The sequence below is a fragment of the Malus domestica genome, chromosome 03 (assembly GCF_042453785.1).
Source record: "Malus domestica chromosome 03, GDT2T_hap1".
Classification (NCBI taxonomy): Eukaryota; Viridiplantae; Streptophyta; class Magnoliopsida; order Rosales; family Rosaceae; genus Malus; species Malus domestica.
Window position 1 is genome coordinate 5,876,620 of NC_091663.1, and position 70,557 is coordinate 5,947,176.

General features: G+C 39.9%; 4 protein-coding genes, 3 long non-coding RNA genes and 1 pseudogene across 9 annotated transcripts; 4 read left to right on the plus strand and 4 right to left on the minus strand.

Moving 5' to 3' along the window:
- Nucleotides 1-13,272: 13,272 nt before the first annotated feature.
- On the minus strand, nt 13,273-14,383 carry LOC103420107 (probable pyridoxal 5'-phosphate synthase subunit PDX1; annotated as a pseudogene).
- A 1,919-nt stretch (nt 14,384-16,302) lies between these two features.
- LOC103418716 (uncharacterized) lies at nt 16,303-19,171 on the minus strand. Its single transcript, XM_008356829.4, has 6 exons — nt 18,991-19,171; nt 18,324-18,904; nt 17,754-17,943; nt 17,590-17,654; nt 16,919-17,129; nt 16,303-16,750 (listed from the first exon to the last, which is right to left on the minus strand). Exons 1-6 carry the CDS (start codon nt 19,078-19,080, stop codon nt 16,412-16,414), a joined length of 1,476 nt encoding a protein of 491 aa, XP_008355051.3. The 5' UTR covers nt 19,081-19,171; the 3' UTR covers nt 16,303-16,411.
- A 1,704-nt stretch (nt 19,172-20,875) lies between these two features.
- On the minus strand, nt 20,876-42,137 carry LOC103418723 (E3 ubiquitin-protein ligase APD2-like). 3 transcript variants are annotated; one of them, XM_070818869.1, is made up of 11 exons: nt 41,997-42,137; nt 35,539-35,792; nt 28,780-28,886; nt 28,570-28,695; nt 28,345-28,442; nt 22,351-22,424; nt 22,181-22,263; nt 21,936-22,082; nt 21,755-21,827; nt 21,323-21,668; nt 20,876-21,163 (listed from the first exon to the last, which is right to left on the minus strand). In XM_070818869.1, exons 2-11 carry the CDS (start codon nt 35,789-35,791, stop codon nt 21,088-21,090), a joined length of 1,383 nt encoding a protein of 460 aa, XP_070674970.1. In that variant the 5' UTR covers nt 35,792; nt 41,997-42,137; the 3' UTR covers nt 20,876-21,087. The 3 variants fall into 3 exon arrangements, 2 of the variants coding, with proteins under 2 accessions (XP_070674970.1, XP_070674971.1); XR_011579170.1 differs by lacking the exon at nt 41,997-42,137 and having other exon boundaries at nt 21,323-21,615; nt 35,539-35,791; XM_070818870.1 differs by lacking the exons at nt 21,755-21,827; nt 21,936-22,082; nt 41,997-42,137 and having other exon boundaries at nt 21,323-21,615; nt 35,539-35,791.
- Nucleotides 29,220-35,516, minus strand: LOC139194402 (uncharacterized). The gene is made up of 2 exons (XR_011579171.1): nt 35,364-35,516; nt 29,220-29,385 (listed from the first exon to the last, which is right to left on the minus strand). It is a non-coding gene; the product is annotated as an uncharacterized lncRNA (long non-coding RNA).
- LOC139194403 (uncharacterized) lies at nt 35,638-42,309 on the plus strand. Its single transcript, XR_011579172.1, has 2 exons — nt 35,638-35,846; nt 41,926-42,309. It is a non-coding gene; the product is annotated as an uncharacterized lncRNA (long non-coding RNA).
- Nucleotides 42,310-43,343: 1,034 nt separating this feature from the next.
- On the plus strand, nt 43,344-45,684 carry LOC103418734 (peptidyl-prolyl cis-trans isomerase CYP19-4). The gene is made up of 7 exons (XM_008356844.4): nt 43,344-43,589; nt 43,687-43,765; nt 44,106-44,153; nt 44,256-44,279; nt 44,553-44,735; nt 44,847-44,922; nt 45,424-45,684. Exons 1-7 carry the CDS (start codon nt 43,524-43,526, stop codon nt 45,560-45,562), a joined length of 615 nt encoding a protein of 204 aa, XP_008355066.3. The 5' UTR covers nt 43,344-43,523; the 3' UTR covers nt 45,563-45,684.
- Nucleotides 45,685-46,346: 662 nt separating this feature from the next.
- On the plus strand, nt 46,347-52,487 carry LOC103427113 (mitogen-activated protein kinase kinase kinase 3). Its single transcript, XM_029099646.2, has 12 exons — nt 46,347-46,965; nt 47,264-47,742; nt 48,362-48,679; nt 48,956-49,043; nt 49,212-49,274; nt 49,485-49,645; nt 49,929-50,004; nt 50,685-50,744; nt 50,859-50,966; nt 51,073-51,309; nt 51,825-51,928; nt 52,019-52,487. The coding sequence occupies exons 2-12, from the start codon at nt 47,300-47,302 to the stop codon at nt 52,281-52,283; spliced, it is 1,923 nt and encodes a 640-aa protein (XP_028955479.2). The 5' UTR covers nt 46,347-46,965; nt 47,264-47,299; the 3' UTR covers nt 52,284-52,487.
- Nucleotides 52,488-54,254: 1,767 nt separating this feature from the next.
- Nucleotides 54,255-56,199, plus strand: LOC103407659 (uncharacterized). Its single transcript, XR_011579168.1, has 2 exons — nt 54,255-54,830; nt 55,344-56,199. It is a non-coding gene; the product is annotated as an uncharacterized lncRNA (long non-coding RNA).
- The last annotated feature ends 14,358 nt before the right edge of the window (nt 56,200-70,557 follow it).

Below are 70,557 nucleotides of genomic sequence, written 5' to 3' on the forward strand. Positions count from 1 at the left end.
CTGAGTTCGCTCCTCTTCAATTTCTGAGTTTTTATAGAGGCATGCATTATGTTAAAAAACACACTTGAATTATCGCCTGTAAAAACTCCATTCTTTCACATCTGAGATTTTAATTTGTCCGACTTCTTCATTTTCTTCAACACTTTTCAGAAATGTCTTTCCCATCTGACTGTCGTTTTGACTTGAATATCGGAGAAGATATTGACCTGTCTTCTCCAGGCAACATTTGGCAGTCGTCCTTCATATCCTCTAACGGTCCTCTTACAGTTGGAGACACTGTGATGAGGAATGATGCAATGGCTGCAGTGGTTGCCAGGAATCTTCTTACTCCGAGAGACAGTAGGATGTTTTCCAAGCGGTCTGACGAGCAGGCCATTCAAGATTCTTTGGCCTTCAGCGTCCAATGTGCAGGCTCAGTATCAAACATGGGCCAACGCCTTCTTGCTTGATCTCGTCAGGTTGAGTCTTTGATGGCTGAGGTGGCTAGTCTTCGGCAGAAGATCAGAGGGCTTAGGCACGAGAATAAAGAGTTGCATATGCTAGCAACTAGTTACTCAACGAGCATGAAAAGGAAGCTGGACCAGCTGCAGGAGTGTGAAGTTCGGGCTCGAAATGATCATCAAAGGTTTATGGCGTTACTCTCGAGGCAACCTCTGCCCTCATTCTCTGGTGCTTCTCCAAGTGTTGAGGCTTCGGACAATCAAGCTCTGGCGCTTCGTCTTTCTGATGTTCCTTCGACAGCTACGACACCTCATGACCAATGAAAGCTCCTTCTTGTTTGTATGCACATCTTTGAATTTTTCTACCAAATGTTCCTTTTCTACTAAAGTCAATGTAAAAACACTTGTTTACTTGTCAATGTTTCAAACAAAAATCCACACCAAAAGCAATCAAACAAGCAACAACTAAAAATGACAATCAAGGCAAAATAAACGCAGTAGAGGGAAGGTTTTTAGAAACGCAAAACTGATTGTGGAGCAATTCATAGATCTTCCTTATTTGAATACATGGGTTACCTCCCAATCAGCGCTTTCTTTAACGTCTTGCAGCCGGACGACTACCATCCTTCAAGCATCTTTAGAGCCCAGGGCATGGAGGGATAGTTCCTCCACCATATGCTCCTCAAACAGGTCGTAATAGGGCTTCAAACGATGCTCATTCACCTTAAATTCATGGCCGGTTTTCATGCTTTGGACTTGGACTGCATCATGGGTAAAAACATTAGTAATAACAAAGGGTCCAATCCACTTAGAGTGTAACTTACCGGGGAATAATCGAAGGCGGGAATCAAAGAGGAGCACTTTCTACCTCTTGGAGAATGTCTTTGTACGAAGCATCTTGTTATGATACGCCTTGGTCTTATCCTTATAAATCCGAGCATTCTCGTACGCCTCGTGCCTAATCTCCTCGTGCTCATTTAATTGGAGCTTTCTATGCACCCTGACGGCATCTATATCCATGTTGAATGTCTTCACAGCCCAATGTGCCTTGTGTTCTAACTTGACGGGCAAATGACATGGCTTACCATAGATGAGCTGAAAATGGGACATGCCAAGGGGAGTTTTGTAGGCCGTATGATAAGCCCACAATGCATCGTCTAAGCACAAGCTCCAATCCCTCCTTGTTGGCCCCACAGTTTTCTCAAGGATTTGCTTGATCTCCCTATTTGAAACCTCGGCTTGCCCATTGGTCTGAGGATGATAAGGTGTTGAAACCTTATGTGTAACGTTTTACTTCTTGAGCAAAGCCTCAATGGTTCGATTACAAAAGTGGGAGCCTCCATCACTAATGAGAACTCTAGGCATTCCAAACCTAGCAAAAATGTTAGTTTTCACAAAATCTGCAACAACCTTAGAATAGTTAGTACGAGTGGCTTTTGCTTCCACCCATTTTGAAACGTAATCAACAGCTAGCAAGATATAAGTGAAACTACAAGATGGAGGGAAATGACCCATGAAATCAATACCCCAAACGTCAAAAATTTCAACAAAGAATAGGGGCTGCTGCAGCTTTTGATCCTTGGTACCTATGTTTCCCATTCTTTGGCACCGATCGCACGTTAGACAATAAGTTCTAGCATCTTTAAACAATGTAGGCCAATAAAATCCACATTCAAGAACCTTTAATGCCGTTCTTTGAGTGCCAAAATGTCCACCACAAGCATAAGTATGACAAAATCTTAGGATCAAAAGAAATTCACAATCATGCACACATCTACGTAAAATCTGATCAGAGCAATACTTCCATAAATAGGGATCATCCCAAACATAGAAACGTGCATCTTTTCGAAGTTTATCACATTGGTGCTTGGTGAGAGTGTTAGGAACTTGTTTAGACACTAAGTAATTCACTAGATCAGCATACCATGGTTCACTTACCTCAATGGACAGCAGCTGCTCATCGGGGAAAGTTTCAGGGATAGGCACGTTATGCTCATGCTCCTCATGGACCTTCGGCTTAAGTGGTCAGCCACCACATTCTCGCTTCCTTTCTTGTCTCGGATTTCGATGTCAAACTCTTAAAGAAGAAGCATCCAATGAATGAGCCTCGGTTTTGCTTCCTTCTTTGTTAGTAAGTACTTTAAAGCTGCATGATCAGTATAAACAATCACTTTAGTTCTAATTAAGTAAGATCGAAATTTATCTAAAGCAAAGACAACAGCTAGAAGTTCTTTTTCTGTTGTAGAGTAGTTCGATTGGGCATCATTGAGCGCTCGAGAGGCATAGTATATAACGTGCGGCTGCTTGTCTTTTCTTTGCCCCAAAACAGCGCCTAATGCATAGTCGGATGCATCGCACATAAGCTCGAAAGGAAGGCTCCAATCGAGAGGAACAATGATAGGGGCCGAAGTGAGCTTCTCTTTGAGCTGCTTGAATTCTGATTCACACTCCTCATCAAACTGGAAGGGCACATCTTTTTTAAGCAATCGGCAAATGGGGTTGGACATTTTGGAAAAATCCTTGATGAAATGCCTGTAGAATCCTGCATGGCCAAGAAACGAACGAAACTCTCTAACCGAAGTAGGAGAGGGTAAGTGACGTACAAGGTCTATTTTTGATTTATCTACTTCAATTCCTTTTTCTGAAACAATATGGCCTAAAACTATACCTTGTTTAACCATAAAGTGGCATTTTTCCCAATTCAACACAAGGTTAGTTTTAACACATCGTTTCAAGATCACGGTCAGATTATCCAAACAATTATCAAAAGACTCCCCAAATACACTGAAATCATCCATAAATACCTTAATTATCTTCTCAACATAATCGGAGAATATACTTACCATACACCTTTGGAAAGTGGCAGGCGCGTTGCATAGGCCGAATGGCATGCGACCATAGGCAAAAGTTCCAAAGGGACATGTGAATGTGGTCTTCTCTTGGTCATCCGGTGCTATCATAATTTGGTTATTTCCTGAATATCCATCAAGAAAACAATAAAACGCACGACCGGCTAACCTTTCAAGCATTTGGTCGATGAATGGCAAAGGAAAGTGATATTTCCTTGTTGTAGCGTTTAGCTTCCTATAGTCAATACAAACACGCCATCCGATTTGAATTCGTGTAGGTACCAACTCGTTCTCATCATTCTTGACAACGGTAACTCCAGACTTCTTGGGAACGACTTGAACTGGTGAAACCCAATGGCTATCGGAGATAGGATAGATCATGCCACAATCTAAGAGCTTGATTATTTCCTTCTTCATAACTTCCATCATAGGAGGTTGAGACAGCGTTGAGCCTCTTGGGATGGTTTAGTCCCCTCCTCAAGAAGTATGCGGTGCATACAAGTGGTGGGGCTAATTCCCCTAATGTCGGCCAAGGTCCACCCCATGGCTGTTTTGTGCTCTCGTAACACCCTCACAAGCTTTTCTTTCTCATGTGCCGTGAGACTTGAAGAAACAATGACGGGCAATGTCTCATCATCTCCCAAGAACACATATTTCGAATGGTCCGGCAACGGCTTAAGTTTAAGAGTAGGTGCCTAATCAACAGAAGGTAACATCTTAGTAAAAACTGAACTTGAAATTGAGAGCGGAACCTTACCATATTGTCGTGGAAGCGACTCAATGGCAGCCACAACCTCCACAACTTCCTCATTAAAGGGCACGGCTTTGGGCTCCCCAATTTGGCCGTGGGTTTGCATTGCCCCAAGTTCTTGGTTTTTTAGTTCTATGCCCTTCGTAATGGCTATTTCAAGGACATCCTCGTTCAATTCCTCAAGATACTCCTGCGCCAAAGAATCAATAACATCAATAGAAAAGCAAGAATGATCATCAACGGGATATCTCATAGTTTCAGAAATATTAAAATTGATAACTTCCCCATCGAATTCCATCGTCAAAGTTCCCTTGTATACATCAATCTTTGTACGGGCTGTCTTCATGAATGGCCTACCAAGAAGAATCGGCAAAGAGGTGGAATTGAGTGAATCTTCCATGTTTAAAACGTAAAAATCAGCCGGAAAGATCAAATGGTTCACCTGTACTAAAACATCCTCCAAAACACCTTTTGGGTATGCGTTAGAACGATCAACCAATTGTATAATCACACCATCCTTTTTCAATTCACCCAAGTTCATAGATGCATATATAGAGTAAGGCATGACATTTATAGATGCACCTAAATCTAGCATTGCATTTTCAAATCGAGTATTGCCAATCACACAGGGAATCGTAAAACTTCCGAGGGTCTTTGCATTTATGGGCAGTTTACATTGCAATACGGCTGAAACATTTTCACTTACCTTAACTACCTCTTTGTTCGACATTCTTCTCTTGGTTGTGCACAACTCTTTGAGAAATTTGGCATATTTTGAGACTTGTTTAATTGCCTCAAGGAGTGGAATGTTTACTTGCACTTTCCGAAATGTTTCAAGAATGTCCTTCTCACTCTTATCCTTCTTCGATTGTATGAACCTGCGAGGAAAAGGAACATGAGTCAGATTAGTATTAAGTGAATTTGAACTCAACTTACCTTGTTTGGCCGATTTAGGAATGATAGGGGCCTCGGGCAACGGTTGATTCACTATTTCTGTGGGTGTGCTAGTGCTCCCCTCCTGGTTTTGTAGCTTTTCATCCTCTTTTTGGGCAGATTTGGGAGTGTCGGACTCACTTCCAACTTCTTTTCCACTACACAACATGATGGCTTTGGCGGATTCGAATCCTCCCTTTGGATTCACATTTGTTGAACTTGGTAACTTGCCTTGTTCTCTACTGAATTGCCCTATGAATTCAGCCATTTATCCCATTTGTTTTTTCAAATCTTCCACCTTCTTGGCTTGATTTTGCATGCCCTGCGCCACATTGGTTAGCAATTGAACAAGTTGATCATTATCCATGGGCGAACCTGTTCTCGGTTGGGCCGGGGGTGGTTAATTTTGTTGATATGGTCGTGGGAACCCAAAGGGTTTTGCCTAAATCCCCCTTGTTGTGCAGGTTGTTGGGGCTCTCTCCACTTCATATTAGGGTGATCTCTCCATCCGGGGTTGTATGTGTTCAAGTATGGATCGTATCTGGTTTGATTTTGGCCTTGGAATCCAATAGCATTAGCAGATTCCCATCCACCATTCTCGATCAACTAAGGGCATTTCTCGGATGGATGCCCTTGGATGGAGCACACGGTGCAAACTTGATTTTCTTGTGGTTTTGACCCAATTACAACCTGAGACACAAGAGAGGTAAGATTAGCAAGTTGTGATTAAATTTCAGAAATTGCATTTACCTCATTCATACTATGTTGATGTGGGGCTTCTCTTTGTCCAACACCCTCATATTGTTGTGCATTGTGTGCTTGGTTTGCAATTAGAGTCTTAGCAGCCACCGGAGTCATGTCAACCAATACACCACCCGCCGAGGCATCTAGCATTTGACGTTCAATGGGGAGGAGTCATTCGTAGAAGTATTGAATGAGCAGCTCCTCCTTCATTTGGTGTTGTGGCCATGAAGCAACAAGAGTTTTATAACGTTCATAATATGTGGGAAACGATTCACCTTGATTTTGTTGAATCCCACTAATCTTCTTCCTCAAGAGAATGACTCTCGAAGTAGGGAATAACTTCTCTAAAAACGCCCTCTTCATGCTTTCCCAAGAAGTGACCGTTCCGGGTGCTAACTCATAAAGCCAATCTTTAGCCCTTTCCAAGAGAGAGAATAGAAAGGCCTTCATCATCAAAATGTTCCCATCGACATTGATAGGTGTCATGCTCGAACAAACCACTTCGAACTCTTTAAGATGCTTGTTTGGATCTTCTATGCACAGCCCATGGTATTTAGGAATGTGATGCAACAAGCTTGACTTCAATTCGAACTCATTGGTCTTGCCTTGAGCAGCCATGGGGTATTGAATGCAAAGGGGTGCGGCATTGGCCAACCCCGAGGCCGAGAGTTCTTTGATTGTACGATTGTCCACTGCCATGACTTCTTTTTCTTCTTTTTCAAATTCAGATTCGGCCTCTGAACTTGAACTAGGTTCACTAGGTTCTAGATGCCTCCTCTTTCTTCTCAAAGTTCTTTCAAAATCGTCGTCGAACTCCGAGATGTTTGCACTAATATGTTGAGAACTACGAGTCATAAACTAGTACCTGAAAATAAGATGTAAACCCAATCAGCAAACTAAAATAAAAACACACCAAAATAAATAAAAAGTAACAATGAGGGATTAGCAAAATTGCTAATCCCCGGCAACGGCGCCAAAATTTGATGCGAAGAAAGTTAAGCACTCAAATTAAACCCTATTGTTGTCAAATTGTAGTATAAATGCAAGTAGGGATCGTTCTAAACCGAGGATTAGGAGGGCTTGCTAAAACCTCTAAACTAACTCAAAAACATCAAAAAAAAGTTAAAGACGTTTGAATAGACTCAAAAGACTCAAAACAAGTTCACTAGACTCAAAACAACTTAAAACACTCAAAACTGCCTAAAAACACAAAATTGGCAGATTTTGACTCTAACACAACTTTGGATGAATTTAGGGTTTTGACTTGACTCAAAACACTCTAAAACACAACCAAAACATAAATCAAACACTTTGAAACAAGAAAGTAAAAGGGGGGTTTTGGTTTTTATGAATTCGAAACAAACAAACAACTTATAAAATTAGACAGATTATAAAATGAATTTGAGAAATAAAATGATGGGTGGATTAGTTAGAGGTCCGTTCTTCACACATGACACACTTGTACATGAATCGATTTCCAATTGCTTTTCAATAAACTATGATACTCAACACCCCAGATTAACTGTGATGCACAAATTAACCCTCAGATTTTTCTTTACTCATTGAGTTGGATGAATGCATGCAACAACCCAAATCATTCTCTAAAAGTCCCCTATATGAATGCATAATAGAGATACAATCAGAGATCATTACTTGCAATGAAAAGCATAAGTGTTGACGAGGCAATTATAACTATGAATGCATGATACATTTGCCAAGAATTCAATTAACACGATTGTGATAAACAACCTTCACTACTCATGAATATAAACTTGTAACGATTAGGTGAAACTCATTTATATTCTAGCATCTAATTCATGCATGAAAACTAAGTATGCATCCTTAATAAACATACAAGAATCAGTTATGAATAAAATAGATAATTGAATTGCAATCACAATTGGAAGAAATCAATTCATATCTCAAGCATGTTCATGGCTTCAAACTTTCCTCTAAATAAATAGGGGTTTAGCCACTCATAGTTGCAACAAAATCAAAAAATAACAAAGTAGACATTGAAAGCAATAACGAAGTACACCTAAAACGCTCCAATCTTCAAGCTTGAAACGCCAAGGACCTTCTTTTTCACCACTTTGTTGCGGCACAAGAAAGGGGAGTGGCTAAATGGAGGTCACGGAAAGGGATGAAAGTGTAAGTGTATGGAGTTGTGAGATGTGAAAATGTAGTGTCTTTGGATGGAGATCTATATCCTATGGTGAAGGGTGGATGGATGTATTTATAGGCTAGAGAGATGATGTAGTGGGTGGTGGTAATGAGTGGATGTAGTGATAGGTGAATGTGTTGGGTGGTTGAAATGAGTGGATGTAATGGTAGGTGAATGGATGTGTTGGGTGAAATGAGTGGATGTAGTGGTAGGTGAATGTGTTGGGTGGTTGAAATAAGTGGATGTGTTGGGTGAAATGAGTGGATGTAGTGGTAGGTGAATGGATGTGTTGGGTGAAATGAATGTGCTAAAATGGTTATTTATAGGGAGATGATGATGCACAAACTTCAAATTTCGTCCATTCCTTTTGCTCCAAGCATATGCCATCCATTCCATGCCCAAAAATGCTCCAAAATGCACTTCTTTGCCACATTAACCCTTTGGACCTACGAACACACGAAAATAACTTAAAATACTAAAATAACTACGAACTAACAACATAAATGCCAAGAAACAAGCTAATTAAGTCGCATAAATATGCTCCTATCAATACCCACAGAATTGATTACCATTATCACCACCTCGTCTATCTTCGAAAAGCAATCGAGTAAGTTCTTTTGAAAAGTTAAATAAGGTTTAACTTATATCTTTTACTTATCACTACACTAGACATACTTACATTTGAAATTCGCCTTTTTTGTGCAGTGATGGTGTAAATGTGAAGGGATACTTTGCATGGTCATTGACGGACAATTTTGAATGGGCTTCTGGATACACCTTACGATTACAATGATGGACTTAAGAGGCACCCAAAACTCTCAGCAAGCTGGTTCAAATATTTCCTTGGATAATGGTGAAGATATCTTGCTGCGGTTGTTGTTCTTGAAATAAATATGCCAAGCATATCATTTCCCTATTTTCATAATTGTATTCCTTTACGAATGTTCTTCCTCTTTTGTAAAATAAATATGCCAACTATATATGGATGTTTCTTTGTGTATGGACAAAATAAAAAATGGTCCCTATAACATACAGGATGTGGGAATATGATTTTCTGGGCTTATAACATGTGGCATCTCTGGTGGCAAGAGGGACCGGAATACTCGTAACCCATGAGCGTAGTCCTTAGTCTGACATACTACACATTGAAGATGTTACTTGTCTCCTAAGTAAGAAAACCCTAATTCAAGTCAAATTAGGATATCTTAGAAATTAGATAATGTAATCATAATCGTAAGAAGATTGGATATCTTATCCTAGATTCCCGATTTGATAGGCTTACTCTCCCTACCATGACTATGAACAATTGTTCATCTTCTCTACAACTATCATACGCATATTTTCTCTACGCCTAACAGAGGCTCATCTTGCATACATGTCGCCATCTACACATAGACGCGTTCATTAGAAACTTATCTTCTTAACGCCTCGCCATAGGCTATTCGTCAAGAATAGTTCATGTTGTAGTTCACATCGCACCATTCTTTCTTAGAGTTACACCAGTGAGGTAATGCATTCGTATTGATTAACCTTTCAAACCATAAATCCGCATTCGCATACAACACACATAGTTTTACACCTAAATTCCACGATCACATGAATTAAGGACATTCTTGATGAAATCAAGCATGTTAGAACCCATCACGACATTTACGCATTGATGATTCAAAACATAGAAGAACATGAGATTTTGAAGAAAAATGAGAACAATTTAGGAGGTTAGGCCATCTCCAACCGACCCAGTCAAAGGGCTATAGGGTTAAAAATAGCTCTAAATGACACGAAAATCATCTCTAACCGAGGGTTAGGCCAAAGGGTTTGTGAGCCCCACTGGGCTAAAAAACCAAAATTAGGCCAACGAGTTGGCCATTTCCAGCCAGTCAGCCAGCCCTGCAACGCAGCCCACTTGACAGCCAATGGCTAGTTGACGTTAGATTACCATTGGAATTTGAATTTTGTTTTTGGAAAAATTTCAAAAAAAAATGCTAATTTTTTTTCCTATAAATACCTAAGTCATTCCTACACCATTTCTCACATCCTTCTCACCATTCCATACTATCTTACCTCTTCCAATAATCTTTCATTTATTTTTTTCAATAATTTTCAAATGGCCACATGTACAATGAAAGGAAAGGTTTGGACCCAAAAAGAAGATGAAGCTCTTAGCAGGGCTTATAGATGGGTCTCGGAAGATAGTGTCAAGAGTAATTCTTAAACAAGTGAAGGTGTTTGAACTCGTACGTCCAAAAAGTACTATGAGTTCTACGAAGGCACCACTCCATCGAATCCCCGAAACAACGACGAAATAAGTGTTTTCACAAGTTATTTTAAATATTTAATTATATTACATTTAATTCTAAGTACACCAAGCGGAGGAATTGTATATGGAGGATATGAAAAAACCCTTTACTCATCACGGTTGTTGGGAAATTTGTAAATGGTGGGTGTTATTTCAAGATCCACCTCAAGAAAGATCCTATCTAAAATTTGCACAACTTATTACATCTCGACACGTGACACTCGAAATCCTATCCAAAAAATTATTAAGATTGCATAAAGATAAGAAATCTGGAGAGTTACTCACTTTAGCGACACGTGTCATTGGAAATCCTATTCCAAAAATTATTGAGATTATATAAAAATAAAAAATTTGGAGGTTTATTTATTTGACGACAAGTGACACTCAAAATATGTTCGAAAACCTTATTTTAATATGGTAGTTTAATTTAGGGCAAAAGACAGTTTACTACCCTCATGTTTAGTGGTTTTCAACATTTAGTACATCAATTTTTTTTCATCCCATAGTCATACCTAAAGTGTAAATTTTGGGACAGTCTCATACATCCGTTAGTCAAACTGTTAGTTCTCCCGTTAAATGATGATGTGGCGCCCTAATTAGGTGCCACGTGTCATTAAAAATATTAAAATTTTATTTAAATAAAAATAATATTTAAAATAATATTAATAAAATAAAAAAATTCTTCTTCTCTTCTTCTTCTTCTTCTCTTTTTTTTTCTTTTTCTTCTTCTTCTTCTTCTTCTGGGTTCGGTTTATTTTTTTCTTCCTCCTCCTTCTCCTTCTTCTTCCTTCTTCTTCCTCCTCCTTCTTCTTCTCCTTCTTCTTCTGGGTTCGGTTTCTCTCTTCTTCTTTTTTTCTTCTTCTTCCTCCTCCTTCTCCTTCTTCTTCCTTCTCCTTCCTCCTCCTTCTTCTTCTCCTTCTTATTCTTCTTCTTCTTCTTCTTCTTCTTTTAGCTTCGGTTTCTCTTCTTTTTTTTCTTTTTTTTTTCCTTCTTCCTCCTCCTTCTCCTTCTTCTTCCTTCTCCTTCCTCCTCCTTCTTCTTCTCCTTCTTCTTCTTCCTTCTCCTTCCTCCTCATTCTTCTTCTCCTTCTTCTTCCTTCTTCTTCCTCCTTCTTTTTTGGGTTCGGTTTTTTTTTTTCTGTTTTTTTCCTTCTCCTCCTTCCTTCTTCTTCCTCTTCAGACACATCCCCAAATCAGTTCCTGCTAACACAGGAGGAAGAAGAAGGAAGGAGGAGAAGGAAAAAAAAAACGGAACCCATAAAAGAAGAGGAAGAAGAAGGAAGAAGAATGCGGAGGAAGGAGAAGGGAGAATAAGAAGGAGAAGAAGAATGAGGAGGAAGGAGAAGGAGGAGGAAGAAAAAAAAAAAAAGAGAGAGAGAAACCGAACCCAGAAGAAGAAGAAGAAGAAGAAGAGAAGAAGAAAAAAATATATTTTATTATTATTTAAATATTTTTTTAATTTTTTTTTATTTATTTATTTATTTTTAATGACACGTGGCGCCCAATCAGGGCGCCACGTCATCACTTAACGGGAGAACTAACAGTTTGACTAACGGATGTATGAGACTGTCCCAAAATTTACACTTTAGGTATGACTCTGGGATGAAAAAAAATTGATGTACTAAATGTTGAAAACCACTAAACATGAGGGTAGTAAACTGTCTTTTGCCCTTTAATTTAATTAACCATATTAATTCAATTAAAATAATAAATTATGTTTGGCCCCTTTGGCCTCCTCGGTTGGAGATGAGTTTTTTGTCAAATGGCTATTTTTGGCCTGTGGCCCTTGTGGTCCCCTCGGTTGGAGATGGTATAAAATATGGTCTGACATTGTTCATGAAAATATAATTTCTTGTATAGGGCTAAATATAGTCATTTGACCTTCCTTCAGTTGGAGATAGCCTTAGAACTAGAGAAAGGAAAAGCTAATGTCTGAAACAGAAATAGAAAGTGGAAAATGACATGACGTGAGCTCAATAGCATTAGCAAAATCAAATGTCTTAATGCTTCATCAACAATCAAGCTAAAATTGAGCAAAACACATTGAATTAATGCAGAATCCGGAAAGAAAGAAGAAAAAAAAAAGAAATTAGGTTCATATCCTTCTTTTTGCTACTCCATTGATTAAAATCCTATTCATTTTCAATTTTTGATAAAGGTCATTGGGTATTAATAATATCATTAATTATTTGAATAATAAAATATTTTTATTTTTAAATATATTCCTTTAGTGTTAAAAATGTTACAATTAGTATATTTATATTTATGACTAAATTTTTTATCATATATTTTTATTTTTAGTTTGTACCTATTTTTAATTTGTACCAATTTTTTTTTTCATTTTTAATTTGCACCCATAATTTAGTTTCTTTTTGTGCCCATATTTTTTAAAGTTTTATTTGTGTTTGTACCCATATGTATACCGTCACGTGTATATTTAATCAATGATAGAAAAATTACATATGGCATATTTATATTTTATGCCTAAACTTTGTATCATATATTTATATTTTTAGTTTGTACCCACTTTTAATTTGCAACACTTTTTTAAATTTGTAGTATTTTCTTTTTAGTTTTATTTTGTACCCATGTATTAATTTCTTTTAGCGCCTATATTTTTTTTAAATTCATTTGTACTTATGATTTTTTAATCTTTTATCTGTACCCTAATTTATTTATAATGTACCAATTCTTCTTTATTAATGTACCACTTTGTTATATGTGAAGTGTACCAATTTTTTTTGTAAGATGTACCAATTTTTTTTAACACTATGGATACATTCATTTGCCATTTATTATTTCTTATTTTCACATAGTTTTTATCCATTTATTCAATCAAAATGTTTGAATTTTTTTATTGTAACCATTTCTAATAGTATTATAATGAGAGATTTTAAATTTATAGGATTATAGATCTCATAAAATATCAAACAATTAATGTCAAAACTATAAAAATATAAATATTAATTGTAATAGAATGAGGTGTACAATGTCAATGGACTTTGATCAAACTTTGAATACTATTAAGGTTTTAGTCAAAGAATGTTAAGGATTAGGGACCACATCCAAAGTATCCCCAAAAAAAAATTCCATAAATAAATCCAACTGAGTCATGAAATTTAAATTTACGTACCATGGCTAAGAAATCAAAATATGTAAAATGGTATGTATGGGCAATGTTCGTTTTCTTCTAAAAGTTGGAACCTTTAGCTTTTGGTCCTTTGGGGATCACCAGAAGAAAGCTCCAAACTTGAATCTTACTGTTTCAGTCAAACCGAAATGTGAACCACTCGACCTTCTCGTCGTTCAGATTCATCCCGATCATTGCCTCGCTCAATCCGCAGCTGATCTCCGCCAGCACATCCGGGTCACTGTAATTGGTGGAAGCCTGCACAATAGCTCGGGCTCTTCGGCCAGGGTCACTGCTCTTGAACACGCCCAACCCGAAAAAAACCCTATTGCACCCCAACTACATCATCAGCGCCGAGTCTACGGGAGTCGCCACGCCGCTGGCGGCAAAATGCACTACCGGCAGCCTCCCGAGATGCTTCATCTGCATCATGAGATCGTACGGCGCCGAGATCTTCTTCGCGTACGCGAACACCTCATCGTCGTCCATGTTCCTCAAGACCCTAATGTCCCCCATCACGTGACGCACATGCCGAACGGCCTCTACGATGTTTCCGGTGATGGCTTCCCCCTTTGTCCTGATCATCGCAGCCCCCTCGCGGATCTTGTGGAACGCCTCGCCAAGATTCCGACATTCGTAGACAAACGAAACTCTAAAATTGTGCTTGTTGATGTGGTGCTCCTCGTCGGCGAAAGTGAGGACCTCGCTCTCGTCAACGTAGTCGACACCGATGGCTTCGAGGATTTGGGCCTCGATGAAATGGTTGATGCGAGCTTTGGCCATGACGGGGATAGTGACGGAGCGTTTGATCTCCTTGATGAGTTGGGGTTCGGACATTCGGGCGACACAATCCTGGGATCGAATATCGGCAGGGACTCGCTCTAGGGCCATGACGGCGCAGGCACCGGCCTCCTCAGCAATGCGGGCCTGGGCGAGGTTGACAACGTCCATGATGACGCCACCGCGGAGCATTTGGGCAAGGCCGATTTTGACAGAGAATGGGGAAGACTTGGTGGTGGTTTCTTATATGGCGCCTTTGCCGTAGACGGTGATGACACCGCTTCTGTCAGCCATTCTTTGGGGATTGGTGGAATGTGAGATTTCACGAGAAATGAGGAGAAAGGTGGTGGAGAATGGAAAGTGAAGGGGAAGAAGATGGTGATATGGAAATGTATAAAATAAATAAGGGTAAATTACATAGTAACCCCTCAGGTTTGAGATCTATTACAACCCCATACAACATCTTTAAAACATTTCACTTTCATACCTCACATACCATTTTATTTCAAAATAATACATCCTTTAGATTTTCCATCCATTAGTCTGTTAAGTGCTGACGTGGCTGCCAAATGTGTGCCACGTGGCAAATTTTTTTTTTTTTTTAAACCTGAATCTTCTTTAAAAAAAAGCTGAAACACCGCATGAACCCCCAAACCAAAAAAAATCCAGAAAGAAAACCCCATCCCAGCGACCCTCCCCACCCCCACCCCCCACACCCCCCCCCCCCACAAAAAAAAAAACCAGAAACCCTAGCCCCAGCGCCCCTGAAGTTTAATTTAGAGGTGCTTATGTGCACCTCGTGAACCCCCAAAACAGATTCCGTCTTCCTCCCCTCCATCTCTCTTCTCCCCCATCTTCATCTTCTTCCGCAGACCCCTGTACCTGCAACCCAAAAAAAAGAAAAGAAAAAAAAAACCCAAATTCCGTGAGGTGAAAATGGGAGGAATGGGTGTGGATTTAAGGAATGGGATGCGTAGAGGAGAAAAGAGGTGGGTGTGGATGCGAGGGTGAGGTGGGTCATGTGGGGATGGGGGTATGGGTCTGTGGCGGGGCGGGCAAGTGCCGGTGACTGGGGAAAGGGAGGTGCAGCCCCGGGGGGGGGGGAAGGAGAAGGGAGGTGTGGGTAAGGGGGAAGGAAGGTGCGGGTAAGGGGAAGTGGGGGTTTTTGGGCTTGGAGAAGGGAGGTGCGGGTAAGCAGAGGTGGGGGTTTTTGGGCTTGGAGGAGGGAGGTGCGAGTAAAGGGGAAGGGAGGTGCGGGTAAGGGGAGGTGGGGGTTTCTGGGCTTGAGGGTTGCAGCTTTCAGTTGCGTTTTTGTTTTGGCTTTTTTTTTTTTTAATTTGTTTTTGGAAGATTTAGGTTTTTTTTTTAAAAAAATATTTTTTTTGTCGCGTGGCAGCCACGTCAGCATTTAACAGAGAAATGGATGGAAAATCTAACGGATGTATTATTTTGAAATAAAATGGTACATGAGATATGAAAGTGAAATGTTTTAAAGATGTTGTATGGGATTGTAATAGACCCCAAACCTAAGGGATTACTATGTAATTTACCCAATAAATAATGGAATGGAACAGGGATACACGCACACTCTGCTACTCAGATGTTCCGTATCTATTTTTGGCAAAAAAAATGGAGTTTTTAGTATACGGTTGATTCATTAAATTACGTTTTTTTTTTATTTATCTTTTTTACGTTTAAATCACGAAATTTTCACACTAGTTTCAGTGATACACACGTATTCTACATGTATTTTAAATATATTACTGATAAAGTAAAAATAAAATAAGAACTTATTATATTTCAAACTCTCAATGTTCGGGATAATTTTTAAAATAGGCTATGAGTTTCTAATTTTCTCACATTATTCTCAAGAGTTTTAAAATAGTATCAATCTATATAGCGTTCTACCATTGTGACACCCAATATCAATGGAAAAATACAAACATTTTTAGGCTGAGAAACGGATTGTGTTTGTCGCGTTCGTATAATACTAGTTATCTTAACAAATAATATCGACTCAAATCCATAATCTTAATAGATTCTTATCATGTGACCCGATAATAACTCGATTCGTGTATCACATAGGTCATTCTCCGGATAATGACCACCTTCGCGGCTACTCGGAGAGTAGACTACCAGGAACTAGCCGCAGTGGACTCACGCAATCGACATTGATCCAAGCATCATAACGTCAGGAAAAAGAAAGAAAAAACTAAAAATAATACCCTTTTCATGGGAAGAGAATAATTATAGTATTTTAATTACAAAACTGAAAACTCAAAGAATTATGATTCTTACACTACGCCAGCATATATCCTAGTTTCATCGTCTCCGTCCCTTCGGATTCATGTCCTCCACAGCGTCCATCGTTTCTTGTTTTTTCCGCTTCCATCTCTTGATGAGATTACTATCAGCCGACGGGAGAGTGCACGGCGGGCTAGGAGAAGGGTACGCGGTAGACCTTTTAAGCCATTCTCTCTGTTTCGGGTCAGCAAGACAAAGCAGGGATTCTGTACATACTTCCATAGCAGAAGCTGGAATGTCTGGCTCGAAGTCCAGCAGCTTTGAGTACTCCATGATGAGGTGAAACATGTAATCATAGACCCGATCCATGCTTAGGCTTTCCATGAAATCCTGCCCTCTTTGTCCCATTGCCTTAGCCTGTTCAGCCATTGGAGTATATTGTAGCCTCGATTATGTTGTTTTTTCAAAAGAAGATATAAACTTGAAGGGAAAGCCGGGGTAAAACTGAATTGTACATTACTGATGCAAAATGTAACAACAGGAACGAGAACATGATATGGAATACTACTAACAGTTGAAAGATACCTCAGATTGGTGCCCCTGAGCCCAGTCAACAGCAGACTTTATAGACGGGCATATAGCGTTAGGGGAGATGGGCCAATAATTAATCTTAGGAATGAGACCGCGGCTGAAGAAATCCTCATATTGCGGGGTTATTATGAGTGTAAGAGAACCACATGATACAATATATTTTAGGCTGACAGACCAAGCATAGCCTTCTGCATAGATTTTGTACCTACAAAAAGTGGAAAAGATTTCTGAGCTGCAGGATCAAATCCATATGCCAATTAGATAATAAGACATCAACGGAGTACAACTATACATAACAGCTACTCGTCAACCAACGAGAAAGAAGAGAAGGAAACATTTTGTGGATCATTGGAACAGTCAAGATCCACTAGATAAAAAGAAAACACGCAAAAGAGAATGTCAAATCCTCCTTGAATGTTAAAGGCTGCCCAGGTTTCAGAACTTCAAAACTATAAACTGCAAACTACATCATTTTCATAGATGTGGAAAATTGAACTAGATAGACAAAAGCAAGAGGACTACAAAGCAGACTCAACATATCAACTGCGGGACAATATCCTAGGCCAATACATAATAAAGGATCACGCCACATCTTCCTAGCTAATCAGTTGGACTATATATTGAGAATATGATGATAAACCATCACTTTTAGAAGCTGTACTTACTGATGATTACACTGCGTAGATAGTTTGGAATGCTCATAACCAGCTCTTGCTTCCGCTTCCCAATCCTACGATTCATATTAGAAAGACAATGTCAGGTCTGGTCTTATGCCTATCACTTCTACAGTTCAAGTTAAAGAGAGATCAACATGCAGTTTTAACTCAACCTGACGCATAATCTGTGCTCTCCACATCTTCGTGTCATTGCAGTTAAGTAACTCCGTACGAATAGGGGAACTAACATCTGGGTTTCCTTTCCAATATGCGAAAGGCTCCTTCTTTTTCCAACTTCTTTCCTGAGAACCCCGCTTGATTTCCCCGAACTGCTCTTCCCAGGGATGAATGTTAAGCTCTGGCCTGTGCAGTAATCATAAACTATAAAGACAATCAGCACAAATAAAACCATAACAACGCACTTGACGCCCAAATGAATGAAACACTTTCATGTCATACAAATTAGTAAACGTTTAGCAAACAATGTCAATCTTGGTAAATCAATCCGCCTAATAACCAGCATGTAATTTATGCATGCATACAAGCATACAGTAATTTATATACTTTCAGAAATTTTTACAGTAATTCAAGCACACACGAACAATTAACAAATTCAGGTTCTTTCCCATTGAATCATTCATAAAGCATACGCAAACACGAAAAATTACCCGAAAAAAACTATAAACTTGGAAAATTAACAATTAATGTGAATATGAAGACAATCAAAGAATGATGATTCTTACCAACCCCAGAAGGACCAATCAGGAAATGGGATATCAAAATGATCACCGTCCGTACAGTACCGGAAAAGCGGCAAAGGCATCGATTCGTGCTCGGTCCGGTTAATTATGGGCTTATCCATGCAATCAAACATGATATCCACATCCGGAACCCGACCCGGATACCTGGCAAGGAGCTGCAGGAAACCCCAAATGGTGAACATGGCGCGGCTCTGCACGCAAGCCCAGAACAAATCCACATACAGCCTCCCGTCAACAATCACCACGCGAAACGCTGCGTGTTGCTTGGCGGTCTCCAAATGGGCAGCGGAGATCCGGGTCCGGGCCCAGGGCTCCAGATCGTGGTGGATCCAACGGAAGAACTCGGGGCATTTCGGGGCTTTCGCACGGAAAGACGGAGGACGGCGTCGTTCAGGGACTTCGTTGCTTTTGTAGCGGCAGGCGAGATATGAGCAGTGGATAAGCTTGTAGGCTCGGTCGTGGAGGGTCTCGTCGGTGAAAGTTTTTGGCGGGAAGAAGTGCCAAGGCGTCGGCTGGAGGTTGTGGCCGGCCAGTGTCTTGGTCTGAGTGGCGAAGTCGTCCACCTGTTCGACAAAATCCCCCAATGAAATATTTTAGAAAAAATAAACAAAAAATGAAAAACCGGAAAAAACGACGCTGCGTTTGAGACCTTGTAGATGACGAAGCCGAGAGAGAGAAGGGAGAGGGCGATGACGGATGGGAGGATGTGAGAGGGCGCGGCGGATCTCGGAGCCGCCATGATCGGATGCGGTGGCGGTGGATGAGTTGCAGTGCTCCTGCTGCTACTGATCGCCTTGTAAATTTGTAGCTGCGTGGAACTAGGTGTGGCTGAGCTAACGTCCAAGCTTTTTCTGTTTCAGTAGGGTCCCACCAGGAAGCAGCGTTTGCCACGTGGGTAGATTTTTGTAGCTGTTTACCGGCTTTCCCCGCGTTTGGTGTTTATTTCGCGGGAAAAAATGGATGGCGGGGGACGACCCTACGCGCTATAAACTGGGAAGCGGACCTGCTTCACAGAGCATTCGAGTTTAAAACTTTGGTAAGGTCCATTAAGGCTCAATCATCAGTAATCACCCATCAAATTATTTTTGGAAGTTTTAACTAAACATTTTCAGTATTGTTCGTTTTTAGTGAAAAATTACATTTTAACATTTTTTTTGAAATTATTCATTAGACTTTTATTTGTTATTTTTCATTAAAACTAAGATTTTTTTGAATTTTTCGTTAGTTTTCCTATTATTTTATTAAAGGTTTAAGGGATGGGCACGAGCCGGTTTGATTTGGTAAATTTGCGCGGTTGGTTTGGTTGTAGGAGATCATTTTTCAGCAACATAATCGAACTAAATCAAGTCGTCAAAATAAGTTAAAATTCAGATATCTAACTCAAAATAGTGTAAATGTAAATGAAAAGTTCAATTAGGGAAGATAAATGCTCAACAGTTGTTCGCTTACTCAACCATTCATGGATGTGAGTTCCACAGCTTGTTGGGGGGCTGGCAATCACTTAGCAGCCGACGTTGGTAATTGTCCCTAGCACAACTTTTAGAGTATGTTTAATTACTTCGTGTGAGAATTAGAAGGTTTGAGGATGAGAATAAATGTGTGTCGGATAAACATCATACCTTAAATTGTCAAGAATGACATAGCCAAATCATTTGATTGCTAGTAAATACATGAATAATAACGATACTCATTTCTTTCAAATACATTATTTGTACTTTGGAGATATTACAGTTGTAATTCTTGTGGTCACAGGAGAAGTCACCTACAAGGCTTAAAGTGGGCTGTAGCCCAGGGAGGTTTTCTATAAATGTAGTGTTATTTACACATCTATTTTTATTTCTCACACATCTTTCTTAGTTTTTAGCTTTCGGATCGAATGAACTGATGAAGATCAATGACAAAAAAATCAATAAGGGTGTGTGAATAACACTATCCTTTTTTTAAACTCATGGTTTAATGGCTTATGTTAATGCATATAGCCTATAAAGCCCACTCATCTCCAATACATGTTATTATTTCATGTATATTTAAAAGAAGATATGTAATAAATAATACTTTTTATGCTGATAATAATAAATTAGTTTTATCTCTCCTCCCTCTCTATCATATTCGTTAAAGAAAAAGACCATTTATCTTATGTGGTTTAACCTCTGACTTCTTACTCAAGAAAAGAAAAAGAATTTTCTTTTAGTTCACAATTAAATTTCTATCTCCGCAATTCCTTACTTTTTGTTCCGATTTTCCAATGAATGGAACCTTTGGTACATTCTTAATCTTTTTATTTACTTATTCTTGATTTATTTAGTAAGTTAATTATTTATATGGTCCTTGAAGTTGTCGGTTAGGGTTATGATTTTGAGAATTGTTTATATTCTATTGTTGTTCTTTTATATTGATTATTATATGATTTTATGGTACCAATTTCAACGAGCCCACCAAGAAAAAAATCATGGCTCCACTCTTGCTTGTGGTTGTGATAATGTGAAAATTTTGAATTATACAAAATTAACTCTAGTTTATGCACAAATTACATGTGGGGTAATCACATTTGCAAACCTCCTCAAAAGGTTCATGCCAAAAACCATAATTGTACAGAAAAAAAAAGAAAAAAAAAAGAAGAAGGAAAGGCCTTATAGTACAATAGAAACTACTACTTCATCTGTTAGTGAAAAAATATCCACAAAGAATCATAAAAACTATGGTTCAAGGGAGCTCCTGCAAACTTGGTTCACATATACACACAAGCTCAAACTGTAAAAATCTTCCTCACTTTCTTCATCCTTCTACGGCATATGGGACACGTACCAGCCTCTTCGGCAATCCTGCACCATTAATCCGTTTAGAAATCTAACTCTTCTTTGATTTGGTAGAAGTTAAAAATGTTGCAAGTGTATGTAGGTTATGTTCAAAGTCATTATATCTAACGTTTCGCGTAAAGGGTTATAAGCAGAAGACTACGACATTGATTCAGATTTGCATACCTTGTCGCGCAAGTAAAACAGGCAGCGCAATGCCCACAAGGAAGAAAGAAGCAATCCCTAGGACCATCAAAGCATATGACACAAAGACGCCCAGTATTGTTGCTATCTCCTTCATTTGTTAAACTTCCTTCAAGGGAACTCACTGCAAGGCACTCATCCAAATCTTCTTCATTGGAAATAAATTCATACGACGAACCCCAACTCAAAGTATCATCGTCTTTGGGTGAAAGCAGCGGGGTTTGCACGGATTGTCCCTCCTCTGCTTGAAATCCGGTTGTGTCTTCACTAGAATTCTGGAATTTGTTATAAAATATAAAGGCCGTTAAGAGGAGCAGAGTCATAACGCCTACAAGCAAACAAAGAGGTAGATGTAAATAAAACGATTTATTTTCCAATGTTACGAGAAGGGTATGAAGGATAGCAAGAAGTAACCTGCTACAAGAAAATACATGGCCCATCGCGGTCCATAGGACAGGCTTACATACCAATCATCATTAGGGATACCCTAAGGATTCAGGAAACATATTTATCATGGTAAAGTGACGGAAACTGTATCAACCTCCCGAAAGGGACAGAAGAAAAACAAAACTCGGGGATGAGTCTTCTACATTACCTCTTTAGGACCTGGAGAAGTTATGACAGCAACATTTGCCCCCAAGAGGGAAAGCTTTAAGCTACATAGCCGGCTATACAAAGAGCATTTGTAATACGCCTCGGTTGTGTTATAAAGAATAGATTTTATGTTGAATACCAACTCTACCTGTGTTATATATCAACATTGGAAGCTCAATAAAGCTGGAAACTAATTATTATCAACCATATAATTATTTCCAGTGGAATAAACATTTGAATAACTACCTCAACATTCTCAGGGTTCAAGTTTCCTACTGCTATATAATAAGTAGAAGACTCTGGTATTTCCTGCTGGATCCTACCACTTCCTGTGAAGAAAACAGGTTGACGTAGAAGTTCAGAACATTGTAATTGGTTCCGAAAGAGAGAATAGAAATTTGAGTGATGAATCTCACCATAAATTATATTCCAAGACAGTGTTGCATTACCATATGACGGATCCTCTATCCATTCAGCCAGGCTCTCACTACCTGCAGGTTTAGATAAAAGTTTTCAACACCAGAAGATACATTGAGTTCTACTAACACCTCTACCACCACCGGCACAAAAAAAGAAGAAGAAAAGAACCGAAAAACAAAAGGTCCCCATATCATATACGCTAGATAAACCTTCTGCAGAAGCATTTGGCCTCATGGGAAAGTGGTTAGATTTAAGAGTAGGAGACGAAGGACAACTCAGAAATTGGAGTTGTTTTGGAATTTTACTAAATCCCGGAGAGTAAAGAAGCTGCTACAGAATATTATCCCAAATCTACAACTATTTGATTCGACATAAATCCTAGACCTTTGTGTTGAATTATGTGGCCAAGTGGCCATATACTTTAGAATAAACAAACCAAAAGTGGACAACATATTTCCTTGTTTTGGGGAGGAAAACATGGATCTTGTCTAAAGGTTTTTTGTTCTTTGGTCCATGTGAGAAGTCACGGGGTGACTTAATGAATTTGAGCAGCAATTGCTGCTTTGGTTGTAAGAGAAGAAAGACAGTCGGATAACAAAGAGAAGAAGGGAGCAGCAGAAAGAAGAAGAGAGGTACGCAGCTTCCATATAAGAAAGAAATGTGATTTTCTTTCTTGGTTGGTTCTCACTCCATCAAAGTATTATTATTGTAATAGCTTTGAACTTTGTATAGAGAAGAAATTAATCACTATATTTCTTTCTCTATTTGTTTCCTTGGTGTGTGAGAGCTATTGGGTGTATTGGGTTATTTGGGTTGTGAGATTGCCAACACTTTGTAAACTCCCATTTGGTTGATAGTGGATTATTGGGTGAGCTCCTACTGCTCCGAGGACGTACTCCAGTTACACTGACTGTGGAGGAACCTCGTTAAAATCTTGGTGTTATTTTCTATATTGTTCTTGCATTTTCATTTGATAAATTTCCTGTGGGTTAGATTGAGTTGGTTCCATAAGGTTTGGTGCTATCCTAGCACAACAATTGGTATCAGAGCACTGGTTGCTCTTGGGTACTGTCTAGTTGCCAAAGATGTCAGACGGGCAAGATGAAAATCCTTTTGGAAGCAGCTCCGGGTTTGCAAGAACGACGGTGCAAAATGCAAAGTTCGAAGTGGAAAAGTTTGATGGCACAAACAACTTCGGGATGTGGCAATGTGAGGTCAAAGATGTGTTGGCTCAACAAGATCTACTTGCCGCGTTGGGAGAGAAGCCGGAAACTATGTCGAAGCCGGAATGGGAAAAATTAAATTTGTGGGCTTGCTCTTCAATTCGGTTGTGCCTTGCAAAAACTCAGAAGTATTTTGTGATGCGGGAGACGGTAGCAAGTGTGTTGTGGCAAAAATTGGAAGACAAGTATATGACGAAGAGTGCAGAGAACCGGCTACACTTGAAGAAAAAGCTCTACCGCTTCCAATACAAAGAAGGTACAAAAATGATTAGACACCTTGATGCTTTTAATAAGTTGATTGCCGACTTGTTAAATTTAGATGAGGATATTAAGGATGAAGATAAGGCCTTAATATTGTTGAATTCCTTGCCGGACTCTTATGAGCATTTTGTTACCACTATTATGCATGGTAAAGAAACTGTGAAATTTGAAGACGTGTCAAATGCCTTGATGAATTATGAAATGAGGCATAGAGATAAAAATCATGATAGTACCTCTGAAGCTTTATTTGTTAGAGGTAGATCATCGGAGAGGAAGTCATCTTCTAGTAGAAAAAAATCACACTCTCGACCTAGAGGAAACTCTAAAGGTAGAAAAACCTTGGAAAGAGATGAATGTGCCTTTTGTCATAATAAGGGCCATTGGAAGAAAGATTGTCCTAAGTTGAAGACCAAAGGAAAAGAAAGTTCTGAAGCCAATGTTGCTGAGGTTGAAACAGATGTTTTTGATTTTGCTTTAACCACTTCCTCATCATTTGATTGTGCTACTAAGTGGGTGTTGGATACGGGTTGTACTCATCATATGACTCCTCACAAGGATTGGTTTTCAAGCTTGAAAGAGTTTGATGGTGGCATTGTGTTCATGGGAGATGACAATCCTTGCACAACAAAAGGGATTGGTACAGTTTGTTTGAAGTTGCATGATGGCATGGTTAAAGAGTTGACAGGTGTTCGGTATGTACCGAATTTGAAGAAAAATCTTATTTCTTTGGGTACTTTGGAATCTAAGGGTTTCAGGTTTCATTCAGATGGACAGACATTGAAAGTTACTTATGGTGCACTTGTTGTGATGAAAGCTCCTAGATGTGGCCATTTGTATTTATTGTAGGGAAGCACTGTGACAGGTGAAGCATTTGTAGTCTCTGAAAATATGGGCACATCTGATTCAGATACTACTAGATTGTGGCATATGAGATTAGGCCATGCCGGTGAGAAAGCTCTACAAGGGCTTGTGAAAAAAAGGTCTTCTAAAAGGTGCCACGACTTGTAAGCTTGATTTCTGCGAGCATTGTGTCTTGGGAAAGCAAACTAGAGTGAAGTTTGGTACTGCTGTACATCAGACGAAAGGCATTCTTGATTATGTGCATTCGGATGTTTGGGGTCCTACAAAGACTCCCTCTTTGAGTGGTAGACATTGGTTCGTGACCTTTGTTGATGATTATTCAAGAAGGTCTTGGGTCTACACTATGAAGCACAAGAGTGAGGTGTTAAGTATTTTCTTGGGTTGGAAGAAAATGGTTGAGAACCAGACTGGGAGAAAGATTAAGATTTTGAGATCGGATAATGGTGGTGAATACACATCCGATCCTTTCTTTAAAGTTTGCAAAGAGGAAGGAATTGTGAGACATTTCAGTGTTCGGGGAACTCCACAACAAAATGGAGTTGCAGAAAGATTGAATCGAACCTTGCTTGAGAAGGTTAGATGTATGTTGTCTCAGTCGGGTTTAAGCAAGTCATTTTGGGCAGAGGCAGTTAATTATGCATGTCACATCATCAACCGGTTACCCTCAGCTGCTATTCAGGGTAAGACACCAATGGAGGTATGGACTGGAAAACCTTCTTCTGATTATGACTATATCCGTATTTTTGGTTCACCTGCTTATTTTCATATGACTGAAAATAAACTTGATCCTAGAGCCAAAAAGGCTATCTTTCTTGGTTTTAGTAGTGGTGTCAAAGGTTACAGGTTGTGGTGTCCAGAGATGAAGAAACTGGTAATTAGTAGAGATGTGACATTTGATGAAGAAAGTATGTACAAAGTCTCTGAGAAGAATGTGAAAGATGTCCAACAGGTGGAGCTTGAGAAAGTTGCCTCTGGTACTTCAAATCCTATTTCCGCTGATGTCGAAGCCACTACAAGTGAAGAAGTTGGAGACCATGAGGATGTTGAAGAAGTTGAACTTGAAGATTCTATTCAAGTTGAAGAGCAAGTTTCACCTCAAGAGTCTATTGCCAAGAACAAAGGAAAGAGACAAATTACCAAGCCAGCTCGGTATAGTGACTATGTTTCTTTTGCTCTTCCTATTATCACTGATGAGATTCCATCTAATTTTGAGGAAGCTATTGAGAGTGAAGAAAAGGAGAGGTGGTGCAATGCCATGGGTGATGAGATGAATTCTCTCTTGAAAAACAAGACTTGGGAGTTAGCTAAATTGCCTAAGGGCAAGAAAGCTATTGGTTGCAAATGGGTGTATGCCAAGAAGGAAGATGCTGATGAGAAAAGCAATGTGAGATTTAAAGCAAGATTAGTTGCTAAAGGGTATGCACAAAAGGAGGGCATTGACTACAATGAAATCTTTTCTCCAGTTGTGAAGCACTCCTCAATTCGCATTATGTTAGCTCTTGTTGCACAGTATGATCTTGAGCTTGTGCAACTTGATGTAAAAACGGCTTTCCTACATGGTGATTTGAATGAAGAGATTTATATGTGTCAACCAGATGGGTATATAGTGAAAGGGAAGGAGAATTTGTTTTGCAAATTGAAGAAATCACTTTATGGTTTGAAGCAATCTCCAAGGCAATGGTATTTGAGGTTTGATAAATTTATGAGAGGCCAAAATTATTCTAGAAGTCAATATGATCATTGTGTGTACTTCAAGAAGTTGCAAGATGGGTCTTTCATTTATTTATTGATATATGTTGATGATATGTTGATTGCCTCAAAGAATGTCGAAGAGATTGAGAAATTGAAGAAGCAAATGAAGAATGAGTTTGAGATGAAGGATCTTGGTGAAGCGAAGAAGATCCTTGGCATGGAGATCACTAGAGATAGAGCAAAGGGTTTCGTCAGTTTGAATAAAAAACAATACCTTGAGAAGTTGATTCGGAAGTTTGGAGTTCATGATTCAACCAAACCGGTTAGTACCCCTTTGGCTCCTCATTTTAAATTGAGTTCTCTACAATGTCCTAAAACTGATAAAGAGAAACTGCAAATGAAAAATATACCATATGCAAATTTGGTTGGTAGTTTGATGTATGCAATGGTATGCTCTAGACCGGATATTGCTCATGCAGTTGGCATGGTGAGTCGATATATGCATAATCCAGGTAAAGAGCATTGGCAAGCAGCTAAGTGGATATTGAGGTATCTCCATGGTACTCGAGATGTTGGTTTATGCTTTGAGAGGGATGACTCTGGTATTGGTCATTTTGCAGTTGGTTATGTTGATTCAGATTATGCAGGTGATCTGGATGGAAGGAAGTCTACTACAGGCTATGTGTTTACTATGGCTAAAGGGCCAGTTTGTTGGAGGTCCATTTTGCAGTCGTCTGTTGCCTTGTCTACTACAGAGGCTGAATATATGGCAGTTGCTGAAGCTATAAAGGAGGCCATTTGGATACATGGGCTTATTAGAGATTTGGGGGTTGATCAGAAGCAGGTGGAGGTACATTGTGATAGTCAGAGTGCCATTTATTTGGCTAAGTATCAGGTTCATCATGCGAGGACCAAGCACATAGATGTGCGTTATCACTTTGTTCGTGAAATTGTTGGTGAAGGGGAAATCATTCTCCAGAAGATTCCAACTAAAGACAACCCCGCTGATATGTTGACTAAGGTTGTTGGTGTAGCCAAGTTTGTTCACTGTTTGAACTTGGCTCACATTTTGCCTATATAAAGAAGGCGTTGAGTAGTAGGAGTTTTGGAGCATTTGGCTCGGCATGAGTTGTTCTCTTGCTAGTGTTTGGGAGTGATGTTGTGTGCTAATTGTGTTGGTTAGCTTATCATGTCGTTTTCGGAACTTGGCCAAGGTGGAGATTGTTGAATTATGTGGCCAAGTGGCCATATACTTTAGAATAAACAAACCAAAAGTGGACAACATATTTCCTTGTTTTGGGGAGGAAAACATGGATCTTGTCTAAAGGTTTTTTGTTCTTTGGTCCATGTGAGAAGTCACGGGGTGACTTAATGAATTTGAGCAGCAATTGCTGCTTTGGTTGTAAGAGAAGAAAGACAGTCGGATAACAAAGAGAAGAAGGGAGCAGCAGAAAGAAGAAGAGAGGTACGCAGCTTCCATATAAGAAAGAAATGTGATTTTCTTTCTTGGTTGGTTCTCACTCCATCAAAGTATTATTATTGTAATAGCTTTGAGCTTTGTATAGAGAAGAAATTAATCACTATATTTCTTTCTCTATTTGTTTCCTTGGTGTGTGAGAGCTATTGGGTGTATTGGGTTATTTGGGTTGTGAGATTGCCAACACTTTGTAAACTCCCATTTGGTTGATAGTGGATTATTGGGTGAGCTCCTACTGCTCCGAGGACGTACTCCAGTTACACTGACTGTGGAGGAACCTCGTTAAAATCTTGGTGTTATTTTCTATATTGTTCTTGCATTTTCATTTGATAAATTTCCTGTGGGTTAGATTGAGTTGGTTCCATAAGGTTTGGTGCTATCCTAGCACAACACTTTGTACGTTAAGTTTAGATAACCATTTACGAGGTACTTTGATAGAAAACAAACAAGAAATCCAAATCAGAAGTTGGGAATTCCCTTGTGCTATTACAAGAGTTAAAGGCGAGGAACTTGTAGGCTTCACACGGTAAGTAATATCCAAACCAGACCCTTTGTTTAGAAAGTACATCCATGCCTGTTACATGAAAAGAAATAAACTTTAATCCCATCAATCAAAGCAGAGGACAAAAAGTTAGAGTAATATGAGAGAAGGAAAAATGATTTAACATTCGATGTTACATGGAAAGTAAGGAAGATCTTGCCTTGTGAAAATTGGCTGGAACAAGCGTATGCTGTGTTTCGGTCCATGCTATTTCAACATCCAAGGGAGGCGGTTTGTTGAATCCATATAACACTGGCCCAAGTTTTTGCTCATCATGCTCCTGTGCCTGTTGTTTTATAGACCAGATAAGTTTTACTGCACACCAGTTCTTTACTAAACAAGAATTACAAGATGAAATGCGGTTGATCACCTTAATCGATTGCACAAAGAACGGATTAGTTTGTATCAAGCGCGAGCAGTTTGGGCCCAATTGTAGATTGTCGGATCCATAGAAACCAAGAATCATAGTCATAGATGCTGTGCGTGACGAACATCAAAAACCAAAAGTAGTACCAACAAACCATATTAATCAGATGCTCAAGTCATTAACAAACGAGTTCAGTACATAACAATATATGGAAAAACTTAAAAAAGAGAAGAGGAAAAGCCCTATAAATCAATTGAAAGTTATATAATTTCAGTCCATTTTATGAAAGAACCAAACTCAAAACCCTCTCCTCAACTACACATGAAACAAGCAAAAGGGTTTGACTCGACAAAAATTTGGTTTCACTTTTTGTCAGAAGTATTTTCTTCTTTCAAGAAGAACGCACCTACATGCTACAGATCATTGTGTTGGTATTTCATACCAACAAAACACTACCATGTATTCAAAGAAATGATCTTCACATACCTATTTTCTCATTACGCACATCCTTTTTATTGTCTCTTCATTCTCTTTTGAGTTATTTAATCTAAAAGTAAAAAATACACATAGATGTGCATGAGGAGAAAATGATGTCCAAAAATCATTTCTCTATTTTGTTGGATTTATCCAATATAAATCAACCTTAAGTGGTCTACTACATGTAATAGGAATGTAATATTGGAGAATAATGTTAATTGTGATTTAATCTCTTAAAGATATTAATTCTATATAAGGTGTCTTATATTGGAAATAGGATTGATGGAATCCTTAATAATATATGATTATGATATTTTACTTGAGAGCCAAGAAAGGAGAGTTTTAGTTTTCCCTTATGGACGGAATCTAAGACTTTTTGGCTAGTATATAAACACCGGTCCCTGCTAACCCTAGACACGACAACTAAGGCTTCCCATAGAGCATTGTCATAAAGCTAGGAGTTTACAGAAGAGTTGGTGTTTCTGTTTGTCACGGCAAACATAAAGATTGGAGTTTTATCGATGACGTCTTGCTTGCATGGCTACTGCATCTTCGGTAACTACCATTGGAATCAGGTCAGTCACTCTTCGTTTGTGTTTTAATTGTATAACCTTATAAGGCTAACAATTGGTATCAGAGCCATTGGTTATATGATTAAAACCTATTAGGTTTTAGTTTGGACTATATAATATTTTTATGAGCTGCGTTTTTAATCCAAGTTATGATTGCATATACTTGGCAACACCACCATGTTGTTTCAATCGGTACAATTGATGATTGTTTATATGTTATATAACCATTCGGTTTTAGTCAAGAATTTTAATAATTTTATGGCACGAATGCAAATCGTGGTATCAATTCTTATATATAAATCATGGTATCATAACTATTTTACAATGGAAACCATGGGAGATTTTTCTATTTCAAATATAATTTAAAGTGATTCCCTTTGACCAGCCATATTAAGCCATTGAAAATAGCTTGCGTTAGAAACACATGAAGTCACAAGTATAAAACCACGAACCAGGCACTGAGAAGAATAATAGCTTCGTTCTAGTTCAATTTTCATGCTAATGTTTTGGTTGGAATGATTTACCATGTGCCACTGATGATCTCAATTTTTGTAAGCATGCCATATTTGTTCTGACCTTACTGAAGAGGCCCCTCCAATTAGCAAGAACGAAGTCATCCACCATAGCAAAACGGTTTGTATCATTGACTTTGATTTCCATGATGGTTTATGATATTTTGGTTGATATATATTTGGGTTGATCCCTGAAAGCTTAAATTGGCAATAAGATAAATATGTACTTGCATGAGTGATGTGCTAAGTATTGTAGAGCATGTACATACATTGAATACCATGTTTCAGTTAAGTATGTCATGAATATGGATCCAATTATTTTATGTTTGGCAACTGTATAAAAATAGGCACATGATTTATGTGTTTGACTAAGAACTGACATTATCAATTTTTAATCTGGTATATGTTAATATACTTCTTTTCGATCAGGAAGAGCAATGATAAATTTAAGGTTTTGCAATTTATTTGAATTATTACTCCAGTAAATTAAGGTACCGTTATGATATAATTTGGTTGCCATAAATTTCTATTACACAAAACATATTATGGATATTCGAGTAACCCAATTTTGACTGCAACCTAATTCTTAGAATTAAGAAAGAGGCGTAACAGTTCAAATAGTGCTTGACATCTTTCAGAATGTTGGTAACGGAATTGTTCACTTTTAGATGTCTCAATACTATTATTGGTATATGAGTTGTGCCTTTATATATGATTGTGGTAACATATATTACAGTTGTGTTGCAGGAATGCATATGCTAAGTTTATATATGTCTATATTTGAAAGCAGGTCAATATAAATTTTGGCAATTTTTGTTATTGCATCTATAGCATCACGGATATGTTTCAAAGATGTGTAAGGTGACACAATTTCTTCCATGACCGTAGCATATGATAAATTGTAACTAATTTGCTTGAACCAAATTTTAATATTGTTAAGCAAATGGCATGTATAGTGTTGCTTGTATGGCTAATTTGGTTCAAGCATGAGATAACATATTTTTAATATTGCCATGGGTTTTGGACTATAGTGAATTGTAGTGTTGTTTTCACTAATTTTCACGAGATGTGAATGAACTTTTATGCCATTAATAGCACAAGAAATATGCATGACTAATCAATCAAGTTTGTCTACAATTTGCTTTCTTATCTCAAAAGTCATTTAAATTATACATGACTAGTTACTTGTGAAAAATTGATGTATAATTTGTGAATTGACTGAGAATGACAGAAAGCATCCAGTGACAAGAACAAGGGTATTATACAAATGAATAAGGTTTGTAGTAATTATGTGACAATTCTCATTTGTATTTTTATCTATTCTTATATGAGAATTTTGGTTGGTCATGTGATTATACATATGTTTACAAAGAAGTGATGAACATATGAAGGCATGAGGTATGTAATCCATTCAAAGTATGTGGCTTAATTGATAAGCATGAATTTTCAAACATGTATTATTGTTTTGTGGTTTTTCCCTATGCCTAAAGAATTTAAACAGTGCTTTGATTAGTAATTTTTTTTTATGTCATAAGGGGAGAAGAAAAGAAACTTTTCAAGGCTAATGTAGGGCATATACTGGAAATGTTTTCTATGGAAGAAAATAATTTTGGTAGTTCCTTTATATAATTGGTATTTACAAGGCTAATGCATGATTTTGATGCTAATGTTTTAGGAGCCTTGTACTACGGAAAGAAAGGTACAAAAGAAAAGGAACCCGTTTGACTTAAGAAAACATTTGAGCAATTTAGTTTTTAAATTAAAGGAATGTATTGTTCTTTTGCATTACATAAAGTATTTCTATTTCAAGCAATTGACTCCGTAATGATAAGTATTGACATTCTTGTGGTGGAATAAAACTTGTTCTATATGTGATTAATCTCTTTCAAGTATGCTGTCAGGTTTCTTGAGATTAATTTAATGTCAAAGGGAGTCATGAAGGAATTAGTGTCATTTGTTGGCAGGACTCGACGCTTGAATCAGGTTATCATAATTTTGTCACTTACAGTTAATTAATCCATGTGACTTTTGCATTGTTTCAGGACGGAGTTGATAAATGTCTTTTCAACTAAAGGAAGCCGCAACGGCTCAGTTGATGATGAGACTGTATTTTTGAGTTACTTCGGTCAACTTTGCATCTTAATTAGAATAAAAGGGATAATCTTCTTGCCTACAGGTGTGGATTACTTCTTTTAGTTTAATTAAGATGGCATAGTATGGGTTTTATTTCACAGAAGTTGTGAAAACCTTCATCTTGCCTACAGGTGTTGAAGTTTTTCATGAAGGAACTTTTGTGACATAAAATCTAGTACTAGAAACTAATTAATTTTCTTGCCTACAGGTGTAAATTAATTTAGTTTCATGAAGTTTATTGGGATAAAGTTCCATGCCATTAGTGACAAATATTTCCACAATGAGCCCCATAAAAGGTTGTGGTTTGAAGGCATGGAAATCGGTTGCATCATGATGTATTTTGTATCTCTTTATGAGACTTGTTGATGCAAAGTATTGGACCCATGAAGGTTAATCAATGATTGCTAAGGTACGCATTGTTTAAGTCTTATGCTTGTAAATCTTTTCAATTTGAATTATGATGTCGGTTTAGAGGATGAAATTTGACTACTAAAGTTTCTTTTGGACATCGAAATTGAAATGATATGAAATTGAATTTGTTATGGATATATAAATTCATGATAGATGCACATAATTGTTTCTGGCAGATTGCGTGTCTTGATTTAAATCGGGTGAATGACACGTCTAATGGTCACCAAATGACCTGAATTTTGGATATGTTCAACATATAGATGTCTAATATGTATCGGAAAATTTTCGTAATTTTCTGCCATGTATTTTAATTATGGTGAATTTACTAGTAACCCATGCTCGTATAGACAGTTTTACCGGCAGATTGTGTTGGTCTTTTTGAGACGTAACTTTAGACTACTATTTTGACCCAAAACGGCTCTATGTTTTTATTTTATGAAGATTAGTATGTCTATTTTGATCAGTATAAATTTGGTAGAAATCAAGGTTATAAATTAATTATGATTAATTCTAAAGTAAGTGTAACTCGTTGCTGAAAAGTCTGTTTGATAACTTTATGTTGGTTGTAATGTCTATTTTATTATGTCTAAAATATAGAGAAATTTTCTTTAGGTACATCTTTGAAAGAGTGTTTGCCCAAGTGGGAGAATTAGTGAACAAAAATTGGGCTTCACACTCATTAACTTATTTGCAAGTATAAAGTATAAACTCTGAAAACTTAGTGGGAGTTGTTCTAAAATTTTGAGCACTAATTGGACTTGCATGAATCTATTAAAGCATTATTCTATCTTCCATGAATTTGTGTTGCTTGAATGTCTATAATATGTTTAAGTTGCACGAATGGATACTTGGAATATGCGTACGTTTTTCTTGTTATTTGCAATCATTTGGATTTCTTGGTTGATCATTTGTTTTGAGGCTCATAAGGACTTAGCATAAATGTGGACTTATTAATACATATAAGATGGTTGTTGGATGCAAGTTTTGTGTAACAGTGGTGAATGCTTTCATGTTTAGTTATACCTTTCATTAAGGTAATATGCATTCATTAACTGAGTAAGGCTATTCCCAAAGGCATATTTTCAAAAGTATGATTTATGTATTGATTTGCAAATTAAGTAATGATGTTGCAGATCAGTGGGAGTTTGAGTTTCATGTTAGTAATGCCTTACATTTGCAGATGACCTATAAGGTATGTATAGAATCCATGTATTCATTTTAATCTCAAATTGGATTCATTAAGTCACATTTTTCGTGTGCTAGTCAATTATTTGATGAAATATATATCAGATATCAAATTGTTATGAAATTGCATATTAAATGGCATGACATGGTTTGTGCACTACCTCAGTTGTGAGGATTTCCATCTTGCCCACAGGTGTTGGAAATCACTATGAAAGTAACTGGTATGGTGCATAGATTAGTGTCAAAAACGTATTAATTCATCTTGCTCACAAGTGTTGAATTAATTTGTCTTATGAAGTTTTTGGGATATTTTACTTGGACATGTGCCTATTTGGTATTTTCAGTTGTGTCCGTTGGCTACAAACATCGTTTGTATTATTATTGATCTAATGAAAGTGATGCATGATTGTTTTGGAGATGTATTCACACCTGCAGGTTATGGTGGTTTCATTAGATGAAGGATATCTGCATTGGCAGATTTAAGGCTTCGAAGAAGCATAAAGTGTAACTTGTGAGTTACAATAAGGTGGACCTGAGATGATATAAAGTAAGACATTTTGGTTAATTTAAAGTTTCATCTCTTGATCATAATTTGTGTTTCATGTGAATGAGGATCTTAGCATGTGTGATTATGAAGGTTCTGGGTTGTGTTAATCCTACAACCTTGTTAGTTCCATGTTAAGAAATGCATTTGACAGAAGCTGCATTAAGGACGAGATGTAATCACTGTTACATGGCCACTAAAGTGACATTACTCTCCAATCTCAAGTATAAACGTGAATATTACATTTTGTAGACCAAGTGGGAGAATGTTGGATTTATCCAATATAAATCAACCTTAAGTGGTCTACTACATGTAATAGGAATGTAATATTGGAGAATAATGTTAATTGTGATTTAATCTCTTAAAGATATTAATTCTATATAAGGTGTCTTATATTGGAAATAGGATTGATGGAATCCTTAATAATATATGATTATGATATTTTACTTGAGAGCCAAGAAAGGAGAGTTTTAGTTTTCCCTTATGGACGGAATCTAAGACTTTTTGGCTAGTATATAAACACCGGTCCCTGCTAACCCTAGACACGACAACTAAGGCTTCCCATAGAGCATTGTCATAAAGCTAGGAGTTTACAGAAGAGTTGGTGTTTCTGTTTGTCACGGCAAACATAAAGATTGGAGTTTTATCGATGACGTCTTGCTTGCATGGCTACTGCATCTTCGGTAACTACCATTGGAATCAGGTCAGTCACTCTTCGTTTGTGTTTTAATTGTATAACCTTATAAGGCTAACATATTTAACTTTCTAACGTAACAGTAGTTGGTTGACTTGAAATACGACCGCTGTGGCGTCCCAATTATAGGTAAGTTTCTCTTGTCCTGAATCCAAAACTAATTAAAAAGAAACATGAAACAAATTCACACAAGCTGTGCACAAAAACAAGTGTTTGATGAGGAGGGAAACTGACCAAAGAACCAAAAGGTGACAAGCACAGCAAGGGCCGACCAAATATCATCCTTCACCTCAGACGCTTCTACATCGGACAACAACAAGTTCACATGATAAGTCCTAGACCTTCTCGTCCGCTGCTGCTCATCAAAATTGTCCCCATTTGAACGTCTGTCACTTTCTTCTTCTTCCACCCGTGAGCTCGATGGCGAAGAAGAAGAAGATGATGGAAAGGATTGATCTTCTCTTCGATCTGGTTCTGGGGTTTCCATGCTGAAAGCACAAAGTTCAACGTTGACATTTGTTGGTTATATTTATACGAAAAATGTTAGCCTTACAAGGTTATACAATTAAAACACAAACAAATGAGTGACTGACCTGATTCCAATGACAGTTGTCGAAGATGTAGCAGCCATGCAATCAAGACGTGATCGATAAAATTTCAATCTTTATGTTTGCCGTGACAAACAGAAAACACCAACTCTTCTGTAAACTCCTAGCTTTATGACAATGCTCTATGGGAAGCCTTAGTTGTCGTGTCTAGGGTTAGCAGGGACCAGTGTTTATATATTAGCCAAAAAGTCTTAGATTCCATCCATAAGGGAAAGCTAAAACTCTCCTTTCTTGGCTCTCAAGTAAAATATCATAATCATATATTATTAAGGATTCCATCAATCCTATTTCCAATATAAGACACCTTATATAGAATTGATATTTTTAAGAGATCAAATCACAATTAACATTATTCTCCAATATTACATTCCTATTACATGTAGTAGACCACTTAAAGGTTGATTTATATTGGATAAATCCAACATTCTCCCACTTGGTCTACAAAATGTAATATTCACGTTTATACTTGAGATTGGAGACTAATGTCACTTTAGTGGCCATGTAACAGTGATTACATCTCGTCCTTAATGTAGCTTCTGTCAAATGCATTTCTTAACATGGAATTAACAAGGTTGTAGGGTTGACACAACCCAGAACCTTCATAATCACTCATGCTAAGATCCACATTTACATGAAACACAAATTATGATCAAGAGATGAAACTTTAAATTAACCAAAATGTCTTACTTTATATCATCTCAGGTCCACCTTATTGTAACACACATGTTACACTTTATGCTTCTTCAAAGCCTTTAGTTTGCCAATGCAAATATCCTTCATCTAATGAAACGACCATAACCTGCAGGTGTGAATACATCTCCAAAACAGTCATGCGTTACTTTCATTAGATAAGTAACAATACAAACAATGTTTGTAGCCAACGGACACAACTGAAAATACCAAATAGGCACATGTCCAAGTAAAATATCCCAAAACTTCATAAAACAAATTAATTCAACACTTGTGAGCAAGATGAATTAATATGTTTTTGACATTGATCTATGCACCATACCAGTTACTTTCATAGTGATTTCCAACACCTGCGGGCAAGATGGAAATCCTCACAACTGAGGCAGTGCACAAACCATGCCATGCCATTTAATATGCAATTTGATAACAACTTGATATCCGATATATATTTCATCAGATAATTGACTAGCACACGAAAAATGTGACTTAATGAATCCAACTGGAGATTAAAATGAATACATGGATTCTACACATACCTTATAGGTCATCTGCAAATGTAAGGCATTACTAAACTCAAACTCCCACTGATCTGCAACATCATTACTTAATTTGCAAATCAATACTTAAATCATATTTTTGAAAATATGCCTTTGGGAATAGCCTTACTTAGTCAATGAATGCATATTACCTCAATGAAAGGTACAACAAAGAATGAAAGCATTCACCGCTGTTACACAAAACATGCATCCAACAACCATCTTATATGTATTAATAAGTTCACATTCATGCTAAGTCCTTATGAGCCCCAAAACAAATGATCAACCGAGAAATCCAAATGATTGCAAGTAACAGAAAAATGTACGCATGTAACTTAAACATATTATAGATATTCGAGTAACCCAAATTCATGAAGATAGAATAATGCTTTAATAGATTCATGCAAGTCCACTTAATGCTCACAATTTTAGAATAACTCCCACTAAGTTCTCGGAGTTTATACTTGCAAATAAGTTAATGAGTGTGAAGCCCAATTTTCGTTCACTAATTCTCCCACTTGGGCAAACACTCTTTCAAAAATGTACCTAAATAAAATTGCTTTATATTTTAGACACAATAAAATAGACATTACAACCAACACAAAGTTGTCAACCAGAATTTCAGTAGCAAGGTACACTCACTTTAGAATTAATCATAATTAATTTACAAGCTTGATTGCTACCAAATTTATACTGATCAAAATAGACATACTAATATTCATAAAATAAAAATATGGAGCTATTTTGGGTCAAAATAGTAGTCTAAAGTGACGTCTCAAAAAGACCAACACAATCTGTCAGTAAAAACTGTCTATACGAGTATGGGTTAGTAGTAAATTCACCATAATTAACATAGATGGCAGAAAATTACGAAAATTTGCAGACAAATAGTAGACATCTATATGTTGAACATATCCAAAATTCAGGTCATTTGGTGACCATTAGACGTGTCATTCACCCGATTTAATTCAAGACACGCAATCTGCCAGAAACAATTATGTGCATCTATCATGAATTTATGCATCCATAACAAATTCAATTTCATATCATTTCAATTTCGATGTCCAAAAGAAACTTTAGTAGTCAAAATTCATCCTCTAAACCGACATCATAGTTTCAATTGAAAAGATTTACAAGCATAAGACTTAAACAAATGTGTACCTTAGCAATCCTTGATTAACTTTCATGGGTCCAATACTTTGCATCAACAAGTCTCATGAAGAGATAAAATATGTCATGATGCAACCGATTTCCATGCCTTAAAACCACAACCTATTATGGGCTCATAGTGGAAATATTTTAACTGATGGCATGGAACTTTGTCCCCAATAGACTTCATGAAACTAAATTAATTTACACCTGTAGGCAAGAAAATTAACTAGTTTCTAGTACTAGATTTTATGTCACAAAAGTACCTTCATGAAAAACTTCAACACCTGTAGGCAAGATGAAGATTTTCACAACTTTTGTAAAATAAAACCCATACTATGCCATCTTAATTAAACTAAAAGAAATAATCCACACCTGTAGGCAAGAAGATTATCCCTTTTATTCTAATTAAGATGCAAAGTTGACTGAAGTAACTCAAAAACACAGTCTCATCATCAACTAAGTCGTTGTGGCTTGCTTTAGTTGAAAAGACATTTATCAACTTCGCCCTGAAACAATACAAAAAGTCACATGAATTAATCAACTGTAAGTGACAAAATTATGATAACCTGATTCGAGCGTCAAGTCTTGCCAACAAATGGCACTAATTCCTTCAGGACTCCCTTTGACATTAAATTAATCTCAAGAAACCTGACAGCATACTTGAAAGAGATTAATCACATATAGAACAAGTTTTATTCCACCACACGAATGTCAATACTTATCATTATGGAGTCAATTACTTAAAACAGAAATTATTTATGTAATGGGAAAGAACAATACATTCCTTTAATTTAAAAGCTAAATCGCTCAAATATATATCAAATGGGTTCCTTTCCTTTTATATATTTCTTTCCGTAGTACAAAACTACTAAACATAGCATTAAAATCATGCATTAGCTTTGTAAATACCAAATTAAATAAAAGGAACAACCAAAATTCTTTTCTTCCATAGAAAACATCTCCAATATATGCCCTACATTAGCCTTGAAAAGTTTATTTTCTTCTCCCCTTATGACACATAAAAATTTACTAATCAAAGCACTGTTTAAATTCTTTAGGCATAGGAAAAACCACAAACAATAATACATGTTTGGAAATTCATGCTTATCAATTAAGCCACATACTTTGAATGGATTACATACCTCATGCCTTCATATGTTCATCACTTCCTTGTAAACATATATATAATCACATGACCAACCAAAATTCTCATATAAGAATAGATAAAAATACAAATGAGAATTGTCACATAATTACTACAAACCTTATTCACTTGTATTATACCCTCATTCTTGTCATTGGATGCTTTCTGTCATTCTCAGTCAATCCATAAGTTATGCATTAGTCATGTACAATTAAATGACTATACTGAGATAGGAAAGCAAAATTGTAGACAAAACTAATTTGATTAGTCATGCAAATTCCGTATGGAGTTAATATCATTATAAACCGTACTTGAATTAATCCCCCATCATACTTAAGTGCTAGCATACTGCATTACTAATCAACACATTTGTGTCTTTATATAAGATCATCTCAAGCTTAAAGCAATATAGGACAACCCAATCCTTTTAATAAAACACGCCATATGTCAATTTTGCTCCATGCTTGCATACTTAAAATTGAATCCATATTAGATATTTCCGACAGCAACCAATGACATGGCTATCCAATTCAGTCTATATATATTTACTACACATAATCATGTAATGCAAAAACAGAACCTGCAATAATCCGTGAGGCATTTGAAGGGTGGTTAGTGTCCCCTTGTCGCCTGTCCACCCAGGACCCACCTCACACAGGTGTTCTCGCGTGTGGCAGTAATAACCCGCCCTAAACCTGCGGTTGGAGATTTTGATTCCAGCAAGCTCGCTCTCATGTGGCACTAACAAAATTAGCCGCAAACAAACAAGATAGATTTGCACTTTTATATGCATGCATCTTGGCATGTCTTAAAAATTCTACTTTTCCCTCGTTCTATATGCCACTTATATGCATATAAGAATTAATCATGTTCAAAACATATATTTTCTCTTTGTTTTGATAACCAAGTTTAAAACTTAATAGTCAAAACTAACCATATGCATGATCAACTAATTAATTCGCAATTGACACATATAATGATCAAAATTGTTTGCTTTGATAGGAGACTTTACCGAGCTTGCTAACTTGAGATGTTTCATATTCTTTCTTGACAACATTATTACAGAAGTACATATTTGTATATCCTTACAAAATTGACAACAACGTTAGCCAAAATAGTTGTATCTACCACTAAATCAATTCAACCAAAAACATTGGCATGAATATCGAAATAGAAAGTTTAAAACATGCCATATTCTTCCAGTCATAATTAATTCAGTAAAGATGAGCAAACGATTCCAATCTTTCTTTATGAGAACTAAATACAAGAAAGAAAGCTTGAAGTGCTTGAAAACCTACCATTCAACAATGATTAGTTTACCAATTTATGTTTCATATATCCGATAGCAAAATATGTGATTCCCTGCAAGGCTACACATGTCTTGGAAGTAACTTAACGTCCGTTAGTTAAAGTTTAAGACCATCAATGCACAAATAGCTAGGTTGATATTTGGTGGGGGTCCTACTCCAGCCTTTGGGGTTTGGAACCAATTAGAGTGGAGATGTGACCGTGTGTACTGCGATGCCAGAGTTCATGATACTGACGACCGTGTTTTTTTTATGCCTCGGCGCTTTATCCGCTCTTTAACCCACCTCCATCAAGATCTCATATGCGATGCATATGTGAAATAGAAAACGTTAAGCACCATGGTATTCCAATTATACAATTCCATAAAATAATGAATCAACTATATCAATCTTCCTTTATTATAGTTAATTTGATATCATCATTAGGTGCTTCAATTAGAAAAGCCTACGTTTGGAATAAGGTTACCGACCAATACACGGACGGTTCTCACGTGAACGTCCTTGAACCAATGCAGGGCGTAGATCTCGTTCATGACCGCAGATGTGTCTGATTCAAGAAGTCCTCATCGACCCGGAACACAATTTGAATTTTAAGATCAAAACCGCAATCCAAAAAGGAAAATATTATATAATCAAACTTCAAACTTAATAGGTTTTAATCATATAACCAGTGGCTCTGATACCAATTGTTAGCCTTACAAGGTTATACAATTAAAACACAAACAAATGAGTGACTGACCTGATTCCAATGACAGTTGTCGAAGATGTAGCAGCCATGCAATCAAGACGTGATCGATAAAATTTCAATCTTTATGTTTGCCGTGACAAACAGAAAACACCAACTCTTCTGTAAACTCCTAGCTTTATGACAATGCTCTATGGGAAGCCTTAGTTGTCGTGTCTAGGGTTAGCAGGGACCAGTGTTTATATATTAGCCAAAAAGTCTTAGATTCCATCCATAAGGGAAAGCTAAAACTCTCCTTTCTTGGCTCTCAAGTAAAATATCATAATCATATATTATTAAGGATTCCATCAATCCTATTTCCAATATAAGACACCTTATATAGAATTGATATTTTTAAGAGATCAAATCACAATTAACATTATTCTCCAATATTACATTCCTATTACATGTAGTAGACCACTTAAAGGTTGATTTATATTGGATAAATCCAACAAAAAAGAGAAAAGAAGAAAGAAAGAATGATTTTTTTTATGATTTTTTTTTTTTTTAGTTTGGATTCTAAGACTTTACCTGGGTGATGGGAGTTTTGGGAGGCAGCATCCATTGAGGAAGCAAAGGCGGTGGTGAGGAGGCTGCGAAGCTCACCAAAAAGTCGTGTTTTGGTTCCATTTTGGGTAGGAATGGTAGTTGGTGTGTGACGGTTAGTTTATGTGTCATCTGATTGTTCTATTATTTTCTTATTGGAATTCTGGTTTTCTGGTCCCTCAGAAGTGGAGCCTGTCAACGAGGTTCAAGCATGTGAGTAGGGGAGAATCTTGAGTTCGGTTTTGTCGCCTATTCGATCACTCAATATCGAATTATCGAATGTTTTATTAATCATTGATGTTCTGATTGCATAGTTATCCATATGGTTATGTTTGTTAGTAAATATTTAATGTGACACGTTAAGCAGTTAGATAAGACGCATAATCAGATTGACTGTTTAAAATTTTGCTTGGATAGTAATTTTGTTGATAAATCTTGTATCCACTAAAAAATTCTGTAATTATGTCCATGTCTAAACTTTTTCTCAATTGTCATTGTCTTCATTTCTTTTGGGTTTGTTGTTGGAATATAATAAGGTTGTATTATCCACACACTCATTTTTACTTCTCATAAAGATTGAAATTTATAAACTTCAATGCTACCACATGCTATTCAATTTAAATTCAGAAGACAATGAGTTGAATAAAAATATCAATAACCGTGAGGATAATCCACGAGCTCCAAATATATCAAGGATGGAGCCCGAAATGGGAGCACAATGAAATCAAGAAAAGCTTAACTTCAATCAAATGTGTAGTTGGTACCAAAAGGTTAGGAAGCAAAGGATGGTAACCTGAAATTGGTTGTCTACCACTCTAAGAATTACAAATTAGTAAGTTTTCAATTATCTGACAAATACGGATTCGAATTTCTACGTATATATAACTCATGTTATTCAAAAAAAAAAATTAGCTAAAATGATTTTTGAGATTGATATAATTTCTTATTTTGGTTCCTGTGATTTGAAATTAATAGAAATGACCATTGAATTTGTCTACCATCAATCATTTTAATCATTCTGTAAAAATTTATGTTAAAATAATGACCAAAATGATAAAAATGCCGTCAATTTAATAAACAATTGGCCAAAATGATTTAACAAAAATTGAGAGTATTTTTGTCATTTTCATCCTTGTTTAATGAAATTTTTTTATGGAATTACCTAAATGATTAATGGTAGACAAATTCAACCATCACTTTTATCGATTTCAGATTTTAGAGTTCAAAATAAAGAATTATGTTCTTCTCATTGACCATTTTAACTAAAATGCCTAATTAACCCCATTATCATGAATGCTACCACTAGTCTTGCGTGGGCCTGAGTTTTTTGGTAAATTGAAAATGCTTCATGCGCGTAACCGCGACTGACGTTCGCATTCTCCTAATATCATACGTGTCAGACCACTATTGGCTGAACTGCTAAACCTATGACTCATACACTTCAGTACAAATCAATGAATCTGGAGAGTGAGAGGAGAGTCTGAAACTTTGCAGAACTGAAAAAGCAAAGAGATGGGTCGAACGACGTCGTTGATGCTCTGTACCCTCGTCCTCTTCGGAACCCTAGCTCTCATTGAGGTAAAAAATTAACATTTTTGTTTGAATTTATAATTTTGTTTGATTCAATTGCATTTTCAAGGATTGATCTTTAAATTTTGTGTAAATTCTTGATCAGGCAAAGAAGTCGAAGGAGGATCTGAAGGAAGTGACCCACAAGGTTTACTTTGATGTCGAGATTTCTGGAAAGCCAGCTGGTATGCTGTTTAATTTGCAATAATTTTGTTAATGTTTAGAACAAATTCGACCCATTTGCTCAAAATTCAATTTAATTAAGGTATTTTAATCCCAAATTTGGTATTGATATTCGATTTGCATGATGTGTGAGCTCAATTTGGAACCGAAAGCCGAAGGATGATCATTTGCGTAGAGGTGGATTTGTTTCTGTGGAGTTGGAGAAATGTTTATGTGCATATAGTGTTGCAAATGAAAATTTGAGTGCCATAGTTTGATGAATTATTGGGATTTTTTTTTATGGTGGTGCTTTTTGTTTCTGGCTAATCTGTATTGATACTTGTTTCGATCACTGTATTTCAGGACGGGTTGTGATCGGTCTCTTTGGGAAGGCGGTTCCCAAGACTGCAGGTATTAAATTGAATAATATCACTCCCATTTTGTGGGTTCTATGTGTTTAAACTAAGGCTAAGAATCTCAAAACTTTACTAATTCACTCCTTTGGTGTTTCAGAGAATTTTCGAGCTCTTTGCACAGGTAACCAGTTACTCATCTTCATTTCCTCGTATTAAGTTTAGTAGTTGATATGTAGTATCTACTTTTTGGGGTCTATCATCAGCAATGTATATGAAATGGTCCCTTGGTCAAAGCCTTCGAGTTCAGTAACAACTCAGGAAGGATGCAAATGTTTAGTTGTTACGTAGAAATTTTCTGCATACTGCATTTCCCCAGAACATAGTGATTAGAAAGTTGTAAGAGTCAATAATGTTTTTAAAATTTTCATCCTTCTTTTCCCCCCATATAATTCAGGGGAGAAGGGCGTTGGAAAGAGTGGAAAGCCTCTCCATTTCAAGGGTAGCAAATTCCACAGGATTATACCCAGTTTCATGATCCAAGGAGGTGATTTCACACTAGGCGATGGAAGAGGGGGAGAGTCAATTTACGGAGAGAAGTTTGCTGATGAAAATTTCAAGCTAAAGCATACTGGCCCAGGTAGACAAATAACCCATCCCACCTGCCTTCTCTTCCAGCGGCATGGATATAATACTGAAGTTTGAACCTATATTTTGGAGTGAACTAAGTGCTCTTTACTCTTTTGTACAGGGCTTTTGTCAATGGCAAATGCTGGTCCCGACACCAATGGTTCACAATTCTTCATCACAACTGTGACGACTAACTGGTAATTCTACGTGCATCCATGCATACTTGAAAATGCGAATAATATTTCTAGAATGACTATCTTCTTCTGCTTGATGCATTGCTTTCTTAAATTGTATAATTCTGCCACTTGTTGGGTTTGATTAGAGGAAGCGATTTTGGTTTGCTTTCTTGTGGAGACCAATAGTGCTTACAGGGAACGCCTGATTCCCACCGTTTTGGTGAGAGTCGGGCAGCAGCCAGACAACCGTAGTGATGGTATCCACAGATGGCGGGTTCATTCTGTCCCCCTTTTCTACTGATTCCATCTCACATTTCTTAAATTTCAGACCTTTACATTGTATAACACCATATTTGCGCTCATTTAAACTTGTTCTCAACTACCGATTTCATTAGTCGTTTGATTTGAAGACCTATCCGTTGATAAGGAGGCGGTCTACTACTGCTTTCAAATAACAGCCATTGGTTTACACATGTATACTTATCAAAGCTGAAGTTTGATTCCGTATTTGAATGCTTATAGGTTGGATGGCAGACATGTTGTATTCGGAAAGGTGCCGTCTGGAATGGATGTGGTTTACAAGGTTGAAGCTGAAGGAAATCAGAGTGGCACACCCAAGAGCAAAGTTGTGATTGCCGACAGTGGTGAACTTCCTCTCTAGACGTTCCTCTCGTAGTCTCTCCATGTTCCGAGTGACAATAACTGTTCCGACTTCTTGATTTTCGTCGTGTAAGACCGATGAAGATGTTATAGTTCATGTACCGATAGTGTTCTTACTTTAAATTCGATTAACATCTACATAACCCTACTAGACTAGAGAAAAGTGAAATTAAAATTTAGTCATAGTGACGTCATTGTCTAAGCGACGGTTATCATGTGTTCAAAAAATGCATCTCTTTAAATCACTTACTCCACCTAAGCAAAGCAAAGTGAATCTAGCACATGACATGATGATGATGTCATCACTTAATTGATTTACTGACGACGAACTTAATGGAACTTAAATAGACTGGTTACACTTACACTACTAGGGTGGCGTATTAGTTTAATATCATAATGTCAAGTAGGATAAAATTAACATGCCACATTTTTTGACTCAATCCATCTAGGTAGTTATGCAACGTAATGATCGAGTTGTATTGCAATAATTTTGCAATGTGCGGCACGTCATCCCCAACATTACATGAATACTAACAAATACCTTATTTACGGAAATGATTTCTGCACTTTACTTTTAGCCTCTTGCACTTTTCATTAGTTTATCACTTAACTTCCTGCAATTAACTGGATCAAGAGACTATAAACACGAGAAAAAATAAAGTCCGAAAATCATTTTCTGTCGTCGTGAGTATTAATGGTTTATGTTATGAATCATGCGGTCAGTTTTGTTTTTAGAATATTTTAACAAAAATACCAAATCCGCATTACACTCACTAGTCATGGTCACTACCTCACCCGCCCACAGGTTTCCTTTACTCCCCTTGACGCAGTCCACTCCGCCAACATATAACATGCATACATCATGCATGCATGATCATCTCATGATACACTCACCTGCTACTTATGTATGCATGGATGCATGCATGCATGTCATCTCGCAACTAGGAACTTGACGCGTCATTTCTCCCGCTTTCATCCAACCACCGGCTGCCGTCTCCAAACTCTCTCTTTTGTCCTCTCCCTCTTCGCTGAGCTGTTCCTCACACTTGCGCTCTCTCTCTCTCCTCCACTGGTCCCACACACGCTCTCTCTCTCTGAAGGAAAAAGTCTCCGTTTTTTCTTCTTCTTCTTCTTCTTCTTCCTCGTGCGATATAAAACGAGATACAAACCCCAAATTCAAGCTCTTTTTTCTATCTCAGATTCCTCCGTGTTTGAGTCCTCTTCTCTCTCTTCTCAATCGAATTAAATTTTATTGAATTAAATTAATTTTCTTACTTTTAGAGAGCCTCAGCCTCAGACGGCGGAGGATGTTATAGGCCGCCCCTAATATTTTCTAGTTCCCTCCGTCGCGCTCAGCCGTTCACGTCTGGAGCTCCGCCGCCAGCTCCTCCATTCGATTAAAAGGTATGTAATTTGGGCTTGGATTGAGATTGAGATTGCAATCGGGGGTTGAGTTTTGAGAATTTGTTCATTTCGGGCTTCTGATTTTGGGAATTTTGTTGAAATTCATGTTGATTTGAAGTTCTCGCAGCTGAAATTGATGTTTATTTTTAGGAATTTTGAAATTCGTCTTCGAAGTCTGAATCTTTGTGTGTCAATTTTTGAAATTGATCGTTGAGGTCTGATAATTTAGTATTGGTGTGAAGAAAATCAAGCAAAAGTATTTGATATTTCAATTCTTTTTTTTTTATGTTAAAAATAGATAAATTGAGGTAAAAATAGAGAAATTGAGGTAAAAATGCCTGCTTGGTGGGGAAGAAAATCAAGCAAGAGCAAAGAAGAGCAAGAGAAGGCAGTACAGCATAAAAACCCCTACTCTAACCGCAACAGCAACAACTTTGTCATCAAATCTTCGACCAGTAACGATATTAAGAACAAGGAGAAGGACGAAAGGCCGAGGAGCTTCGATGAGCATGTAACGCGGAGATCACCCAGAGCCAGCAGGGAATTTGCTGGCCCTGTTGGTGTCTCTTCTTCTGGCTTTTTGGGTTTTGACTCAGACGGCGGTGAGAGAGCGGCTCATCCCCTGCCTCGCCCATCGGTATCGTCCCTGCAGGGTTTGCCTTTGGGAAATGATCAGGGGAATGGGTTAGGATCTGGGTCCGCCTCTTTATCAAGCGTCAGCTCCTCTGGCTCTGACGACCCACCGGTTGCTCAATGCGGTGCTGCTTCCAGCTATAGGTTGGTTTTTTTCTCCACGAAACCCCTGCCTTTTCGGATTAGACATTTTTCTGTTTTTGCACAATTTCGGACTTTTGGCTGGGTTTTCATTCAATTGGAATCAATTCAATTCATGCTTGTAAGAACTTTAATTCAAACGTTCAGTTCAGTTCCATTCCATATGTATGTGATTTAACTGTTTCATTTGTGAATTTATTATACTTATTGGATATCAACTTAGTAATCAGTTAGCTAAATACTCTTGCCCCCTCCATAGAGTTTTTGGTGTCCAAATTCCAGTGATTGTCTCCTACTTTTGGAGTTATTTAGTATTAACCACATCATGATGATTGATTGTCTTGTCTTTGTATGAGGCCATTTTTTTAGCATTAACCACATCATGATGATTAACATAGTTATTTTGAGCTATAAATCTTACTAGAATAATTATGGATGTGTGTGTTTATGGTAAGAATTAGGACTTGGTACTATCAGAAGTCAATACATAATATGTATTAAATTGATGGCTTTATTCTTATATTCCCACAAGATGATTGGATCATTGGAGTATTTTTTATGTGCAACAAATATAAAGAATAATGGCATGTTGAATCTTATCGATGTCCTATATTGTTCACAGATTTATTGGTGATCCAAAGGTCAGCATGATGCCGAAAAGCCCAGGTCCTAGGTCTAGGGGGCCAACTAGTCCAACATCTCCTCTTCATCCACGATTATGTGCCATGAGTTTGGAGTCTCCAACAGGAAAGCAAGAAGATGGCAAAAGTGTGTGTCATCCTCTTCCGCTCCCTCCGGGTTCTCCAACTAGCCCTTTTGCCTCGCCCAGCAGTAGAACTAGTCCAGTGACTGAAAACTCAACTTGTGCGCTATCAAAGTGGAAGAAGGGAAAGCTTTTAGGAAGAGGGACCTTTGGCCATGTTTATGTCGGATTTAACAGGTGATTTTTACTTTTGTGTGTGGATTGATTGATAAAGAAAGTTTTGGGAACTAAATTGAATATTTATTCTTTGGGCAAGGAAACAAAAACTTCAGGCACAAAAATGATTGTATGCCTGCACTTTGCACATTACCCCGGAATATATAAAGGAAACAAAATGGATTCCAAAATGAGGGCACCAAATAACTGTTTTGCAATAATTGGAGTGCAGACAAGACGCCTTCTTACCAAGTATGCATATTCCTTTTCCTAAACTTTTATTTGTGATGTTGACAGTGAAAGTGGGCAAATGTGTGCAATTAAAGAAGTCAGGCTTGTTACAGATGATCAATCATTAAAAGAATGTCTTAAGCAACTGAATCAGGTAACTTTGTCCAGCTAGCTCTGAAAATATCAGGCATGATGCTTTACTCCCATTGAGTTTGTCTTTCGAGCTGTTACTGAGCATTTACAGTAAATTTACATGGCTAGAAATTTCTCTTATCTGATTGTTGGTGCTGACTGGTTGCATCTAACTTTTTGTTGTTGGCAGGAGATAAATTTGCTTAGTCAGCTCTCACATCCAAACATCGTTCGATATTATGGAAGTGAATTGGTGAGGGCTAATATACTGCTTTAAATGCTGATAAACATGCATGCCCATTAGCAATCAAAGATTAAAAACACATGCCATTGCCTGAACACATACATTGGTGTGGGGATAGGAAAAGAGAGCGATGGGTTATTTATTTTCAATTGAATGGGTTAGTTGTTGATTTGGACGTTGCATCCTAGCTTAATATCAACTTTGGCTTGTCTTTTTCAGGGTGAAGATGCACTCTCTGTTTATTTGGAATATGTGTCTGGTGGCTCAATTTATAAACTACTACAAGAATATGGTGCCTTTAAGGAACCTGTGATTCAAAATTATACCAGACAGATTGTATCTGGTCTTGCCTACTTACACGAAAGAAATACAGTTCATAGGTATATGAGTTTTAATACCTGTAATGTCTTCATTATCGCCCCTTCCCTTATTTTCAGTCATATGGTGGTCGGGCATGTGAATACTTGTCTTCCCTTTTTTCTTGGTTGGCAATATTTCTTACTAAATCTAATTTTTTGTCTTTTTCAGAATCCTACAATATTTTTATTCATCTTGTACCTTCCTACTTTGCACTGATAATAATTTATTATATCTTTTTAATTAAAGTTGTGACAGTTGTATTATATCTTTATAATATTTTTACTAATTTGTTTTTCCTTGCAGGGACATCAAAGGAGCAAACATATTAGTGGGTCCTAATGGTGAAATCAAGTTGGCAGACTTTGGCATGGCTAAACATGTAAATTGCATCTATCCTCTGCACAATGAAGTCTTAGTGAAGTAATGAAGGTGTAGAATTGCTAATTTATCTCAAACATGAATGTGTCTAGGAAGAGTAAGAATGAAACTGTTAACTATACAATATGTCTTAGCATTCAGGAAACCAGGACAGATTAATTTCACAAGGATCTGTTTTCCTTGTGAGAAACTGCTAGAGGGAAAGAAATATAAGGTTTTACACAAGGTGGTCTGTTGGCTATTTATCAGGTGCTTTGGTTCGAGAGGATATTTTAAAATATGGAGGAGATAGAGTGGAGGTTATTGGGGATACAGTAAGATCAGACTACACTTTGGGGTTTGGTTTCTCCTCAATTTCGGGAGTTATCATTTTCTCTAATTTTCACATTGAAGCACGGTTAATAAGTTTCATCATTGTATTTCTTATCTGCTGCTTTATACTTTAATGAGTTACTAATGAGCAATAATGCTTTCTTCTCAAAAAAAAATGAGCAATAATGCTTGTTTCTTAGAGACAATATAAAGAGGGAAATCGTTTCGACGAACTTGAGCACATAGATTTAAGTATCTAAGAGTGGCATTTGACCAAGGAAATAGAAGAATAGTATGTAATTGTTAGTTTTCCTAGTCATTTTTCTAAATCAAATTTGAGAAATCTGATGATTTTATTTTCTGAATCAGATCACAAATTGTGCTTCAATGCTGTCATTCAAGGGAAGTCCTTATTGGATGGCCCCAGAGGTACTCTCTCTCTCTCTCTCTATCTCAACATCTTTTTCCCTCTTTTTTCTTTTGTATTGTTAGTATCCAGTTCACTGTAGTGGAATTTTCGTGTTCATGAAATGTTAATTTCAGGTCGTAATGAATACGAACGGTTATAGCCTTGCCGTGGATATATGGAGCTTAGGATGTACAATTCTTGAAATGGCAACTTCTAAACCTCCTTGGAGCCAGTATGAAGGGGTGCGATATACTGTTCAGAACCTATTGCTTTACAAGTTTCTTTGTTATCATCAGCTACAAAGTTTTTGTTGCACCAAAACTTGTTTCCTTACATCGGATTCAACAGGTGGCTGCAATTTTTAAAATTGGAAACAGCAAAGATATTCCACATATTCCTGATCATCTTTCAAACGAGGCAAAGAGTTTTGTGAGGCTATGTTTGCAACGGAACCCATCGGAGCGTCCTACGGCTTCTGGACTTCTAGACCACCCTTTCATTAGGGAGCAAACAACGACAAGATCTTCTAACATCAAAGTAACCAAGGATGCCTTCCCATATGCTTTTCACGGAAGCAGGACGCCGGTAAAGCCTATAACTTTCTACTGCATTTTTTTAAGCTTTTAGTTTGTGGGTCAAATGACTAATTGATACTCGCTTTGGAGCTAGAAAGCGGCTATAGAAAAACCTATTAAACAATGGACAATTTTCAGGCAACATAGTGTGTGCGTGTGTGCGCATGCGCTTAATAGAAGGTTCTGCTTGCTTGAATTGTTTCAACTTTCTAGCATAAATAATGTTATATATTGGTCAAATCATTGAAACTAAGTGCATAATGTGTGAAGGAGGTGAAAGTGTGGAAATGTGTTCCTATAGAAAGAAGTGTGGAATTTAGTTTCTTTGCTGGCCTATAGTCTTAAAGTGCTTGAGACTATTCGGAGAAGTTACAATAAAACGTAACTGCAATTTGTTGAACGAATTATTCGCATATCATCATCAATGTTATGTCTTGAATCGTTAAACTAGTATTTCCGACAAGTGTCTATCAAACTTAAGCGCTTGCCATACGTGATTTCATTCTCATTTCTTTCTTTGAGCAGCCAGTATTAGAGCTACACTCCAACAGAACAAGTTTCACCTTGAGTGATGCAGATCACACAGCAAAGCCCACAATCGCAACTTCAAGAGATTGGCGGAGCCCTAGGTAAATATATTTTCCTGTCATATCCCCATCGATGTAGTCTGTCGAGCGTGTTATTATGTTAAATGACTCTTATCAATCTTCGATATGCAGCGAGAATATAAGGATGATTACATCTTTGCCTGTATCTCCTTGTTCAAGCCCCTTACGACAATATGGACAGACACACAAGAGCTCGTTACTTTCTCCTCCTCATCCAACTTATGCCATGATGGGACAAAGTAGTTACAATTTGAGCGACTACTCATCGTATAACAAGCTAAGTCCTACTACGTCGTACACTCTTGATCCCTGGCAGGAAACAACGCTACTTAAAGCTCAAACGCTCGGCAGTTCACCAAGAGCAAGACCCTTTTGAATGTAAATATACTAAAGAGAACATAAATTGTCCGTTGTCTTCCCCACAATGCCTGATGAACCGGAGTCGCGCTACTTTGAAAGGAAATATTCATTTCATGCGCGCCCCCTCTATAGCAATTTTGGTTGTTTATGTTGCTTTCCGTATTGTTATGTAAAAGGGAATTTGAAAACGTGGGAATCGATGGACAACTTTAAACGTTCATTGCATGGGGAAGATAGGGGACTCTGCGATCCCGTAACGACGTATTATCCGCGTTGCTGTAAATGGAAGCCGGAAGCCGGTCACTTTTGTAACATTTCATGTTTATACTCGTTCGTGGCGAAATATACCGAATGCCGGAATCACACCGTTTTGGTGGGAGATTGGCAGCAGCCGGACAACCGTAGTGATGATATCCACGGATAGCGGGCGGGTTCATCGATCCTTTTTTCCGTCGTGTTCAAAATTCAGTTTCTTTTAACATCTGCATAAAAATAATATTATGTGGTTGACCTTGCAAGTCCAACCCTGTTTGAAAGAAGGGAGCTTTAAAGAAAATGAATTAAGATAAGTTTATTTTAACCAAAAACTGACCTATAACTTTATTTAATATAAGACTTGAAATTTAATAAAAATGACAAAATACAATATAATAAGAATAAAAGCTAAAGCCTCATTAATAATAAAAAAGCTCATGTGCAACACTAATTTTTCTTTTTTCCAGCCATTGCCTCTCATTCTGTCAGTCCATTCCATAAAAAAGATGAATTTTTCCATTAGGCCTTGAACTATGTGAAGTTTGTTGGGGCCACATTTCCATTAAATATTTGTTTGGTTATATTCATATCTCTGTCTGTCACATTTGTTTTCTCTTTTTCATGTGGGTCAAATCTATCTTTGTTTTTTTTTCTTTTTGTTTTTGGGCCATATCACCTTTATTTTCTATCTTTTATCTGGGTTTGGACGTTTGTGCCTTCACCCTTTTGTCTCTTTTTGTATTTCTCTTATCAATGCAATTAGATGATATTATCAGGGAAATAAGTTAAGTAGTTGTGAAGAGTAAAGAAATAATTTAAAACTCGTTAGTGCTCTTCAAAATCCTTATCTAAACACAACGTAGTGAAAATCTTGGCTCATAAGACTGCAAATCTCATAGTTTTAAAGTTCATTATTTTGGTTCAGTTTCAAAATAGGTGTCGCTTTATTGCAGTTTCAAAAATAGCGTGAGTTATTTTTGTTCAGTTTCAAAAATAATATTGGTTATTTTGGTTTAGTTTCAAATAATATGGGTTATTTTGTTGTAATTTCAAAAATAATGTTTATTTTGTTTCCTTCTAGAAATAATGTAGATTATTTTGGTTTAATTTTCAAAAATAGTGTGGGCTATTTTGTTATAGTTCTAGAAATAATGTGGGCTATTTGGGTTTAGTTTAAGAAATAGTGTGGGTTATTTTGATGTAGTTTCAGATTTTGTTATAGTTTCAGAAATAGTGTGGTTATTTTGCTATAGTTTCAGAAATAATATGAGTTATTTTGGTTCAGTTTCATAAATAGTGAGTCATTTTTCTGTAATTTCATAAATAGTGTGAATTATTTTGATTCAATTTCAGAAATAGTGTGAGTTATTTTGCAGTAGTTTCAGATATAGTGTGGTTATTTTGGTTCAGTCTTAGAAATAGTGTGGTTATTTTGATTCATTTTCAGAATATTGTGGTTGTTTTGCTATAGTTTCAGAAATAGTATAGGTTATATTGGTTCAGTTTCAAAAATAATATGGTTATTTTGCTATAATTCTAACAATGGTGTTTATTTTGTTCTATTACATAAATAGTGTGTATTATTTTGGTTTAGTTTTCAAAAATGGTTACAATCAATAATACTAAAGCCAATATAAGAAGCGTATACACTACCTTATAGCTTCCACACCTTCCGACCATGCATATTTGAATACGGTTGGCATTGGTGGAACCTATTACATTTTTACACTATTTTTTTGGTAAAAAAAAAATTAAAAAAAAATAAAACTGTGTCCCAATAGAAAAGCAAGGTTTTTTCCTTCTATTTTTTTTTATTGTAAATCAAATCAATCATTTTATTAGACTACAATATTTTATTGAATCTACATTTTTAAAATAATAAAACTACTCTCTAGAACACGTGTTCTCTACATCCATCATCCTTTTCTATCTTGGTCCTTCTCTTTCTCTCTCTAGCTTTCTCCATCTAAGTTTCAACTTTCTACCACTGATGGGCGGAATATTGCTGAAGCGCAGCAGCAAAACTTCTATAAATGACCACAATTCATGCTAGAAACATTAGAAGGGCTTGGATATTTAAAAAAAAAAATTAAACGCAGCAGCATCAACGCAGTGCTGCAAACCAAGAGCAAACCTAGATTCCGGCAGGGTTGAAAGATCAGAGGGGCGGAATCTTCACTCTCACTGTCAATTTTCGACGAGCAAAGGGGTTGCCGCCCTTCCTTGTCCCTCTACTCACTTCTCTTCGACAATGGACGAGCTGCTTCATATATTTGCTTGGGCACCTCAAGGCTCAAACTGTCTCAAGGTACGAAAATGGAAATTGGGTAGAGATTGAGAAAGAGGGAGGGAGAGAGAGAGAGAGAGAGAGAGAGAAGATTAAACGGGTCAAGAGTAGAAGTCAAGGGTAAAATTGGAAACTAATTGCTTGGGCTAATCTTATTGGGCTGATTTAATGTTGAATTTGTACTAACTATTAAATAAACTTATAACTTAATTTCTGGTTAAAATTCAAAATTTTTAAATTTTTTTTATTAGTTTTCTTTTGAAATAATTCGAACGTTTCATATTGGTCCCCTCCAATCAAATGAAACTCCCAAACAAACGTTAATTTTTACAAGAGTTTCTGGAAGGCATGGTCAGTTATGAAAGCAGTTGATCACTAGTTTTTACTATTCACTTGCCAAAACCAAACAGAAAAACAAATCCTAATTTTGTTAATCTCAATATTCAGTTTCTTTAACCATTTATAATTCCTTTTATTATTTACTAAACCAGTGTTAATCTCATCGTTCTTCGTTGGTTCGATCTATTTGTGCAGGAGGAAGGCTGACCTAGCTCTTTCGAGGAGGGGAAAGAGTCCAAGGCTTCAAGGGTAAAAGGCTTCAACAGTAATCGGATTGACATGGCAGCAGTCGAGGAAGCACAGCAACCACTTTTGGATAATAATGCAGGAGGAGGAGGAGAAGGATCAAGTTCAACTGCCCCAAAGCCAAAACAACCAAAAACCCCGGCACAAAAGGCCATTAGAAAGACCTTCAAAGCCACGGCCCATTTGTCTAATCTTCTCCCCACGGGGACCGTCCTCGTGTTCCAAATGTTCTCCCCCGCTTTCACATGCCAAGGGAAGTGCCCGGCCATCCTCAACCAAACCGTGACTCTGCTCCTCCTAACGTTCTGCAGCCTTACCTGCTTCCTTTTGTGCTTGACCGATAGCTTGAGGGACGAACGAGGCAAGGTGCGATATGGGTTGGCAACATTTAAAGGGTTGTGGATCCTCGACGGGTCCAAAATCACACTTTCGCCGGAGGAGGCAGCTAAATATAGGCTAAAGTTCATAGATTTTTTCCATGCCTTCATGTCCATACTTGTATTTGCTGCGGTGGCAATGTTGGATAAAAATGTCGTCAATTGCTTCTACCCCAAGCTATCGGAGGAGGCCAGGCAGCTTTTGGTGGCGTTCCATGTCGGAACTGGTATCGTATGCAGCTTGCTGTTTGTTTTATTCCCCTCCAGACGCCATGGAATTGGCTTCCCTCTCTCTCGTAGCTAGCTTGAGAGGATAAAAGTCTAGGAAAATTTTATCATGTTAATTATTTTTCTTATCATATATGTCAAATATATGAAAATTCTTGGAAATATTTAATGCATATCAAAAGCAAGGTTTTCAGGTCGTCTTTCTCCTTTTTCCGATCAAAACTTCAATAAACATAACAACGGTTAAATTATAATAATGGTATTGGGAGTCATTTACTTCCTTTACAAGAAAACAAAAGCCAAAGGGTCATTAATGGTAGCATACTGTTTGGGCCCAAAATAATAGTTTGGGCCGAGTGTAGAATCATTCTCGGCCCGGAAGGCCTTGCGACAAGAAGACCATGGATCGTTCAGCTTGTGGGCTTCCAAACCTAGGCCGGTTAGGTCAAAATGCAATGACAAGCCGAGTCCTGATACAATAGGGAGTCTCGGCAGGATTAACAACCTAGAAGCGGATAGGGCGAATAAGGACTAGGTTCACAATCCTAATGAAAATAGGACTGGTCGAGGTGATATTGATCCGGAGAGGGAAAACCTAGTCCGAATAGGATTCTATCTCAGATTCAGGGTCCAGTGCTATAAATAGCGGAAGCTGTGCATCAGGAAAAGCCCCACAAAATCAACACAAAATTGCCCTGCGCAAACTCTCACAACTTGAGATCTTTTTCTTTTCCTTTTTCGCTGACACATCTTCCGTTGGCATCAACAGCACTGTGGAAGCAACCGGTGATATCTTAAGTCGGCATAGATAGCTCTGTCACCGTAGAATTGGTCGGTCTCGCAGTATCTTCCGTTGGCATCAACAGCACTGCGGCGAGAACGGTCAATTACCTATCCAAGTCTTGGTCGAGAAGGGTTTTCGAATCCTTATTGGTCGAGGTCATCTCATTAGCCTTCTCGGCGAAGTGAGGTGTTACAGTTATTACATTCAGCACATTGAAAGCCGAATTCGGTTCGTGAACTTTGTAAGAGTAGCAGCCTTGTCTTCAGGCTCGAGAACCCAAGAGGCCGAGACGTGTTCCTTTCTCGGCCGCAATCGCAAGACGCAGAAGTCAGTAGCGCGACCCAACGCAACATCATCAAATTTACTCCTCGGCCGAGCCTCGGCCGACGAGTTGGCACGCCCCGCAATCACCGAAGGACGTAGTTAGCTTAGAATATACTCGGCCTGCGCGCCACGTAGGCTTTGTAATTTCTAGGGTCAACATTTTGGCACGCCCGGTGGGACCCAGTGCTAAAACTACGAAGTTCATGCCAATTGAAACGCGATCGGTAAAAAAGAAAACAGCTATGGGAAAATCAACAGCCGATTTACCGATTCAGAACGTAGGACAAAGTGTGCCACAGGCGCAGAATCCCCTTAGCGCCGGGACACCTGAGTCCACAAGTGCGACTCGCCGAGAGAGGGAAGTTAATCTCGGCGGTCAACACCGCAGTCTAGAAATCCCTAACAGGAACACCTGTGTTCTCAATGAAGGGATAGTGGAGGATTGCGACGAGGATGGCGGTGAAGGATCTGACCCACCAACAAGGTCGTTTCTTCGAAAGCGACTCGACGAGCAGTCTCGGTCAGTCGAGCAGACGTTTAGCCGAGGTATTGACAAGCTACATGACGTGATACTCAATTCCACTGAGCAGCAAACCAGATTGCTCGAAATGCTGGTTAGTAAATTCAGTGACGGCAGGCCTTTCGATCCTTTCCAGCGCTTGCCACCAAGAAATAATCCGTTACCAATGGTACAGGCCGAGCCAATTCCTGCTCGACCCAAACCAATTGACTTGGAAAAGGTCGGAGGGTCAAATAGTAGGTCGGACGGAATCGACCAGAGGGTCGAAGCAACACCTGTTGATATGACCGAGGTTCAGCGGATGATCGACTCGGCCATGAAGAAAGGGCCGAAGTTTCCTAAGTTTATCCATCCGTACCCGGCCTACATAGAAACGTTCGGATATCCGAAAGGTTTCAAGATTCCAGATTTTAGCCTTTTTGCCGGTGAATCGTCCTTGTCTTCGTTGGAGCACGTGGCTCGTTTCACCGCGCAATGCGGCGATGTTCATAGTGATTTCCATAAATTACGGCTGTTCAACTTCTCGTTGACCGGCTCGGCATTTGCTTGGTATATCAATCTCCCTCCTAATTCCATCCAAAACTAGGAGGAGTTGGTCGAGAAATTCCACGAACAGTTTTATCGACCAGGGTTGGAGGTGTCGGTTTCTTCATTAGCAAGGATGGCTCAGGCATCAGATGAGTCCCCAATGGATTATCTTACCAGGTTCAAATCAGCCAGGAATTGGTGCCGAGTACCCTTGCCCGAAGTCGAGTTCGTCCGGCTTGCTTTGAACGGCCTCGACGTCGAATACAAAAAGAAATTCTTGGGGGCAAATGTTCGGGATATGTATGAATTAGCCCAACATGTCGAACAGTATGATTATTTGCTCCGCGAGGAAAAGATTTCGAAAACTCCGTCTCGGGGGACGATTTACAAGAATCCTACTGTCAGTTATGCGTCAACCGAGGATGAATGCGTTAGTGTGGATGCGGCTGAGATAGTAATAGATAAGCCATACGTTTGCAAGGCCTTGACTCAAGTTGACTCCAGGGAAGTCAAAAGCCGCTCGGCCACTGAAGGAACATTGAAACCGTCAAAAGTGTATACTTTTGATATTACAAAGGCTGACGCAATTTTTGATCAACTGTTGTCAGCAAGGATTATCAAACTTCGGCCTGGTCACAACATTCCCAAGGCCGAAGAGCTTAAAGGAAAGGTGTATTGCAAATACCATAATTCAAGTAAACATACGACAAACAATTGTGTCGTATTTCGAGACAACGTCCAGAGCTGGATTGATAATGGAAAACTGAAATTTCCAGAGAAGAAGATGAGTATTGATGCTGATCCTTTCCCCACAGCAACCGTGAATATGGTCGATGCATACCTACCTAAGGACAAAGGAAAAGGGAAAGCCGAAGTTGTTGCGACGCAAGGCTTTCGGACTCAGAATTCTCGGCCACGTTTCATGGCCGATTTTCGTTCGAACAAACCACCTACAGCTTTAACAGGACCCGCTATTGTTAAACCTATGAGGGATTATAGCACCGATGAAGATAGTGGGACGGCGATTTTTTGCAGTAAATGTAGAGCGAAGGTCGGCAGTGAGCCAGAGGAGAAACCATCTTCGCCTATCACAGAACGACCCACGGCCGCAATTCAGCAAAAAGCAGCCGGCGTCGGCCGACCTCAAGGGGTTTTTGATAGGCTCGGCCCAAAAGTGAAGATGGAAGAGACATCCTCAGTCAGGCGGCGCCTCGATTTTGGCGCTTCATTTTATGACGAGGACTATTATACACGTAATTCTAGTAGTTCGGAATCGTCGCGGAGTCAAAAAACCTTCAAACCTCCCGAGCCTAAAGATTAACGTTGGTACACATATCATTCTTCGAAAGGCGTCTACACCGCGTTGTCCAAATCCCAGAAACGCCGGCACCAGAGGATAGATTGCATGGCCCGTCGACAGGCAGCCCAAGAAACTTCGGTCCCTAAATGGCGGCCGAAGGACACAGTTGCTACTGGTGATGAACGACCATCTCCAGCTATTATGACAGAGTTGGGTCAGGGGAAACGGTTGGTCGACCGAGATATCGAGACCACGTTCGAAGAAGCTGATAAACGGATCAAACTTCTTCTTCGCCCAGGGGAGATGAAGGCACGCCTCGAGCATTTCAGGCAAGAGGCCGAGAGCAAATTAGCCCCGCCAGCTATACAAGAACCGTTGATTAAAATTCGACGGAATTTGCATCCACCATTCCTTGGGGAGGCTTTGGAATATATACGCGAATTCCATAAGAAACATTCGGCCAACGATCTGTATGGTTTGCCGAAAGCATGCCAGGACACCATTGATCTAGTCCTGACTTGTCCGGACGCCGAGTGCATCATCCAGAAGACCTCTGACCCGGGATTGAAAGCAAGGTTCCAGCACATACGAGAAGCCCGTGTCCTTGGATTTGAAGTCGACCCATACACTGATATCGTTGCAGCCGACCTTCCTTTCTCAATGGAGGATCTTCAGTATTTACGATATCACTTCGAAGTATTTTCGGCGGTTTCTCTCTTCGGCCTCACGACCGATGAAGTAGCACGTGTTGCACGTCTGGATGCTTATCTCGATACCAGAGATGCCCGGCTATACTACCAAGAGCAGGTGCAGGTCCTGACCCCAAGCACACTGTCGATCTCAACCTCGCCTGCGGCGGTCACACAGAACCAACAAGCTGCCGAAGCCGCACCGCAGGTTCAAACCCTCGAAGAAGGGACAGAGGAGTCTTTTTGTCCAACTCTGACAAAAACAGAGCCCGCAGTCGTCGACCAAACGAGGGATGAGGTTAGCGAGGAGGGTCCCAACCCGATGGGCCCGTCAGTCTTGGATAACATGGAAATTAGTATGGTCCATGTGTTACCTGCTGATTTTCAATCAAGCACGGCTCAACCGAATTTCCTCGATGGTGATGTAGTCGCCGAGGAAACTGGCCATGTGGATTTTGTATCTATTGCTGAAGTTGAGTCAACAATGAAAGATGATAGTCTGAAGGCCGCTTTGACCGAATTATTTCCTCGTTCGTCATCGGCCGCACTCCATCATTTAAAGCCATTGTATGTGACGGCCCACATCGAGGGATATCCCGTTTCTAAAGTTTTTGTCGACTGTGGCGCGACCGTCAATATCCTGCCTTTGAACATCATGAAGGCCTTGCGTCGCTCGAACGACGAACTTATTCCGTCAGGGATCACAATGAGTAGTTTCGTCGGCGACAAATCTCAAACCAAAGGTGTACTTCCGTTAACTGTGACTATTGCCGGTCGCACTCACATGACCGCTTTTTTTGTAGTTGATTCCAAAACCGAGTATAATGCACTGCTCGGTCGAGATTGGATTCATCAAACCAGTTGTATTCCTTCCTCATTGTATCAAGTGCTTGTTTTTTGGGACGGCAAATCGGTCACTGTTCACCCAGCCGATAACCAGCCCTTTGAAACTAACATGATCCAAGCACGGTATTATGATGACCACGTCGGCTACATTACTTTGCAAGGCTTCAATGATGAAGGCCGGCCGACTCGGATTTCTGTACAGAAAGCTATCGAGGTTGGCGCCGAGACTGTCCACCAGGATTCGGCGAGACTCGGATTAGCCAATTTCCTCCCCGAGGCCGATGTCTGACACCGATCGAGAAGCACGTAGGGCCGCGGTTTCATCGACTATGGAACGACTGCTGGCCCATTGGTATACTATATCTAAACAGCCAAATTCGGGCGTTAACCTCGTCGAGTTCCTGGCCGAAGAAGATAATGGTCCTGTTTTGTCTCTTGATAAAATTCAAGCCGCCCCGGCCGCGCTCGAAGACCATCGGCCCCAAGTTAAGGATCCCCTGGAAGAGATTAATGTTGGGACGGCCGATGACCCACGGCCTTTGTTTATTAGTGCTTTACTTCCCCAACAAATGAAAGATGAGCTTCGTGCCTTGCTTACGGAGTTCAAAGATTGCTTTGCTTGGAGCTACCATGAGATGCCCTGCTTAGATCGTACTCTTGTCGAGCATGAGTTACGTATTAAGCCCGGATGTAAACCTTTCCGTCAGCCACCGCGTCGATTTTCGACGGAAGTGCAACTCAGCATCAAGGACGAGCTGGTTCGGCTTTTGAAAGCCGGGTTTATTCGGACAACTCGATATGTTGAATGGTTGGCGAATATCGTTCCTGTTTTAAAGAAAAATGGTGCACTGCGCATATGCATCGATTTCAGAAATCTGAATCTGGCAACTCCCAAAGATGAGTATACAATGCCGATTTCAGACCTGTTAATCGACGCCGCGGCGAGTCATGAGATGTTATCCTTTATGGATGGGCATGCCGGGTACAATCAAATATTCATCGCCGAAGCCGATGTGCATAAAACTGCTTTCCGTTGCCCGGGGGCACTCGGTACTTACGAGTGGGTTGTTATGCCATTCGGCCTCAAAAATGCCGGCGCCACATACCAACGAGCGATGAACACCATCTTCCACGACTTAATCGGAACCATCGTCGAAGTTTACATCGACGACGTTGTCATCAAATCTAAACGCCGACGGACACATCTGGACGACCTCCGACAGGCTTTCATCCGCATGCGTCAGCACAACCTCAAGATGAATCCTGCCAAATGTGCTTTCGGCGTGTCGGCCGGAAATTTCCTTGGTTTCCTCGTGCATCACCGTGGAATTGAAGTCGATGCGAATAAGGCACGCGCAATCGTCGATGCCCCACCCCCAACAACGAAGAAACAACTCCAGTCCTTACTCGGCCAGATCAATTTCCTCCGCCGATTTATTGCTAACTCGGCCGGTAAAATGAAAGCGTTCTCCACGCTTTTGAAACTCAATGACTCAGATAAATTCGTGTGGAACGGCGAGCATCAGGCGGCGTTTACACAAATCAAAGTATCCCTCACGAAACCCCCTGTCCTAGTTCCCCCTCGGCGTGGTAAACCTCTTAAGCTCTATATCTCGGCGGCCGAAGAATCCATCGGCTGCCTCCTCGCGCAAGACAATGATGCCGGCCGAGAGCAGGCTATATTTTATCTAAGCCGGAATCTCAATCAACCAGAGATCAATTATCCCGCCGTCGAGAAACTGTGTCTCGCCGTATTTTTCGCCGCATCCAAGCTCCGGCATTACATGCTCCCGTCGGTCACCCAAGTCATTGCCCAGACCGACGTTATCCGGTACATGCTTACCCGACCAATCGTCAAAGGCCGAATTGGGAAGTGGACAATGGCGTTGTCCGAATTTAGTTTGCAGTACGTGCCGCAAAAAGCTGTGAAAGGACAGGCGTTGGCCGATTTCCTTGCTCAGCACCCTTCGCCTTACGGTTTCGGGGATGCTGACGTCGAAATCGGCATGGTGGTGACCCGCGACAACTATTGGACGATGTATTTTGATGGTTCCAGTACTTCGTCTTCGGCCGGCGCGGGCATCGTCCTTCAATCTCCTCACAACGATCGCTGGTATTTTTCGCTCAAATTGGATTTCGAGTGCACCAATAATCAGGCCGAATACGAGGCTCTTGTCATTGGTCTTGGCCTCCTTCTTGACCTTCGAGCCACTCGTGCCCTCGTCCTCGGTGATTCTGAACTCGTGATTAACCAAATTAATGGGTCTTTTCGCTGCATGAGTTGTACTCTGGCGCCCTACCACATGGTCGCCAGCTATTTGGCCGAGTCTTTTGACGGTATTACATTCGAGCATATTTCTCGGGTTCATAATACCGACGCAGACGAGTTGGCTCAAATCGCCTCCGGTGCTCAACTCATGGGGGGCAAGCTAGGCCGGGAGATACCAATATTACGACAGCTATACCCGGCCTTGGTTAATCAGCAAATCCTCCGACGAGACAATGTGATCCGCACCAGGGTCATGTCCTTGCCTTCGTTGTTAGATCGGCAGGACTCTATAGAAATTTGCGCGGCCGAGGCTATACCAGATGATTGGAGGAAACCCATTATGCAGTACCTTGATAATCCTAACGGGACACATAGTCGCAGGACACGGGTTCACGCCATGAACTATGTCACGTACCAGAACGAGTTGTACCGAAAGGGCGAAGATGGTTTGTTACTGCTATGCCTCGGCCCCCAAGAGAGTGCTCGGGCGATCGCAGAGGTTCATGAAGGGGTATGCGGAGCTCACCAGTCTGGACGGAAAATGCGATGGCTACTCCGACGACACGGCTATTTTTGGCCGAGAATACTGAAAGATTGTATCGAGTTTGTACGAGGATGCGTGCAGTGCCAAATCCATGGGCCTATACAAAGGGTCCCGGCCGAATCACTACATTCGGTCATTAAGCCGTGGCCGTTTAGAGGATGGGCCATGGACGTAATCGGCAAAATCACGCCGACTTCTGGAGCTGCTAAGCATGCATGGATAATAGTCGCAACTGATTACTTTACTAAGTGGGTCGAAGCAAAATCATATGCCGAGTTAACATCTAAAGAAGTTTGCGACTTCGTGGAGGAACACATTGTGACTCGGTTCGGTGTACCGGAAACAATCATAACCGACAATGGACCAATCTTCACAGCCGAAAGGTTTAAAGAATACACGGCAAATTTGAACATTCGGCTGGAGCAGTCCACACCGTATTATCCACAAGCGAATGGGCAGGCCGAAGCAAGTAATAAAGTGTTGATCGGCATCCTCGAAAAAATAATAAAAGAGAGGCCTGGCATGTGGCATTTGAAGTTGAACGAGGCATTATGGGCATACCGAGCGTCGCCCCGATCGGCGACTGCAACAACCCCATACGCATTAACCTACGGACACGATGCAGTGCTACCAGTCGAGTTGAGCATAAATTCGTTGCGATTAATTGAACAAAGTAGTTTGTTTAGCGCCGAATATAATCAGTCCATGAGACAGGAACTAGAAGATTTGGAAGAAGCGCGACTTGACGCTTATAACTTACTAGTGGCGCAAAAACAAATTGCCGAGCGAGCCTATAATCAAAAGGTGCGACAGAAAACGTTCGGCGAGGGTGAATTGGTATGGCAAACGGTGTTGCCCGTAGGACTAAAAGATCCTAGGTTCGGCAAGTGGTCGCCGAATTGGGAAGGGCCGTTCATTGTGCATAAAGTATACGGCAAAGGGGCGTATCATCTTAAAGATCGGACTGGTGTGATTCACAAATTACCGATTAATGGGAAGTTTTTGAAGAAATACTATCCAGTTACTTGGGAAATGCGTGAGTAAAAAATCAATCCATTAAAATTTATAAGTATTTACAAATGAGTAGGACGGTTGGTTTACATTCAAATACATCTAAGGAGAAGAGGGAAGAAGAGTGCTGTGCAGAGCCTTCAACTCCAACCACCGCACGTCGGCCATGATGACTTCGGCTTGCCGATTCTTTTTATCCAGCTTCAGCCGCTCGACTCGTTTGTTGGCCGCCGCATACTCAGTTAGGCGATCCTTCCCGCCTGACTCGAAGTCCCTCGCAAGCTCAGAAGCAATGGCCGACCGGTGTTTTGCTAGTTCGGCCATCTGACGGTCGAGCTCGGCTAACGTTTCTCCTTTTGCCCGTAGATCGTCAATCTTCGGACGGAGGGTGTCTTGAACGGCCATGGCGGCTTGCAGGTCCTGTTCGGCCTTCAGAGCAGTCTGGAAGATACTAAATGTCTCCCGAACGCGCTCCAAGGCAGACGATGCCTGGACAATGGCATCTCCGCTCAGGCGACCATCGGCTCCAAGGTCGTTCAGACACACGCCGAGCAAATCGAGACCGTTGCGCTCAAGAACTTGCGATGATGAGAGCGCTAGGACTTCTCGCAGCTGGGTTAGGGCACTTGGATCGGCAGCATCAGTCGGAGCGGCCGAAGGGCCGGACTCTGCAATCGTGCTGGAGATTAGGGCTTTGAATTCAACCTCCCATGAAGCCTGCACAAATAAATAAGGTTAAGTTTAAGGGAAGTCATGACAAGAATAGCAAGAAGGTGTCGTGTTTTAACCTGCCGAGAGGAGACCTCGGCCATGTCCCCAGGATCGTTGCTCGAACCTAAAGAACTCAATGGCCGAGCCCAGTGTCTCAGATTGCTTCTCACTTCACACGGCCGATGGAGGTTATCTACGTTTGATGGCCACTGAGGCGGCCAGGAAATATAGATAACGCCCTTCGGCGCATAGAATTGACGGTGAAAAGAATGTACAGGCACCTGACATTTGGTATTTTCTTTGTTTAGAGGTCTAAAGCGGAAAAGTAATCAGGAGGAGACGAGTGAAGGTACTTACAAAGGCCGAGGTAACCTCCTGTGGAGGAATATGGAAGCTTTGGTCTTGGGGATGGACCGGCGATTCCGCCGTAGCCTCGGGTTCCTCGAGCAGCCGTTTGCCCCGGTCGGCTGCCGATGGGCCGACTGGCGCAGCTGCTTCAGAGGAGGCAGGGACGCCCTGGTCCTGAGAAGGAACGAGAGGTTCGGCCACCGGGATCGGTTCCTCGACCGGGCGCTTGCCACGATTAGCCGGGGAGGGGCCGGTTTGAACCGCCATCTCGGGCACCGGGATCGGTTCCTCGACCGTGCGCTTGCCACGATTAGCCGGGGAGGGGCCGGTTTGAACCGCCATCTCGGGTATTGGAGGAGGTTGTCGACGAATATGAGGACGGTGCGCCAGCGGGACCTCGTCGCTCCCCTCGCTCTCGTCCAACACAAGGACCGAGGGCTTTGGATTCTTGGGAGAGGTTCCCTCGGTCGTAGAAACCGCCTGTTGTGAGACAGGTGCCTTCTCGACAGAGGGAGGTACAACTGATGCGCCGGCCACAGAGGCAGGCCACGCTGGGGTCGTCTCTGCGGCCGAGGCCGGTTGTTTCTCGACCCCAGAATGGCCGGCGGCGGGAGAAGAAGCACTGGGAGTCGTCGTGTGACTGGAGATAACGTGGATCTCCCGGGCACCCTTCTTCGCCATTTGTTTGACCCGCTTGGCTGGCGGGGAAGGCTCGACAGCCGGCTCGGCCTCTTGGCGAGGCCGTTTGATCAGCACGGCCCTACCAGCGGGTTTGTCCTTTTGGGCCACGACCGATTTTTTCCCGGTCGTGGCAGCGGCAACTGCCTCCGTCTTTCTCAAAGGCCGACTACCTAAAAAGATAGACAATTCAGTAAGGCAACTCAATATGCAAGGTTGATGGAAAGGAAGAAAATGAAACCGGTACCTTGAGGATGAGGGGCCGAGGCCTTCTTAGGCCGGTCACTAAAGAGTCTGCTAAGCACGTCTTCGACCGGCGCACCAAAGAATTCCTGGGTGTATTTCTCCCACCACTCACCAAAGGTGTCGGTGCATTGGGTTTCCGGGGTGGCTGGTCGAAGGCGGAATTTTTGGCAGCGCTCTTGGAACTCCTTCACGGCGGTTCTACATTCCTTCTCAGAGGAACGAGGTTCGCGTCCACGGCTTAGGACCGTTCGGGAGGAGAGAAGAGGGATAGGGCAGCCTTGAAGGTAGCCGAGTTGTCGGGCGAGGAAGTTCGGATGATATACTTCCCATCCTGACCGTTTCCCATCGCAGCCGAGAGGGAGGTCGCGGGCAAGCACAAACGACCCCCAGGTCTGACGGAGATCGGCGTCCTCCTCCGCGCTCCATGGGGAGATAGGCAGCCTGATGGAGGAAGGATAGTTTCGACGACGACATATTAGGAACTCGTCGTTGGAGAAGTCGTCGAGAGCGAAGAGGTACCGAAATACCTCTTCGGCTTGATGGGGAGGTGTCGGTCGAGAGGCCAGTTGAGACCCAAGCGCCTCTGTTGGTGAGAATTCGGCTATGGCCGGCCGAAGGGAGGCGAAGTATACCTGCAACCAGAGTTGGAAGACCCAGAGAGGACCATTCTGGTGCGGGTCGACCTTTTGGAGGGTCGCCTCGGCCAGGCAGCGGAAAAGTTGGGCGAGAATGTTGGAACTCAGCGCCAAGACGTGACCACTAGCCAGGGCTTCGGCTACCGGCATGTTCTCGACCAAACACTTGTTTGACTTGGTACAACAAATGTATTTGTTGTACCAGTAGAAGATGAAGGCTTCATGTTCTCCCTCTCGCAGGTCCTCTTCTCCTCGGCCGGCGAAGTGAAGATAGAGGGTGTTGTAATTACAGAAGTTCTTGTGGAGCTTCTGAATATCTTCCTTCGACGGGATATGACCGTCACGGCTCAAGGTCTCGAAGGCCCGACGGTCGAAGAGCGTTTTCAGGTCGATATTCGACGGATGCCCAGAGAGGGTCGCGTCGACAAGGATCCCGGTCGCCGAAGTCCCCAGAATGGCAATAATATCCAGGATGGTGGGACCAATGGGACCCAGAGGGAGGACCATTGTGTTGGTGGCCGAGCACCAGAAGCACAGAGCGGCTTGGAGAAGTTCCTTGTCCGGGACGATTTCCATGGACGAAAGGAGGATGGCGTCGTAGATGCCAAGGGCCTTCCATTGCTCGCCGAAGAGTCGTTCCATTCGAACGACCCAGGCTGCCTAGGATGTGGTCGTCGAGGGCCAGGAGCCCTGGGGTTTAGCCGCATCCCATCGCGACCATTCAAACCCTTGAAGCAAGGGTTTTAGGCAATGCTCCTGTAGAAGGCCGATGATAGTCGGCGGTATTGTAGCCTTGAAGAGAGGACCCAGGATTTGGTACTGGGTGTTCATGTCGTTTTCAAACCGGATGGTCTTGATCGAGCTCCGATCAAGGATCTTCTGATGTTGGTCACATTCCCTGGAAAGCTTGGAGATGAAGGATGCCATTATGAGAAAGAAGCACGGAGTAAAAGGGTTTTCTGGGTTGGGGATTTAAAGACGAAGACTCGGAATAGGAGAGGCACTAGAAATCAATGGCAGAGAATTTTGGGAAGTTTGAGAGCGTAAAAGTACAAATGAGGAAATTTCGGTATTTATAGAGGTTGTGGGGGGAAGAGCAATCGTTCGAAATTCAAAACAAAGGGCAAAATCGACCGAAGGAATTGTTGATCATGATGAACATTTGGGAAATGCGGTTGAGAAGACCGAAGGTTTTAGGGTTTTGGGGGCGCACGATTGCGTGTGACGGCTAAATTAATGACGAAAAGACGGTTCGACGACCGCACGATGACAAATGGGCTCACGGACTGAGGTAGTGGCTCGCGGATTGAGATAATGGTCATGATGGCAAGACGGTTCAGGCTGCCGCACGCCTTAGACGTCATTATGTGGGATTGGCCATGTTAGAGGACGCCACGTGGCGAGTAGGTTAGCAGGATCAAGATCGTGCGATCGTGCTCAATAAATGCGCCTTGGAACTCGGGTATGAGGATTCTGAATGGTAGATTCGCTTCTTCAAGGCCGGAACTCGGCCGAAGATTGCAGGCCGAGGACCTCAGAAGCGAGGGGGCAATGTTTGGGCCCAAAATAATAGTTTGGGCCGAGTGTAGAATCATTCTCGGCCCGGAAGGCCTTGCGACAAGAAGACCATGGATCGTTCAGCTTGTGGGCTTCCAAACCTAGGCCGGTTAGGTCAAAATGCAATGACAAGCCGAGTCCTGATACAATAGGGAGTCTCGGCAGGATTAACAACCTAGAAGCGGATAGGGCGAATAAGGACTAGGTTCACAATCCTAATGAAAATAGGACTGGTCGAGGTGATATTGATCCGGAGAGGGAAAACCTAGTCCGAATAGGATTCTATCTCAGATTCAGGGTCCAGTGCTATAAATAGCGGAAGCTGTGCATCAGGAAAAGCCCCACAAAATCAACACAAAATTGCCCTGCGCAAACTCTCACAACTTGAGATCTTTTTCTTTTCCTTTTTCGCTGACACATCTTCCGTTGGCATCAACAGCACTGTGGAAGCAACCGGTGATATCTTAAGTCGGCATAGATAGCTCTGTCACCGTAGAATTGGTCGGTCTCGCAGTATCTTCCGTTGGCATCAACAGCACTGCGGCGAGAACGGTCAATTACCTATCCAAGTCTTGGTCGAGAAGGGTTTTCGAATCCTTATTGGTCGAGGTCATCTCATTAGCCTTCTCGGCGAAGTGAGGTGTTACAGTTATTACATTCAGCACATTGAAAGCCGAATTCGGTTCGTGAACTTTGTAAGAGTAGCAGCCTTGTCTTCAGGCTCGAGAACCCAAGAGGCCGAGACGTGTTCCTTTCTCGGCCGCAATCGCAAGACGCAGAAGTCAGTAGCGCGACCCAACGCAACATCATCAAATTTACTCCTCGGCCGAGCCTCGGCCGACGAGTTGGCACGCCCCGCAATCACCGAAGGACGTAGTTAGCTTAGAATATATTCGGCCTGCGCGCCACGTAGGCTTTGTAATTTCTAGGGTCAACACATACAAAAACATTATTGTGTGCTCGAGTCCAATCTTTTGGAGAAATTTGGAATACCTTATCTTGTCAATCAAAACTTCTTAATATGATTATTTAAAAATAAAAAAAAATAAAATAAAAAAAACCTCGTCAATCAAAACTTGTGTGTCTTCTCCGAGCTCAAGAATTTAAGCTCGGATGTTTCGCGTATTAGTCACAAGATTGAGTTCAAGGGTACTTGGAGCGATGGCGCCTCCAAAGAGGGTTAAGGATGTGATGAACGGAAACCCTACGAGGCTAAAGCGAAATTTGTGGTGTGAGAACAAATGGTGTGTGAGCATCAGTAGATGGGGTTATTAGAGTAATACAGTTCTTCCTAATGTTTCTAGTATTGAGTCTTATCAAGAATCCCCAAAAGGTTTTTTTTCCAACATAATAAAAAAAAAAGAAAAAAAAAAGGAAAATCAGAACATTAGTTCCGAAGCCATCATCGAATTGTAGGCTTGGTCCATGAATTAAAAAAGAGAAAATTTATTTAAACTCATATAATTTTTTTTCTACACTCAACTTAAATTTTAAATATTAATTGTCTATTTTATCCTACTGCATAATTACTATTAAGTACAAAATAAAATTAATAATAAAACTCAAAT

Excerpts from the sequence above, each read along its gene's own strand:
- LOC103418734 (XM_008356844.4), top strand. The coding sequence starts at position 43,524 with ATGGGTCGAACGACGTCGTTGATGCTCTGTACCCTCGTCCTCTTCGGA. Across the intron at positions 43,590-43,686 it reads GAACCCTAGCTCTCATTGAG|GCAAAGAAGTCGAAGGAGGA; the intron begins GTAAAAAATTAA and ends ATTCTTGATCAG. Across the intron at positions 44,923-45,423 it reads ACAACTGTGACGACTAACTG|GTTGGATGGCAGACATGTTG; the intron begins GTAATTCTACGT and ends GAATGCTTATAG.
- LOC103427113 (XM_029099646.2), top strand. The coding sequence starts at position 47,300 with ATGCCTGCTTGGTGGGGAAGAAAATCAAGCAAGAGCAAAGAAGAGCAA. Across the intron at positions 47,743-48,361 it reads GGTGCTGCTTCCAGCTATAG|ATTTATTGGTGATCCAAAGG; the intron begins GTTGGTTTTTTT and ends TATTGTTCACAG. Across the intron at positions 49,275-49,484 it reads GATATTATGGAAGTGAATTG|GGTGAAGATGCACTCTCTGT; the intron begins GTGAGGGCTAAT and ends TGTCTTTTTCAG.
- LOC103418716 (XM_008356829.4), bottom strand. The coding sequence starts at position 19,080 with ATGGCGGCTCCGAGATCCGCCGCGCCCTCTCACATCCTCCCATCCGTC. Across the intron at positions 18,905-18,990 it reads TCGGCTTCGTCATCTACAAG|GTGGACGACTTCGCCACTCA; the intron begins GTCTCAAACGCA and ends TTTGTCGAACAG. Across the intron at positions 17,944-18,323 it reads GATTGGTCCTTCTGGGGTTG|GCCAGAGCTTAACATTCATC; the intron begins GTAAGAATCATC and ends ATTACTGCACAG.
- LOC103418723 (XM_070818869.1), bottom strand. The coding sequence starts at position 35,791 with ATGGAAACCCCAGAACCAGATCGAAGAGAAGATCAATCCTTTCCATCA. Across the intron at positions 22,083-22,180 it reads TGAACCCTGAGAATGTTGAG|GTAGAGTTGGTATTCAACAT; the intron begins GTAGTTATTCAA and ends TATATAACACAG. Across the intron at positions 21,164-21,322 it reads TGTTTTACTTGCGCGACAAG|GATTGCCGAAGAGGCTGGTA; the intron begins GTATGCAAATCT and ends TTAATGGTGCAG.